Source organism: Ictalurus punctatus, chromosome 1 (assembly GCF_001660625.3).
Source record: "Ictalurus punctatus breed USDA103 chromosome 1, Coco_2.0, whole genome shotgun sequence".
Classification (NCBI taxonomy): domain Eukaryota; kingdom Metazoa; phylum Chordata; class Actinopteri; order Siluriformes; family Ictaluridae; genus Ictalurus; species Ictalurus punctatus.
The window spans coordinates 3,960,260-4,032,281 of record NC_030416.2 but is presented as its reverse complement, the minus strand read 5'-3'; the positions used below and the strand labels follow the sequence as shown (position 1 = coordinate 4,032,281).

The 72,022-nt window shown below is 39.0% G+C and overlaps 7 protein-coding genes and 1 pseudogene across 8 annotated transcripts; all 8 read right to left on the bottom strand.

The window, feature by feature from the left end:
* Positions 1 to 4,129: 4,129 nt before the first annotated feature.
* On the bottom strand, positions 4,130 to 6,090 carry LOC108274836 (C-C chemokine receptor type 4). The gene is made up of 2 exons (XM_017485302.3): positions 6,005 to 6,090; positions 4,130 to 5,670 (listed from the first exon to the last, which is right to left on the bottom strand). The coding sequence occupies exons 1-2, from the start codon at positions 6,030 to 6,032 to the stop codon at positions 4,622 to 4,624; spliced, it is 1,077 nt and encodes a 358-aa protein (XP_017340791.1). The 5' UTR covers positions 6,033 to 6,090; the 3' UTR covers positions 4,130 to 4,621.
* Positions 6,091 to 18,800: 12,710 nt separating this feature from the next.
* On the bottom strand, positions 18,801 to 19,876 carry LOC108262819 (C-C chemokine receptor type 4-like). Its single transcript, XM_017463171.3, has one exon. The coding sequence runs from the start codon at positions 19,740 to 19,742 to the stop codon at positions 18,801 to 18,803; it is 942 nt and encodes a 313-aa protein (XP_017318660.2). The 5' UTR covers positions 19,743 to 19,876.
* A 19,478-nt stretch (positions 19,877 to 39,354) lies between these two features.
* On the bottom strand, positions 39,355 to 40,973 carry LOC124626020 (C-C chemokine receptor type 5-like). The gene has a single exon (XM_047151467.2). The coding sequence runs from the start codon at positions 40,615 to 40,617 to the stop codon at positions 39,601 to 39,603; it is 1,017 nt and encodes a 338-aa protein (XP_047007423.1). The 5' UTR covers positions 40,618 to 40,973; the 3' UTR covers positions 39,355 to 39,600.
* A 4,042-nt stretch (positions 40,974 to 45,015) lies between these two features.
* Positions 45,016 to 49,593, bottom strand: LOC128628663 (C-C chemokine receptor type 5-like). The gene is made up of 2 exons (XM_053679368.1): positions 49,455 to 49,593; positions 45,016 to 46,499 (listed from the first exon to the last, which is right to left on the bottom strand). The coding sequence occupies exons 1-2, from the start codon at positions 49,480 to 49,482 to the stop codon at positions 45,448 to 45,450; spliced, it is 1,080 nt and encodes a 359-aa protein (XP_053535343.1). The 5' UTR covers positions 49,483 to 49,593; the 3' UTR covers positions 45,016 to 45,447.
* LOC108264747 (C-C chemokine receptor type 5) lies at positions 49,118 to 55,004 on the bottom strand. 2 transcript variants are annotated; one of them, XM_047151362.2, is made up of 3 exons: positions 52,828 to 55,004; positions 51,050 to 52,091; positions 49,118 to 49,602 (listed from the first exon to the last, which is right to left on the bottom strand). In XM_047151362.2, the coding sequence occupies exons 1-3, from the start codon at positions 52,847 to 52,849 to the stop codon at positions 49,458 to 49,460; spliced, it is 1,209 nt and encodes a 402-aa protein (XP_047007318.1). In that variant the 5' UTR covers positions 52,850 to 55,004; the 3' UTR covers positions 49,118 to 49,457. The 2 variants fall into 2 exon arrangements, with proteins under 2 accessions (XP_047007318.1, XP_047007371.2); XM_047151415.2 differs by lacking the exon at positions 49,118 to 49,602 and having other exon boundaries at positions 50,928 to 52,091; positions 52,828 to 55,002.
* A 296-nt stretch (positions 55,005 to 55,300) lies between these two features.
* On the bottom strand, positions 55,301 to 59,656 carry LOC108264768 (C-C chemokine receptor type 5). Its single transcript, XM_017466630.3, has 2 exons — positions 57,368 to 59,656; positions 55,301 to 56,463 (listed from the first exon to the last, which is right to left on the bottom strand). Exons 1-2 carry the CDS (start codon positions 57,387 to 57,389, stop codon positions 55,415 to 55,417), a joined length of 1,071 nt encoding a protein of 356 aa, XP_017322119.1. The 5' UTR covers positions 57,390 to 59,656; the 3' UTR covers positions 55,301 to 55,414.
* Positions 59,657 to 59,786: 130 nt separating this feature from the next.
* LOC108264783 (C-C chemokine receptor type 5) lies at positions 59,787 to 61,704 on the bottom strand. The gene is given in 3 exon segments (XM_017466651.3): positions 59,787 to 60,868; positions 60,870 to 60,948; positions 61,683 to 61,704. Coding segments are annotated over 3 exon segments (1,065 nt in total). The 3' UTR covers positions 59,787 to 59,904.
* Positions 61,705 to 65,015: 3,311 nt separating this feature from the next.
* On the bottom strand, positions 65,016 to 66,696 carry LOC108262812 (C-C chemokine receptor type 5-like; annotated as a pseudogene).
* Positions 66,697 to 72,022: the final 5,326 nt, after the last annotated feature.

Sequence of the window (72,022 nt, the reverse complement as noted above, 5' to 3'; positions counted from 1 at the left end):
TCACCCAAGATTTGACGGTACATGGCCCCGTCCATCTTCCCTTTGATGCTCTGAAGTTGTCCTGTCCCCTTAGCAGAAAAACACCCCCAAAGCATAATGTTTCCACCTCCATGTTTGACGGTGGGGATGGTGTTCTTGGGGTCATAGGCAGCATTCCTCCTCCTCCAAACACGGCGAGTTGAGTTGATGCCAAAGAGCTCCATTTTGGTCTCATCTGACCACAACACTTTCACCCAGTTGTCCTCTGAACAATGCAGATATTCAGTGGCAAACTTCAGACGGGCATGTATATGTGCTTTCTTGAGCAGCAGACCTTGCAGGCGCTGCAGGATTTCAGTCCTTCACGGCGTAGTGTGTTACCAATTGTTTTCTTGGTGACTATGGTCCCAGCTGCCTTGAGATCATTGACAAGATCCTCCCGTGTAGTTCTGGGCTGATTCCTCACTGTTCTCATGATCGTTGCAACTCCACGAGGTGAGATCTTGCATGGAGCCCCAGGCCGAGGGAGATTGACAGTTCTTTTGTGTTTCTTCCATTTGCGAATAATCGCACCAACTGTTGTCACCTTCTCACCAAGCTGCTTGGCAATGGTCTTGTAGCCCATTCCAGACTTGTGTAGGTCTACAATCTTGTCCCTGACATCCTTGGAGAGCTCTTTGGTCTTGGCCATGGTGGAGAGTTTGGAATCTGATTGATTGATTGCTTCTGTGGACAGGTGTCTTTTATACAGGTAACAAGCTGATATAAGGAGCACTCCCTTTAACAGTGTGCTCCTAATCTCAGCTCGTCATCTGTATAAAAGACACCTGGGAGCCAGAAATCTTTCTGATTGAGAGGGGGTCAAATACTTATTTCCCTCATTAAAATGCAAATCAATTTATAAAATTTTCGACATGCGTTTTTCTGGACTTTTTTGTTGTTATTCTGTCTCTCACTGTTCAAATAAATCTACCATTAAAATTATAGACTGATCATTTCTTTGTCAGTGGGCAAATGTACAAAATCAGCAGGGGATCAAATACTTCTTTCCCTCACTGTATATAATTCCAGACACACTTTGCTAACTGGAGTAATGACCATTGACAGCCATTACAATTAAATGATGCAAAATGGAAACGTTCCACCTACTTGTCACGTTGGGGAACATCATAGCCATGCATATTCAGTTATTAAATTAGCAATTAAAAATAAGTGTGTGAAGGAAACAGGACTGACTGCAGCCCTAATAGTCTAATGATTTACTTAAAGAATAAAGATGTTCGTAGCATGGATGATATATACAGGGTTTTCAAGTAATAAGTGTATAATAAAATTATATTTTCAGCTACACTTCCTCATATTACTGAATATTTATACAGTGAGATAAAATATAAAGAATCAATGATCACAGGACAACATAACATACAGTGCAAGGTTAAAGTTAGTGTTATGACACTAACAGATTTGTTTTGCATTAGGAAAAAAAACTCCAAAGATGTTTAGCTACAAGAACAAAGAAAAGACACCAGGCAAATTGCCGAATGCTTATAATTTCCCCAAGTTTCCTTATTTGCATTTATTTATCTATTTATTTTGTACTTCTTTGTTAGTTTGAATCTTTTCTCACTTATTGCCCATGGTAATCATTCGCATTGTGCTGCAGTGCCACCTATTGGTACATGTTTGAACTGACAAACATTCCACAAGCCTGGGTCTTTAATGTATTGCAGTAATCCTGTGTTTAAACATGCTACATAGATTTTTAGCCCTCTGGCTGTTCCTGAAGGTAAAATTAACTCTGAGAATTTCTGTTAGTAGGATGTTGTAATGGATCAGCTCACTACAGACTAGATAGTATAACATTTCAATAGGTTTCAGAATATAAGTATATAAATTAAGATTCAAGATTCAAGTCTTGCCACCTCACAGGTCCAGGATCCAGGATCTGTGTTTCGATCCTGAGCTTCTGTAGAGTGGGACTAGCTTGATTAAAGCTCTAGCTGCTTAGCAGCATTCTTGTAAGGTGTCCAAACCAGCTCAAATGCCACCCCTCAATTCAGAGCAACGGGCTCTACTCGTTGAGAAGCTTCTCATCCTATCATGTAAAATAAGTCCAGCAATCAGGAACCTACTTTTGGTCACTACCCAAATGCCTGCCAGAGGTTCAGAAGACCTCCTTCTTCAGCTTGAGTGCTTCCCTCACTACTGGTGTCCACCAGCCCATCTCAGGGTAACTACCATAACAGGTACAGACAGCCTTCTGGCCATACCCTCTTTCAGCTACCTCTAAGATTGAGGACTTGAACATAGTCTATTCAGACTCAATGTCCCTGAACACACATTTTAGAGTTTTGTCTTTCCTCAGGAGCTCTATGGAGTCATTAGCAATTATTTAGTAAGCATCTGCTTCAACTTCTCCAAGAAATAGTCATGTACAAACACCACTCAGAGTTTTCCTTTCTAAGAGTTAAAATCTCATTGAGGCAAATGTCTTGTACTCTCGGAAAACCCCCAATTGGGGACTGGAGTGTGTCCCCACACTGAGGTGGATGACAACTCTAGAGTAGGAAAGATATCAACTTGGTAAAAGTCAAAAAATAAAAATATTTCTTGCAGGAGCCCTTAATGTGTGAGGATGTAAGGCCAACTATATCTGGCCCATACTTTTCCATCTAACACACTAACTCTGGCTCTTTTCCCACCAGTGTGGTGGCAAAGTGACATTCCATCTTCCCAAAGCCAGGTTCCATTAGTAGGGCTACAGAGATATTGTGCTTTGTATGTGAATGTGATACAATGGTTTATCATGTTAAGGAACAGATTCATGTCGAGCTGCATTAAAGTACAGTATAACACGTGCATGTTGTTTAGCACTAATGCACTAATACACAGTGTTAACTACTGTCACCTTTTTGCACCAAGCACCTAATATTGACTCAATTAGTGCACTTTGATTTATTTATCATAGTCCCTAATACTTGTAAAATAATAATAATAATAATAATAATAATAATAATAATAATAATAATAATAATAATAATAATAATAATAATAACAACAATAATTGTTTAGAAAGATGGATTTCTTTTGTTTGAAAAACCAGTTTGACAAAATGCTTGAACTCTAATTGTCCTTAATTGTGTATCTGAACTGTTAAAACTTATTTAACTTTACACCAGTAAATATAACTATAAATGGATATGATGCAAACTGTGCCATTTCTTAAAGAAAATAAAAATGGAAATTGTTGGCAAATCACTGTGGCATGAGAGGACTAAAACACTTCAGGATGCGCTGTTATTGGGAAATAATCAGCTTCAGGGTGGGAACAGTAAAAGCACACCATCAAAATGTTTTATTTCTCACTTAATGCATATGAACTATTACAATAAATATATTTTGTTTGACTCAGATGCTTCCTGTGCCAAATGCAAGGCTATGCCAATGCTAACTCAACAGGCATGGCAAGCTGGCCTAAAACCCAAGGTTGGGGGCCAGACCTAAAATCCTGGTCCAGCCAGGAAAGCCTCTAAAACGCAATTCTCAGACGTGCTGGAGGAAAAAGCCCAGAAATTCCCTTGAGGCTCTCTCTGAGCAGATGAAGTCATTGACATCAAACATGGCTCAGCCACAACAACTGGTTTTGCAGCTGAAGGTAAATACAATACTTCATGCCCCATGGTGAAACTCTTCCAACTCACCTTGATCCTGGTTCTGGCAACATCCAGAGGGGTTTGAACTATCAGCTCGCAGATGCAAGTGACAGACTCTGAATCAGCCATGATGTGAGCTCTGTGTACTTTCATGTCATGTTCAGCTTCATATCAGGCCACATCACCTCACCCCGTCACTGATTATTTTCCAGTAATAGTATGTTTGGTTTTATTTCTTACTTAAGGCATATAAACTAGTACAGTTGAATACATTATGTTATATAGTGTATGCCACAAGCGCTTGGCTGCTTGGGGAGGTGGCGGAGGGGGATTTTTTTCTGCTATTATTCAGGATGTGGCATCAAGCATTGAAATATCAAACCTCGAATTAGGATCATAATTCAAAATACAAGAAAATAGAGGGGCTTCAGAAACACAGTTATGCTGTGCAAATAGTATGATAAATATATGACAAGAAAAGATTTCTTAAGTCTTAATGTGATTTAATGATGCTTGATATAAAATGATTACATATTATGTGAGATGGCACTATTTACATTCAGTAAAATATATCTCTAAAATTGCCTCACGACACCATTTGCATGCTGTAAGCAATACATGCTCATTTCATTTAAAAATGGAAAACTAAGCATATAAAGTACACAAAAACTATACATAAACAACAATGACTAAATAAGTAGAAAAAAAAATACATAAGGACAACATGTCAATAAAAAGTATCTGTACTTAATATGCAGGATTTAACCAAAGTATGGAATTGTGAACTTTTTACAAATTTATATGCAATGTTTTAACAGTAAGGGTTACAATTTTAATTTTCAATGATTAACCCAGGTTTCAGGTGTTGCACTTTTGGCTACACAAATAGAATTGTGAACTTTTTGCAAATTTATATGCAATGTTTTAACAGTGAGGGTTACAGTTTAATTTTCAATGATTAACCCAGGTTTCAGCTGTTGCACTTTTGGCTACACAATCTTTGTGCTGGAAATCACTGAGGTCCGTGACGACATAGAGCCCTTCCTCTCTGAGAACTCACTGCCGATTGTTGTGCACCGACCAAAGCAAACAGGAAACCACTGTTTTAGTATCTTGAGAACCAAATTCCTGAATTTCTGCCCCACAAAGGCGTAGATTATGGGGTTGAGGCAGCAGTGACTGAACGCTATGGTTTCCACCCATTGCGTAGCCATGTGCAGGTCCTGTTCCCACTGACAGGTGCTCATGTAGCCTAATTGACGCAGGAACTTCAGGAAGACGACGATGTTGTAGGGCGTCCAGAAGAGAAAGAAAATAATTATCAAGACCAGGATGAGCCTGACAGCTTTGTGTTTCTTCTGAGATTTTATGGCCATTAAGACGGGGATGATGCGCGAGTAGCAGAACACCATCACAGAGAGAGGAACAATCAAACCAAAAAGGTTCAGTTCAATGTACGAGAAAAACTTAAATGCTGACCCTTCTGGATATTCCTCTTTGCATATCCACCCGTTTGATTCATTCTTCATTTGGGAGAAAATAATAGTTGGCAGAGAAGCTCCCAAGCTAAGTGCCCACATAAAGAAAGCCACAGCTATGCTAGCTCTGACAGACCGGTGCTTGGAGAAGAGAGAGTTATGGGCATGGATAATGACAGCATAGCGGTCCAAGGTCATGAGGATCATGAAGAAGATACTTCCATAGAATCCCAGCATGTAGAGCGCTGTCACTGCCTGACACATGAAGCCACCGAAGGTCCACTCAGAGATGGCGGCATAGTGGGCCCAGAAAGGCAATGAGATCAAGAAAAGAAGGTCTGAAAGGGCCAGGTTGAAGAGGCACACATCTGTCACATTTGACCTTTGGTGATATTTGATCAAGATACACAAGACCAGGCCATTTCCAATGAATCCCACGATGAAGACAATGCTGTAGAGGACAGGTATGAAGACTTGGCTAAAAGCACTTACATTGGTGTTGCTGCAGAGCTGTGTGTTTTCATCAAATATTTTATTGTAATATTCAGAGTAGTCCTCAGCTATATATGAAACAAACAATGGTCTCATTATCACAGAAAAGTACAATGCAATAATAAATGAAAAGGTCAATAATAATAAATAATAATACATTATAAAAGGCTAACACGTTTTTTTCTGATGCTATTGTTACTATGCCCTTTTTTAATCATCTAAAACTATTTGCCTTTGTTTTAACATCAGAAATTTATTTTGGTACTCTGCTGGATCGCCATCTATTGAGAGCTATAAATAATGTCCGTTTTCAGTCATTTGCTCTAGAGTCTAGACAGTGTGAAAGTAGTAGCTAAGTAGTTGCCAGACTTAACAATGATGCAAAATGAAAGTTCCACCTACTTGTCAGGTTGGAGTACATCGTGGCCATGTCTCCTCAGTCTCAGACTGACTGTGAAACCAAACTGTGGAAGCTGCTATATGAGTAGGTGGAGCTGCAGTTTCCTGGGGTGGGGCTTTATCCTACTGACCTTGTAACACCATGTATTTGAGAAATATAATCTTGTTTGCATCCATATACAGCAAGCTGCTTTTCGGCAATGTCCATTGTTAAAAGTGCTATACGAATAAAATTGAATTGAAATTGAAAAAATCTAACGTTTCAAGGGTCACAGTACAAAATACCATACAGTGCAAGATTAGTTTTATGACACAGATTTGTTTTGCATTGCAAAAAAACTGCCGAATGCTTATAATTTTCCAAAGTTTCTTTCCTTCTTTTTCTTTGTGGTTGTGGTAAAAATGGAATTGAGCCTATAGAACATTTCTTGTAGTTCTTTTTCAGTTTTATTTGTTTTCAATATTTTCTTACTTATTTTCAGTTGAAATCTTTAGTATTGTGCTGCAGTGCCACCTGTTGTTACATTTATGAACTGGCATGAAACAAAATAAACAAAAAGGAAATAGAAATAGAAAACAAAAACAATTTAGGTGATAAACTGAAGCTTGCAAAAGAAAACACTTAAGACTTTAATGTATAGTGATGATACCATATTTTAAAAATAGTAAATAGGTTTTTTTTGGGGGGGTTTGTTTTGTTTTTTGTTTTTTGTTTTTTTAGCCCTCTGGCTGATTCAGCTCACTGGAGATTAAAGACCATAACATTTCAATAGATTTCAGAATATAAGTATATAATCTGTGTGTGGATTATATATTGTCTTTTTTGGGGGGTCAGGTTTTTATCTGTTTGCCCAGATTAACTAGTTCATGTAATGCAGATGCGTGCTTCAGAACCAAATTTAGCCAACTTAATTAAAATGGATCTTATTTATTGAACAAAAAATATGCAGTTAATAAGCAAAAATGAATAGAGCCATGAATGCCTTGAAAAAGTTGTATGTACTCTCTGAACTATTCCTCAACCTACTTGTCTTTTCTTGCCAATAATTAAAAAAAACTGTCTGTTCCCTTTCTCTGTTTCCTTACTCATGAAATCAATAGTGTCAAGTTAAATCTGAGTGCAAAAAAAGGCCTCTGTTATTTATATGTGAAAAGGTCACTGCATTAATAATAATAATAATAATAATAATAATAATAATAATAATAATAATAATAATAATTCCTTACAGTTATATGGCACTTTCTAGACACTAAAAACACTTTACATGTGAATAAAGGTGTAGCCTGGTTTGTCTGGCTTTCTTGTCACTTCATCTTTTGACCCAACAAAATGATACAAACATCTGATTTGATTATAATTATGTACATGTAGGCCAATTTGAAGCTAAACCATAAAAAAATTAAAAAATAAAAAATAAATAAATAAAAAACACATAGAAGTGTTTGCCAACATTGTCCAAGGAGCTTAACAGGTCAGATACATACTGTATATTTTGAGTATTTATATTCCATACATGAGTTCTCAAATCTTGGTCAGAAGGTGTTTGGTGTTTATATTTGGCTGCAAGGAAAATCACGTTTATATGAAAGTGTTCATTCGACTTGGAAGGAGTCTCCAGTGCCAGCACTTTGCAAGAGTCAGGGGTGAAGCTGTAATTTTTTACCTTTTCAAAAATGGACATAATTGTTGACAAACTATGTATTTTCACTTCTTAACTTCGAGAGACAGAGAGAGAGACAGAGAGAGAGAGAGAGAGAGAGAGAGAGAGAGAGAGAGAGAGAGAGAGAAAAGGTAGGTAAGGAAAAATAAGGTAAGGACTGTTAATCGCTGCTATAACATGAATGAAAACTAAACTACTATAACTATAAAAGATCAACTTTAGCAATACATTTTTAAAAATTGTTTTATTTGTTGTATAATAGGAATAAATAAAACACTTTGAGTGTGCTGTTATTGGAAAATAATCAACTTTGAGGTGGTAGGAGTAACTCTTGGGTTACTGCTGTTGATTATTTTCCTATAACACACACACACACACACACACACACACACACACACACACACACACACACACACATCTTGTTTTGAAGTCCTTTGGTGGATCAAGCCTTATTTAATTCATACAATTGTTGCCACCTCATATGTCCAGGGTCTGTAGTTTGATGCTAAGATTGTGTTACTGTCTGTGTGAAGCTTCATGTGTATGTTCTCTCTGGAGTCTCTGTCCATTGGGACATGCCTGATACAGCTCTAGCTGTTTTGGGGCATTCTTGTAGGTGTAAAAACTACCTCAACCGGCTCCTCTATTCAGAGGAGCAGCAGGTTCTACTCAGAGGCTCTCACAGATTGCCGAACTCCTCACTCTGTCACAGAGAGTAAGCACAGCAATCCAGGCTCTGGGTTACTGAACAGAAGGTTGGGGGTTCAAGCCCCAGCACTGCCAAGCTGCCACTGTTGGGCCCTTGAGCAAGGCCCTTAATGCTCTCTGCTCCAGGGGTGCTGTGCAGAGTAAAGAACTGGTCTAAGAACTGGGAAAAACCTAGGTTCAACCATTGCACCAAGTCTCCTGGAGATACTTGTTGAATTAGCCCTGATAAACAACATGCTTGTTTCTTTTTCTTAATTGAAATCTGTCTTCATATTTTGAGAATGAAGATATTCACAGCTTTATCTGTTTTGCAGCAGGGACAAGGGAAGCTAAGACACATCACAGAAAGTTTTTTCATTGCTCTGCTCTGAGGTCAGACGGCAGGTTATTAAGACAGCCCATTTCTGACAGACATTTAATTCGTCTGACCTGATAATCATCATGATAGCAGAAATATTATCCCAATATTATTGTCAATCGTCCCAAGCCTAGCCATTATTTTGTCATTGGTTGACGACCTTTGTTTTTATTTATTGTCAAATAACCTCTATAAAATGCATTTATTATAACATAAGCGTGCAAAATTCCCTGCTCCACATAGGTTATACTGATGGTTATGTCAACCTTTTCTGCACAGTGTTGTTTGTTTACTTTTATAATGGGGAAGAGTACTGTTGCGTATATGCTGGATTCACTCCCTGGATTGTTGTTTCACTGGTCATATATTGTTATATTTGTACGTTGCTGACAAAGTAAGTTCTTACATACACAGTATGTAATGACCTCATGTAGTTAGCTGTACATACAAAACAATCAGTGATGTGCTATTTGTTTCCTTGGAATTGTTGACAGTTGCCTGTTCTCCAATAATGAACCATGTATACAAATAATTCAAATAGTGAAGTGATAGAAATACCTAGAATTATACATTGTATATGGTTTTGTACATTAGTTATGTAGACTTGAGAGTAATAATAATAAATGACCTCACAGAGTTCTGTAAAGCTTAAATTGTTAGGATTACGCATTAATTGCACAATAACAAGCAAGTCTGTGAATCCTATAGAGCTCAATTTTGGTGCAATGCCCCACCTAGTGGAGATTTACATGCATAGCATTATTTGTACTTTGTCACACTTGTACACACTTGTAGCATAGTATGTTTTTTGTTATCCAGATTGATCATTTAATATGTTGTGATATGTAATATTCTCATTGTTGTAGAAACCACAAAACTATCCATTCAATGTACAACGCCAAATAGTTGATTCGACAGTGGACTAAGAAATAAAGTAAGTGTAGAGTTTGGCCAGTTGATGTACCACCAGTACAGAGATGCACAATCAATTAATCAATCAATCATTCTAACAGTAAGGGAGAATATCGGGCTAGATATCATGATCGACTGAACTTAAAAACAACAGAACGCAATTCCCGAAAATAATTTGTAGAGCTGTAACTTAAAATGAAAAATTGCCATCTGTCCCATTCATTAATACGAGAATGGACAGGGTTAAAAATTCTACTGCAGCCAACCACTAGAGGGCCTCAGGGACATTTTTACTCCGGATTACAAGCTCAAGCCATATCTACAGTCATTGGGGTCAGAGGACAGGACAGGTATGAGTACTCACCACTCTCACAGAGCAGGGCTGGAATTTGGTGTGATGTGGTCTATGGCCGCAGACTGTTTGTATTTGTCTTTGACATTGCCCTTCTTTCCTCTTGTTTGGGATCAATGCCACAAGAGTCTAAGGTTCATCAGCTGTCGCTTTAATCTTGGTTTTAATTCAATACTACTTGTCTGTTGTCACGAGTTCCCCTTTAAGCAGCGCGCTGTGGAGCATGTGAGCGCGCGTGCACGAGCAAGGTGCGCGAGCACCTGCTTTTCCCTTGTTGACAATCGTGACATTTCGACACGTGCATTTGTTTATGTTTCTGTTATGGCTCCTCCCCGTTCTGTCATTGGTTATGGTTTCACGTGTGTCTAAATTGTCCTCAGCCATCAACCATTACGAGGCTGATTAGGTTTGTATATATACCACGCGCCTCCCAGCACACATCGCAGAATATTGGATAGAAAAGAAACTAGGCTAGATAACCATAGTCATAGTTCATGGCATGTTTAGAGTCCGAGTCCAGGTTCTTTAGTTTAGTTCACGCTGGTTTCTCCACTACCAGTCCCTCGCTGTTGTTTATGTTTCATGTTTGGTATATCGACCCTATATTTCCGTGACCGCGACCTTGATTCCTGCCTCGCCCCTTTATTCCTGTTTGCCGATCGCCTGACCTTTGCATGTTTCTGGATTACGTTTCTGTTCACGATTTGGATTTACCTGCCTGTGTCTCTCAATAAAACTGTTAACCTGCAATTGCATCCTACCTTATCTCCGTTACGTCACGAAGCGTGACATCTGTACTTGTCCAACGTGGATAAAGCTCAACTGCTGAAAATATATATGCTGTCAATTGCCCACTCAGGCATTATGGGATACGGGTTCACAGATCCACCTTATCAGCGAAGTACACCTACCTCACACAAAAGTTAGACGCATGGAGGAGATACTAGGACCAGGGACATTGACTGGAAAGGCAGTAAATCAGACATACATCTGCTTCTGTGGATGTATTACCCTCTAGTGCATCCAACATAGAGCTGCTTGTGCCATTGCTGATAGCAAAAACATCTGGTGGGACAGAAGAGCCAGTCATTGGATATGGTGTGATTGGACATCTTTTGCAGTAAGAGAAAGAAAACCATCTCATGCGTCTGTTAAAATGTTGACTGCAGTCAATAATTGCCACAAACAGTTTGGTACTCAAGTCTCCATCATTGACCAGTGATTAAGTTCAACAAAACAGACTGTAATGAATTTTCCTGGTTACACAATTGCACTATCTGAGCATGTAGAATTAGCACATTTATAGAAGATATTTACTTTATTTATAATCACACTATCTGATATCACCCAGATGATTATGGGTTACCTTTTGAGTCTGGTTTCTCCTATGGTTTCTTCCTCATATCGCCTCAGGGTGTTTTTCTTCGCCATAGTCGCCTCTGGCCTGCTCATTAAGTATAAATTCATACATTTAAAATCTGTATCCTGTGTTTATATGTTTCTCTAAAGCTGCTTTGGGAAAATGTCCATTGTTAAAAGCACTATACAAATAAAACTTAATTGCATTGAATTGAACTCCACTATGTATCAGGTGTACTGTGCAAATAATATGACAAAAAAATACAAAGCAGTCTGAAAGAGATTTATTATTGTTACGACCCGGTCTAGGTCAGGCCGCAACATACACTAAAATAAAAAAAAGGGTTGGTGAGACCAAGATTGGGTTTCCTTTGTTTATTCTTCAAACGGAGCACCTTTTATACATACACAGTGGTTTCAATCTTCAGAAACTGGCCAGGCCAAAATAACAAACAAAAACACCCTCTAACCTTACCACAAGAAAACTAACTAAACTACAAGAAAATACACTGTCTTCGCTCACTCCCTAGCTAACCCAAAACCAGGAGAAAAATCAGGCATAGGGTCATACACAGGTGAAATAGTCATACACAGGCGAAAAGCACGTCTCTCTATACATAAAGCAATGGCAATGATCTTCCCTGGGATGGAGACTGACGAGGCTTAAGTACACTTCCGGAAATGTGCAGGCAACCAATCCTGTCACACAAGGCCGGAGCAGGCGTGGACAAGACGTGATCATCCAGTAGCAAGCCGGAACGTGACGCTTACGGTAGGCGGGGCCTAGAGAAGGGGGAGGAGTCAAAAGAAACCCATCCCACCACCAACATAGACACAGAAATGGCACATAGAGCAAACAGAAATACATTGGATAACGTAACAATTATTAGTTCATATAGTGCGATTACATATTCTCAGTAAATTATACTTACACTTCTGCTAATTGCTCGCTGTAATAATACAGTCACCCTGTCTGAAAAGGGGATGTCTAATAATAATATTATGGTGTTATGGAAATTGAAATAGACTTTCGTGACAACATGTGATAAAGGTTACAATTCTGATTTTGTCATTGTGCAGGAAGATACTGAGGAGTGTGAGCAAAATACAGATATCATTTATAAACTTATAACGATATGGAAAGAAACACTTTTCAATGAATATTCATTCATTAAATCAATGATTCAAACTTAGTCTAAGGATTTACTAAAGTCGATGTTGGGTTTTTTCAATCAATAAGGCATAGCCATGAATTGGTAAACTAAGGCCACAGTTAAAAAAAAAAAAAAACATTTCAGTAACAGGAATGAACACAGGGTAATGGGAACGTGTGTCCGTATGTGAGTACACATGCATGTGTGTTTGAGTGTGTGTGTGTGTGTTGTGAGAGAGTGTTTTCTTAATGAAGGGAGATACTATGTGCATGTAGTTCTGCACAGCAAAGGAGATAGAAAGAGAAAGAAGGTGAGAGAAGTGAAGGGAGGAAGAGAGACGGGAGATTGAGAGAGTGGTGAGAATGTCTCGCCCCCTTAACCTGCAGCATGCCATGGGTGGGTGTTTCTTGATCCTGCATAGTATGGGTTCTCTCCATCTTCATCTACAAAAAGGTAAGAAAGACAAAAACTTGAAGATATTATGCAAGTCCTCAGATTTCTGTATTGACTACCAGTACCTTAGATCAGTTGGGATATATGTCTACAAAACCGTTGGGAAAAAACTACATCCAATAATGCTTCAGCTAGAATTGCATTAAATTCATGAAAACGTCTGGGTTACGCATGTAATCCTGTTCCCTGAGAAGGGAACGAGGTGTTGCGTTTAGCATAACACTATGCTTCTTTGACACAGCATCACCTCTACTGTCGCCGTTGAAGTTAGAGGATGTTGCCCCACAGAGACTCCATCAACAGGGCAGTGGCTGGCCAAAATGGCAGCCAAGTAAACCCCGATTGTAGAAAGAGCCCACCCCACTGAGAAACATTATTGTAAGAACTCCAGAACTGTGGCTATTGCGCAGTTCACTGGGTCTACAGTGGATCTCTACAGATGGGAATCTCCCAAGGAGTGTCATCTCGCAGCGATATCCCTGAGAATCATATTCGAGCTGGCCAGTGGGCTGCTACTAGCAGCAGCCATAGACTGTATTGGTGAACTCCTGCTAGAACTTGTGGGAGCAGAGCGATTGGGGGAAAAGCTTACAGATGTGACCTCGGCCACATGTGCACCATGGCATCCAGCCCTAATTGTGCGGGAGGAGTGTGTTGTCTCCTCAAAGGCAAACACATGCAGTCCCACTTGGCCAAACCTCTGCCATATGGACTCCACCACTTGTGGCTGGAGCCACTAATCCCTGGGCCTCAGCCCCTGCCTCAACAGGATGTCTGCTCCCACATTCCAGTTGCCCAGAATGTACATTGCACTCACTGACAAAACTTTCCCTCTGCCAAGAGAATAATTAGTTGCACCTGCCTGAACAGGGGAAGCGGACATAATCCGCCCTGGTGGTCAATATATGAGACACTGATATATATACGGGGACACTCAAATTCTCAGAGCATGTAGGCATTGCCGTGTAACACTGATTACTCTCAGGGGTTTTGTCCTTGGCCGAAACACCCAACTTCTCAGCCACCACTGAAACGGTCTCCTGTGTAATAGGCCCAATGGTATGACATTGGCTGCCCATAAGCTCCAAAGTCTCCCATAGAGACTGGAGGGGATGCCAAGATCCAGCTTTATCTTGCTCAATGTTGATAGGATTGACCCTACGTATGTTGGGGATAGAAACGCCCTCATCATAGTATAACCCCTAGAAAAGTTGTCCACTGCACTGGAGAAAGCATACTTTTCTGAGATTCAACCTGAGCCCCAAGCTCTTCATGTGGGCGAGAACAACATCTTGATGTTGAACCGCCATTTCCCTGGATCATGCTAGAATTAACCAATCATCCAGGTAGTTTAGTACACGGATGTCCTGGAGTCACAATGGAGCCAGGATGACATCCATTTCTATGTGGAAATATGCACCTTTTAGATCTATCGTCACAAACCAGTTCTCAAACTGAATCTATGGAACGATAAGTTTGGGCATCAGCATCTTGAACCCGTATGTCCGAAGAGTACAGTTCAGATGACATAGATCTAAAATTGGCCATGTACTCCTCTATTTTTTGCGGACCAGGAAATAACGGCTATAAAAAAAAAACATCCTCAGGGAAAGGGGTACATGTTCTATGGCCCCTTTATCCAAGAGGGATCTTACTTACTTACTTAAACCTTTTCTACAGTAGACAGAACCCATGGAGACACATTTGGCAGTAGCTTCCAGACTGTCTTTTAGTGATGTTAACTATTCCACATTCTATTGGAGGGAAAGCATCAGATTTTCGTTGCCCTGTGACAGCTCGCTGACCAGAGAACACTGAAAACTTGGGATCACCTTGGCTAGGGGAGGCCCTACAGTAGCACTAGGGGCTAACTGCCCTAACAACCTCATGTCCCCGATACGTCCCTCCATGGCCCCTCAGGACTGCTCTTTTTTTGTCTGCTTGGCCTTTATGACCATTATCAGATCAGGCCTAATAGCAGGCCACGACTGTGTCCGCATGGTTCCCCTGGCTGTTTGCAGGGGTTGGCGTGCTGCCATATTCACCTTCTGTATCTCCCTCGCTCTAGTGCTGGCCCGGGCTCCACTCGTGGATTCCCGGTTAAACTTGACACAACAGGGAAGAAACTGGCTGAATGCCGCCATATGTTGCTCTCACTCAGCAGGTCTGCTTGGTAGGCCTGCAACACTGTCATTGTCTGCAGTGACCCACAAGCAAGATTACTACTGCATAGGCCTTGCCCAACAATGCCACGGTGGCCTTACACAGTGGCTTGGATGGCTCCCATAAATTACCTGCCGTCGATGGAGAGAGGTAGCTCGCAAGTGCTTCCTCCACCTTCAGCATATGTAAATAGCCATGTCGTTCCTTCCCCACAATGGCCGATATAAATATAGCTTACGCATGGTTTTCCCCCAGAAGCCTGATATTTTGTCATGCAACGTTCATTTAGCATAACAGTATGGGAGCGCCTTGCGCGCGTGACCGGCATCTGAAGCTTGTGTAAAATCATGCCTCTACTTATAGGCCTGCCATGATCAGGTGACGTGGCAATTAAGCGTGTCGCATGATATATATATGGCACCTGCGAACCACACTGCCAGCCTTATTATCTTCAGCAAGACTGCATGTGTGTTGTTTGTGTGACAAAAAACGCTTTATTTCTACCCGATATTTTCTCAGCCATCTCAGGTTCAGGGTATCTCTTATGGATCCGGAAGAGGAGCCGGAGACGAGCGCTGCTCTATCTCTTGCTCTGCCTTCCGGGTTCGGCTCTCCGCTGGATTATGGAGCTCGTGTCGCGACTCCTCCTTCCGCTATGGAAAGCCAAAAGGGGAGGGAAAAAAACACACACAAAAATAATAGTAATAATTTCTCTCTGACTCCGAGAAGCCGGAAGGATGTGCTAAAAACTGAGAGCAGCATATAAAGAGCTGCTTGAAGTGATTACTAAGGCTGGATGAGCCTTTTTCTCCCCAGTGAAAGTAAATCCCTCACACTGCAGAAATTCCCCTGGTTTTTACAGCCATTATTTCCTGGTCCACAAAAAAGATGGGAGTATGCGGCCAATTTTAGATCTGCGGACATCTGAACTGTACTCTTCGGACATACAGGTTCAAGATGCTGACGCTCAAACTTATAGTGCCACAGATTCCGTTCAAGGACTGGTTTGTGGCGATAGATCTAAAAAACGCTTAATTTCTACTTCATTTCTACTTCATTTAAAAATGACACCCCCCCCCCCCCCCCCCCCCCCCAAACATCTGCATCTTCTCAAGGCCATGGAAAGTCCTAAAGTAAGTTCTCTCATTTACTTTTCTGTATACTTGATGATATTGTAATTCAGTGTATAGTCCTGATTATTTAGTCCTAAATTATTTCTTAGATATTATTTGTTTATTTTAAAAACTACTTTCTGTTTTATATATAAGTGTGCAACAATCATTGGCACCCTTTTAGTCAATACTTTGTGCTACCTCCCTTTGCCAAGATAACAACTCTGAATCTTCTCCTATAATTCCTGATGAGGTTGGAGAATACATGGCAAGGGATTTGAGACCACTCCTCCATACAGAATCTCTCCAGATCCTTCACATTTCAAGGTCCACGCTGATGGACTCTCCTCTTCAGTTCACCCCACAGGTTTTCTATGGGTTTCAAGTCAAGGGACTGGGATGGCCATGGCAGGACCTTGATTTTGAGGTCAGAAAGCCATTTATGTGATGATTTTGATGTATGTTTTGGATCATTGTCCTGCTGGAAGATCCAACCATGACCCATTTTAAGCTTTCTGGCAGAGGCAGTCAGGTTTTCATTTAATATCTGTTGATATTTGGTAGAGTCCATGATGCCATGCATCCTAACAAATTGTCCAGGTCCTCTGGCAGAAAAACAGCCCCAAAACATTAAAGAGCCACCGCCATATTTAACCGTGGGCATGAGGTAATTTTGCATATGGCTACCTCTCTGTGTGTGCCAAAACCACCTCTCGTGTTGATTACCCAAAAGCTCTATTTTGGTTTCATCTGACCATAGAACCCGATCCCATTTGAAGTTCCAGTAGTGTCTGGCAAACTGAAGAAGCTTGAGTTTGTTTTTGGATGAGACTAGAGGCTTTTTTATTGAAACCCTTCCAAACAACTTGTGGCGATGTAGGTGACTTTGGACTGTAGTTTTGGAGACTTTGTGATTCCAAGATGCAACTAACTTCTGCAAGTCTCCAGCTGTGAACCTTGGAGATTTTTTGGCCACTCGAACCGTCCTCTTCACAGTGTGTTGAGACAATATAGACACACGTCACATTCCAGGTCGATTCATAACATTTTCAGTTGACTGTAACTTCTTAATTATTGCCCTGATGATGCCCTGATGATGACATTTTTTAAGGTTTGTGCTATTTTCTTATATCCACTTCCCATTTTGTGAAACTCAACAACCTTTTGCCACACATCACAGCTATATTCCTTGGTCTTACCCCATGTTATGAATGACTAAGGGACTTTGGCCTATGTGTTACCTCACATTCATACCCCTGTGAAATAGGAAGTCATGGTTAAACAATTTCCTGTTCCTAGTTACCCAGGTTTACTAAACATTTTTAAAATATCAATGGGAATTTGCTAAAAAAAAAATTCTCATATGAATTCATAGGGGTGCCAATGATTGGTGCACACCTATATTTAACAAATATATATATATATATATTTTTATAAACCAGTGTTGTGTTTGCAATTGTTTGATATCCATGAGAGCAGAGTATTTTTGTGAATTTTCTGAACAAAAGATCAAAAGTTAAAAAAATAAAGCCAGCATTTTTTCATAGCCTTCTTTGTTCATATTTACCAAGGGTGCCAATATTAGTGGAGGGCACTGTATATATGAAACATGGAGGTGCACGTGTCCATCCAAGTGAAGCCAAATCCTGTAATCCTAACCTGTCAAACCCTGTAATATATTAGATACAAGTCAATGAATGACTTCCCTTTCCTGAATAATATGAGCTTTGGTAGACAGCTTGACTCAGTCTGGTGAGTAAATACAGCAAAAATGTGTGTGTAAAAATACACGTAAACTTGACACCACTCAAAGTAAAGCATGCTCTCGAGTGTTTTATTCATTACATAATGAATGTTCTCTCAACAAAAGACACACAACACAAAGTTGATGATTTTCCCGTTACAATGTCAGAAGATACTAAACACTGAGAAGTAACTCCCATGCAACAGCTACACTAGGCAAATAATATACAAAGCAGTATATTTATTAGTAGTTAATATAATGTGATTACATATTATCAGTAGATTACACTGATATTTCTGACTTGCAAGGGTCTTCAACCCCCCTACCCCCAGAATTGATCATATTTATTCGAATAACAAATGATAAATACACATTTTCTTCCTGTCAGTATATTTTTTTTTATTGCAAACTCATGATCAAGTCAAATGTCTGGTCAACAAGTATTTCTATGAAAATCAAAAAGTGAAAAATGGTGCTAAAATAAATAATTAAGTATTTAGTCCCAGGTTCTGGATGCTCCAGATGAAAGATATTATGTATATATACCTATATATAATATCATATATATATTAAAACAGCTTACATTTTATGAACAAGAATAAATGAAAAGCACCTCAGAACTACCACTGAAGAAACTTTGAGAGAAGGAAATGAGTGAAAATTAAGGTTAAGGAGCATTTAAGGAATATTCCTTTAAGGTAAAGATAAGGTAATGAAATTCAGAAACTGTTTACTTTTAAGAGGGCTCAATACTTTTGGATGGCATTTGCCCAAAGCAAAGAGGAAACCACTCTTACAGGATCTTTATAAAAAATTCTTGAATTTAAATTCTGACTTTTGAAATAATTCTGAAATCATTATTAATTATTATGCAATGCCCAAAGCAAAGAGGAAACCACTCTTTCAGGATTTTTAGAAATAAATTCCTGAATTTCTGCCCCACAAAGGCGTAGATTATGGGGTTGAGGCAGCAGTGACTGAACGCTATGGTTTCCACCCACTGCATAGCCATGCTCAGGTCCTGATGCCACTGACAGGTGCTCATGTAGCCCAAGTGATGCAGGAACTTCAGGAAGATGACGATGTTGTAGGGCGTCCAGAAGAGGAAGAAAACAGTAACCAAGACCAGCATGAGCCTGACAGCTTTGTGTTTCTTCTGAGATTTCATCGTCATTAAGATGGGGATGATACGCGAGTAGCAGAACACCATCACCGAGAGAGGAATGATCAAGCCGAGGATGTTCAGCTCAATGTAAGTGAAGGAGTCCCATGCTGTCCCTTGTGGATATTCCACCCTGCATTTCCATTCATCCGATTCATTCTTGACTTGAGAGAAAATGATGGTTGGCAGAGAAGCTCCCAAGCTAAGTGCCCACACAAACAAAGCCAGGGCTATGCTAGCTCTGACAGACCGGTGCTTGGATAACATGGAGGTGTAGCAGTGGACAATGACAGTGTAGCGGTCAACGGTCATGAGAATCATAAAGAAGATACTTCCATAGAATCCCAGCATGTACAGCGCTGTTACTGCATGACACATGAAGATCCCAAAGGTCCACTTAGTGATGGCAGCGTAGTGAGCCCAGAAAGGCAATGAGATCAGGAAGAGGAGGTCTGAAATAGCCAGGTTGAAAAGACAGAGATCTGACATGTTGAATCCTTTGTGATACTTGACAAGGACACAAACCACCAGGCCATTGCCAATTAACCCTACAATGAATACGATGCTGTAGAGGGAAGGGAGGAAGGCTCGGCTGAATGCCATTACGTTGGTATTATTGCAGGGTGAGAAGTCATGCAGTGATCTGTTGTAATCATCCTTGGCTGTTTATGGGGGGGAAAAATGTCTTATTATGACATGTTGCATGAGAAAAGTGTAATAATGTATACAAAAGCAAGTAAGCAAGCTAACTGTTTTAAAAGCAATGATTGTTCCCAAATCAACAAACTCTTATTTACAGGTGACAACAGTAGATATCTAACAATATTATATCAAATTTACATCAGACTCTGGGTTTGATACATTCCAGAAAGATCAGAAAGGTTTACTGGACACATTGTCAGAATTAGTATTATATATCTGCAAGTCAAAATCTTTTAGGCAGAATTTCATAAAAAATGCTCATATGATTGTCTAGGAAGATTTTCCTTTAATAACAGTGGAGAACATTCATAGAAAAAAAACACACGCACACAATGAATATACAAGATAGTAAATGTATTTCTTAAATGAAATTAATGATACCCTGTCCAGGGTGTGCCCTGCCTTGTGCCCCATGCTCCCTGGGATAGGCTCCAGGTTTCCCCATGACCCTGATGGAAGGATAAGCGGTATAGAAGATGGATGGATGGAAATTAATGATTGTTTTGGGTTGTTGTTTTTTTTTGGCAAACCAGCAGATACATGCACAGTATGTCGTCTGCATGGGTGAGGAATGGCTCAATACGCAACGCTAAAGAATAAAGAAGTTAATAGTGCATATCTTATTTATATCCTTGTTAATGAACTTGCTGCAGTAAGCACTGTTGCAAGTTGCAGGTATAATGGCAGCATTCTGCAGATACTACAAATCAGAAATGTGCACCACACTGTTAACTTATTCCCCCGAAAAGAAGAAAAGAAGAAAGTACACACTTGACTAATTGCATTAACAACCATTACAGGCTATCAAGCAGCTGAAAAATGGAAAGGTTCCACCTACTTGTTGTCATGTTGGAGTACATCGTAGCCATGCCTCATTCATTCCAGAGTGACTGTTAAAGCATCTTGTGTATGCTGGTATATAACAAGAGCTTGAGGTATGATTTCATGAGGTGGGGCTTTGACTTGTTGCCAGAACTGTTATTTTAACATCGTCTTTGTGAAATCAAAACAAATAATATGCAAATGCAAAAACATTTCTAACAATATGATGAAAATAAAGTCTTTTTTTTAAGTATCTAAGGGAAACTGGATTGACTAGGACTGCCTAGTGTTAGGATTTAATAAAGGCATGGGACAATAAAAATATCCTTACAATAGAGCATTTCAGTCAAGTGTTTTCAAGTAATATAATTCTCAGCATTGTATTGTCATATTACTACAAAGCCACCGAGGTCATATGGTGGTTATTTTTCAATAAGATGTGGCCATGATTGAATAAACTAAGGTCATGAGAGCTGGTTTGAGCCAGCTAAATACTTAACATGTGACAAGGGTTGAATCATAAAATGAGAAAGCGAAATCAATTAAAATTGATCAGTTTTGGCCACAGGTACCTAAACACACAGAGGTCTCGATTTTAGGCTATAAAACGAGTCTGTGACAGAATACATTGTAAAAGTTATGCAAATACATGTAGACAAGAAGCAGCTACTGTATGGTATTGATGGGACATTTTCAGACTATTCCTGGTGAAACTGATAGATGTCGCTCTCCAAAGCATATCACTCTCTTTGAAATGCACTCCGGTTCATCAATATTTAAACACTGAAAATGGTATCATTATTTTAGCTGTCTAACATAGTGTATTCGCGTTTATCATGCAGACTTTCAGCTTTAATTTGAGGGTATTTACATCTTTACTGTAGAATTTTAAAGCAATTGCTCTTCAAAGCCAATAGATTTGTTGATATAATTGTGCCCTAGGCAATATTTAATCCATTATAAAATGGACATTTTTGAAATTGGTAGACAATCAAATATATATATATATATATATATATATATATATATATATATATATATATATATATATATATATATATATATATATATATATGTGTGTGTGTGTGTGTGTGTGTGTATGGTTCCCTCCCCCACCACCACCACCTTTTTTCAGTTAAATATATGTATAACTTATGTACCCAATAATAAATGATCATTTTCCTTATTCGGTGTCTTCTCTTTTGACTGGAAAAAAATATACGACAAAAGCAAATAGACTTTTTCACCAGCACCTCACAAACAATTCATTGGATGCTCGTGACTAGAACTTTTTTGCCATCTAAATATTATCTTGTGGCCTCAATATATTATCTGCTGGTCTCAATATATTCACTCATTGCCTCAATATATTAACGTATGGCCTCACTATATTAATTTGTGACCACAGTATGTGTATCATGCAACCAAAATGTATTAACTCATGGTCTCAATATATTTTCTTGTGGTCTCAGTACATCATGACCGCAACAAGACTTGCAGACTTAATATATTAGCTCGTGGCTTGAATATATTACCTTGTGGTTTCAATATCCCAGCTAGCAAAAGTACAGTGCAGTGGTGGCTTGGTGGTTAAGGCTCTGGGTTACTGATCAGAAGGTCAGGGGTTCAAGGCCCAGCACTGCCAAGCTGCCAGTGTTGGGCCCTTGACTGTCTCTGCTCCAGGGGCACTGTATAATGGCTGACCCCTGCACTCTGACTCCAGCTTCCTGACATACTGGGGTATACGAAGAAAATAATTTCACTGACATGTAATGTATATTTGATCAGTAAAGACTCATTATCATTAACAAAAATACAGTGTTGGAAGATCCTATGGATGTTTGTTGTAGGGGACAATCTTATGGGACATCCAAAAAACCTCCAGGGGACTATTAAGGGATGTTCGTGGAAAGTTCCATAAACATTGCATTTAGGCTGTTTGACCATATTGCTAGATTTGTTCCGTTGTAATTAATCTAATTAAATAGCACTACATAAGGACAATTATTATCATTATTATAAGTAGTAGTAGTATTAGGCATAAAAGTGATACTGTTTATATATATATATATAAGACATGGAACAGATCGCGTACATATTCTTTTGGATGCTGCTGTCTTCTTGTGTTGGAGCCTAAAGCAAAACTCAAATGGAAAAAAAAGATTTACCTTCTGGTAATAAACTACCACCAACAGATGACGTCACTATGTTGTCCCACAAGAACAAATCTGAAGTTCTCAGTGTCAAAACAGATCTGGCTGTTTCCATTGAAGTCATAGCCTTCTTTATATACATATACAGTGGTGCTTGAAAGTTTGTGAACCCTTTAGAATTTTCTATACATCTGCATAAATATGACCTAAAACATCATCAGATTTTCACACAGGTACTAAAAGGCCAGAACAATTATCATTATTATTATTATTATTTTTTAATCAGTAAATGGGTTGAAACTGAACCAGTAAAATCCTCTATTGCGGTTAAACCACCAGCCACTCTCCTGAAAGCGCAATCTGTTCTAGCCGCACTTAAATTTCAAGGGCGCGGCTTTTACACACTTAGCGGTAACAGCACCGAAAGCGGAAAAGGAGCGTCAGTGAGCTCCTACACAACAGCAAGACGTTTAATCATCATTAAACAAAAACAAAACATTTACAGTATTTCTGAGATTACAGGCTAAATGATTACAGGTTAAAATGATTTACAACACCTAAAGCAAAACTCAAAGGGAAAAAAGATGTACCTTCTGGTTATAAACTACCACCAACAGATGACAAAGATGAGATTACAAGCTAAAAGTTATTATAATTCTTTACATTAAAAAAGGCAAAATTGATCAAGACGTTGTAAAGCATTAAGCTGAATAAAATTCATTATATACATACATTTGTATATATACATTAATACATTCATTAAAAACATCTTTTAAGAAACTATATATTTATATAAGAAACTATATAAAATGGACATTTCAAATTGGTAGACAATCAAAACCCAATCAGATCAGTTCATAGGGACCTTATCTATGCTCCAAATAAAGATCAATTCATTTTACTGTAGGATTTTAAAGTAATTGCTGCTCAAAGTCGTTGGATCTGTCGATATAATTGTGCCTGGAGGCAATATTTAATCCATTATAAAATGGACATTTCAAATTGGTAGACAATCAAAACCCAGTCTGATCAGTTCATAGGGACATCATCCATGCTCCATGTAGAATGGACGTGTCCATACAAGAACAGGCCATTTCTTTTTTTTGTTGTTGTTTTTTTCTACTTATTAGAATTGATGTCTGTACAGACCTGTATATACAGTGCATCCAGAAAGTATTCACAGCGCTTCACTTTTTTCCACATTTTGTTATGTTACAGCCTCATTCTAAAATGGATTAAATTGATTATTTTCCTCAAAATTCTACAAACAATACCCCATAATGACAATGTGAAAGAAGTTTGTTTGAAATCTTTGCAAATTTATTAAAAATAAAAAATTAAAATAAAAAAGCACATGCACATATGTATTCACAGCCTTTGCTATGACACTCAAAATTGAGCTCAGGTGCATCCTGTTTCCACTGAACATTCTTGAGATGTTTCTACAACTCGACTGGAGTCCACCTGTAGTAAATTTAGTTGATTGGACATGATTTGGAAAGGCACACACCTCTCTATAAAAGGTCCCACAGTTAACAATGAATGCCAGAGCACAAACCAAGCCATGAAGTCCAAGGAATTGTCTGTAGACCTCCGAGACAGGATTGTATCAAGGCACAGATCTCGGGAAGGGTACAGAAATATTTCTGCAGCATTGAAGCTCCCAATGAGCACAGTGGCCTCCATCATCCTTAAATGGAAGAAGTCTGAAACCAGCAGGACTCTTCCTAGAGCTGGCCGCCTGGCCAAACTGAGCAATCGGGGAGAACAGCCTTAGTCGGGGAGGTGACCAAAAACCCGATGGTCACTCTAACAGAGCTCCAGCGTGTCTCTGTGGAGAGAGGAGAACCTTCCAGAAGAACATCCATGTCTGCAGAACTCCATCAATCAGGCCTGTATGGTAGAGTGGCCAGACGGAAGACACTCCTCAGTAAAAGGCACATGACAGCCCGCCTGGAGTTTGCCAAAAGGCACTTAAAGGACTCTCAGACCATGAGAAACAAAATTCTCTGGTCTGATGAAACAAAGGATGAAACTTGCCTGAATGGCAAGGGACATGTCTCGAGGAAAAAAGGCACAGTCATCACCTGGCCATTACCATCCCTACAGTGAAGCATGGTGGTGGAAGCATCATGCTGTGGGGATGTTTTTCAGATTAATGCAGCAATGTACAGGGACATCCTTGATGAAAAACTGCTCCAGAGCGCTCTGGACTTCAGACTGGGGAGAAGGTTCATCTTCCAACAGGACAACGACCCTAAGCACACAGCCAAGATAATGAAGGAGTGGCTACAGGACAACTTTGTGAATGTCCTTGAGTGGCCCAGAAAGAGCCCAGACTTGAACCTGATTTAACATCTCTGTGTCAAGACTTCCCCTTTAAGTAGCGCACTCTGGAGGATGTGAGCGCGCGTGCCGAGCAAGGTACGCGAGCATCTACTTTTCCCTTGTAGACAATCGTGACATTTCGACACGTGCATTTGTTAATGTTTCTGTTATGTCTCCTCCCCGTTCTGTCATTGGTTGTTGTTTCACGTGTGTCTGAATTGCCCTCAGCCATCAGCTATTACGACGCTGATTATGTTTGCATATATACCGCGTGCCTCCCAGCACACGGTGCGGAATATTAGATAAGTAACTTGGATAAGATAAGTTTAGTTTAGATTCGTCACCATAGTCATAGTCATAGTCATAGTCAGGTTCCTTGTTAGAATTAGTTAGGTTATACATTGGGTTTAGTTCACGCTGGTTTCTCTGCTCCCAGTTCATAGTCATAACTTATGTTTCATGTTTTGTATCTCGACCCTGTTTTCCTGACCACAACATAGTCTTCTGCCTTGCCCCGTTTATGCCTGTTTGCCGATTGCCTGACCTCTTGCTTTGGATGTTTTGGATTACGTATTTGGATCACGTATTTGGATCACGATTTACCTGCCTGTGTCTCTCTTAAATAAAACTGTTCCTACTGCACTTGCATCCATCCTTTCTCCGTTACGTCACAAAACATGACAGAATATTCCGCAAAAACATGGATGCAGCAGGAGAACGGAGAAAACGCAGAACCCGGAAGTCGATGCCAACCGTCCCCACTATGGACTCAGTCCAATTCCCACAAGGGACATTTATGTAGCTTCCTGATCCATTTGACGGATTTTTCGGATCCCCGAAATATTTTCTACTAGACTGTCAGTTCAGTTTCTCCAGCCTGTTTGACCCGAAGCCAGAGGAGAAGCAATGGCTCCGATTCATGTAGTCCCGGTTCTTTGGACTGGCCGGTCAGTGGGTGCAGCTCCTACTGGATAAGCACTGTAGGAACCTGGACAGTGTAGAACAGTTTGTGGGGGAGTTCATGATGTGGTTCGGGAGTCTGGAGGCAAGGGTCGAGCTAGAGCAACTTTTGGGGGGGGTAAGTCTGGCAGGCGAACCTGCCCTGCCGTTTACCCACTACAACAGGCAAACTCATGCTGAGCCTCAGCCGGAGGTTAACCTCAGAGCTCAAACGTGAGACCCACAAGGTGGGCTCACCTGCCGAGCTCCAGCTCCACAGATCCACTGTAAAGCCCAGTTACTGTCCCAAGTGTCTGTTAACATGGCTGACCAAGTTCTGCTCAAGCCCAAGTCTACTGACACGGCCGACCAAGTTCTGCTCAAGCCCAAGTCTACCGACACGGCCGACGACGTTCAGCTCAAGCCCAAGTCTGCTGACTTGGCCAACCACATTCTGTTCAAGCCCAAGTCTGCTTACACTGCCAACCAAGTTCTGCTCACGCCCGAGTCTACTGACACGGCCGACCACGTTATGTTCACACCCAAGTTTGCTGAAACAAACAACCAAGCTCTGGTCATGTTCACATCTGATGACCTGACCAACCAAGTTATGCTCACGCCGAAGTTTGCTGAAACAGACAACCAAGCTCTACTGACACTCTGGAGAGATCTGAAAATGGCTGTGCACCGACAGTCCCCATCCAACCTGATGGAGCTTGAGAGGTCCTGTAAAGAATGGGAAAAAAATAGGTGTGCCAGGCTTGTAGCATCATTCTCAAAAAGACTTGACATCATACTCAAAAAGACTTCAACAAAGGCTGTAAATACTTATGTACATGTGCTTTTTTGTTTTTTTATTTTTCTATAAATTTGCAAAGATTTCAAACAAACTTCTTTCACGTTGTCATTATGGGGTATTGTTTGTAGAATTTTTAGGAAAATAATTAAATGAATCCATTTGGGAATAAGGCTGTAACATAACAAAATGTGGAAAAAGTGAAGCACTGTGAATACTTTCCGGATGCACTATAGATCGCTGAAGTGGAATAATGTCATATTTCTCCAAAATTCTGCAGTCAAATTAATTGATCTTTATCATGAGCATCGAGTAACTTACTGTGAACTAATTTCAGTTGGTTTGATTGGCTACCAATTTGAATTTTTTTTTATTATTATTATTGTCTCCTTGCACAATTATATTGACAGAGCAGGTGATTTTGAAGACTTTAAAAATAAAATACTTTAAAAGTCAACAGGTAAATCAATTGATCTTTATTGTGAGCATAGCATAGGTTACTGTGAACAGATTTCAGTGGGTTTGATCAACTAACAATTTGAAATGTCCATTTTTAAGTGCCACCTAGTTCAAACATATTGACAGATCCAGTGATTTGAAGAGCAATTACTTAAAAATTCTACAGTAAAATTAATTACTCATTATTGTGAGCATAGAGTAGGTCACTGTGAAGAGATAAAAGTGGGCTTGATTGTCTACCAATTTGACATGTCCCCTTTTTATAATGAATTAAAATAGCCTTCTGACTCCATTGTATTGCCAGATCCAGTGAACCTGAGCAGCAATTACTTTAGAATTCTACAGTAAAATAAATTTATCTTTATTTTGGGAATGGAGTAGGTCTGTGTGAACTGATCTGAGTGGGTTTTTGATTGTCTACCAATTTGAAATGTCTACCTATAGGTGCTGTTACCGCTAAGTGTGTAAAAGCCGCGCCCCTAATATTTATGTGTGACTAGATTTACCGTGTTTACAGGAATTGCGGCTGGTTTAACCACAGTCATCCTCGTGCTGAGCAGGAAACCAAGGTGTATAAATGTCTATATGAGTTTGTGAATATGACATGAGCAGAGCTTAAGGAAAGATAATATACTCTGCATGGCACTGTAGCAGATGATAGCTTATTTGTGCCTCCCCTTGGTTAGCAACACCAAACTAGCCTAGTCATGTGTTAGAAAGGTTTTATATTTTAAAAGTATTTGAAAGTTTTATATTTTATCAGTTGGGTAGACCTGCAAACAGTCAGTACGTTTACATGGACAACAATAATTCAATATTATCCCGATTAAGACGATACTCTGATTAAGAAACTAGCATGTAAACAGCGATTATTGATTACCTTAATCCGACTAAAGTCATACTCGAAGTAAACACAAATCGAATTAATTACGTGTGGAGAATTCCTGTTTTAGTCGCATTATCAAAGTGCATTACAGACATGTACAAACCTTAATCACACTATTAACATCGTGTGGGAGTTTTCACCACATTTTGCGATAGGACACGTATACATGGCAGTGCTCAACTGTTTGACAGCAAAATCGCGTACTTACCTACTACATAGTAGGCAAGATACACGTATTTCAGCTACTATATAGCCCATGGCTTCCAATAGACATCTATTTGCAGGTACATTATCCAAACATCCCAGTTTACCAAAACGCTCTATGCCCATGAACCATCCAAATCTACACCTTTACCTAAGGAAGAAATATTAACATAGGGCTTGACTAAACAAATATCTTTTCAGCCTAGATTTGAACACTGAGACTGTGTCCCAAACTGAGTCCCAAACACTGATTGGAAGGCTGTTCATTAACTATGAGGCTTTGCAAGAAAAAGATCTGATTCCTGCAGTAGCTTTCATTATTTTTGGTACCAACAAAGAGCCTGCACCTTCTGATAGAAGTAGGTGTGGCAGATAATAAAAGACCAGAAGTTTGCTAAGGTGCTATGGCACGATCAATAGTATTATTTTATAATCAATGAGAAATTTTACTGGGTCCCAGAGCAATGTGGATAAGATAGGGTTGATGTGGTCATATCTTCTTGTGCTAGACTAACTGGACTAACTGGAGCTTGTTTATGCACATACAGTATTAGAACATCCAGACAGCAAGGCATTACAATTGTGCTAAATTCCCTATGTGTGTTTGTATTGTGGCGACAGGCCGGTGGCTGGCGCACAAGTAGTAAAGAGCGCTCCTCTGCAACTGCCACTGTGGTGCGGAAGAGACAGCTCCGCTTCAGCACCACCGATGTTTTGGACAGCCTGACAGCGCGTGGCCACGGGACGGGGCCACCGACACACACGGCTGCCGGCTAATAAACAGCGCGGAAATTCTCCACCATCCAGCAACCGACAGTAGAGTATAAAAGGGCGATCCCCCGCTCGCAAAGGGAAAGAGAGCCCCAGAGGCGTGCATGATAATCTGTCTTTGGATAGATTTCGCACCCTGGCTGCACCTGCAGAGGTGAGACCGAAGACAGCCTTCAGCACGGCAAATGGCCACTGGCAGTACCTGGTTCTCCCCTTCGGGCAACACGAAGCGCCCACAACATTACAGCAGCTGATGGACATTGTCCTGTGAACCCATCGTACATTCGCAGCCGCCTATCTGGACGATGTGGTCATCCATTCCTCCGCTTGGTCAGATCACCTATTCCACTTGGATGAGGTCCTGAAGGGGCTATGGAAGGCCAAGCTGACAGCCAACCCCAAAAAGTGCCACCTGGGGCTGACCGAGGCACAGTACCTAGGCTACCGTATTGACCGGGGCTTACTGAAGCCACAGACTAAGAAAATTGAGGCAGTGAAAGACTACCCCCGGCCTCCGTCGAAGAAACAGGTACGTACCTTCTTGGGGTTGGCGGGATATTAACGCAGGTTCGTGTTTAACATCTCCTCTGTAGCCTCCCCCTTCTCAGATCTCATGAAGAAGGGCCAGTCAGACTGGGTAAAATGGTCTACAGAGGCACAGCGGGCATTCTGAGCCCTGAAAGAAGATCTCATCAGTGCCCCGGTGTTACGTAACCCGGACTTCACCCTTCCATTCACCGTGCACACCGATGAGTCCGAGACCGGGCTGGGCACTGTCTTCTCGCTGACCTATGAAGGAGAAGATCACCCGGTTCTCTACATCAGCAGAAAGCTGTCCCCAGCTGATAGGAGATACACAGCCATGCAAAGAGAGGCCCTGGCGATAAAGTGGGCCATTGAGGAGCTGCGTTACTACCTGGCCAGTCAGCACCTGGCGGGGCTGCCAACACACACACGGCTGCTGGCTAATAAACAGCGCGGCAATTCTCCACCATCCAGCAGCCGACGGGAGAGTATAAATGGGGCGATCCTCCGCTCGCAAAGAGAGAGAGAGCCCCCGAGGCATGCAAGATAATCTGTCTTGTGTTTCTTGCAGAGAAATCAGAGGAAACTGAGAATTTCACCCCCTTGCTGCACCCGCGGTGCTGACGGACTGTAGAAAGGGACCTCAGCTGCTTGGAAAGCCCCCAGCACGGCCCCGGAAGCCCCGTATATGACACTGGTGCCTGAGCACATCACCCCATTGGACCTCCTTTGCACCTCACACCCTCACTGCACTTAAATGAACTCTGCACATTAGCCTCAGAAACGGCTTCCCGTGTGTCTGTGCTCAGTCCACCGCTGTCTAAGCTCGTTATGATAACAGTCTAAGCGTCTAAGCGTCTGATAACAGTATGTTATCAGACGCACTCAGAGATATTAATTTGTCTATTTCAGAACAAACCACACACACATTATACTGTCACCTTCAGTTCTGAATACAATGATGGATGTATCGTTAATGCACTGCTGAGAAGTTCTATATAAAGAGTGAAAACCATCTTAAAAAGCACTCCACCCTAAACCCGATTGCAATATACAGTCCCTTACATCAATAATTTCACCTAGAGGTAACAAAAGCATGAACTAGTTTTTTCGACACCATGTACTGACATTATATTTCTTATCTTAGCAATATTTCTGAGACAAAATAAGGCTATCCTAGTAATATATTGTACATGAGATTCAAATGAGAGACTGTGGTCAATAATCAAACCACGGTCTTTTACTGCAGCACCTGATGTAATTGAAAGACAACTGAGACTTGCTATGTAATCAGAAAACTTACTTCTAGCTACCTGTGGCCCTTGTGCAAATACTCTACCCTGCTGAAAAAAACAGCTAAAACCAGCCTAAGCTGGCTTTAGCTAGTTTTTTCAGTAGGGTATTTCCATTTTGTCATTGAAATAATTCATGAAGTCATCACTACTACATACAGTATTGATGGTATGCAGGTTCCTGTGGTGGTCTTATTCCTAGTTAGCTTTGCTGCAGTATTAAATCAGGTAGTAGCTTATAGTAGTTTTGTGTCATCACAGTTGTAGCCTTGCAGTCCAAGGCAATAGTAGATACCATTCATAACTTCTTTTCAGAAAAATAAACCCCACTGTTCTTCTTCTTTCCTCAATGACAAGCTACTATAGAACAACTCTCTTGTCAGTTTATATAAAAGCATTCAACAAGATTCTGCTAAAAAGGAATCCAACCATATGGTCATCTTATCTTGAGAACCAACCAGGCTGGCTTTTGACCCAGTAGCTGTGCACATCAAAAGCACTCACTGCACAGGATAATGGAGGGATATCAGCTTCCACTAGTATTGGCCTTCATTGACTTCAAGATGGCATTTGACTCCATTAACAGAGAGGCCAGACTTGATGATCTTTGATGTAACCACTGGAGTCTCGAAACAGCAGATTGCTATGTGCCTATATAGCATTAACTTTATAAATGACATTGCTCTGCTAGTGTGTGACCTTCTGACCTTCTGCAGATGTGCTGGTATCATCGTCACGACAAGCATATAAGGCACGGGCAGATGGAATGTTGGCAGTCTAGTGCTGACTGGATTCTGTTTTTTGCTTTGCAATTTGCTATTTGTTATTGTAGTTGGCTTCCGGTAAGTGAACTTTAGCTTGTTTATGAACTCTAGATTAGCCTGTCCCATTTGGTGTTGGTTTGCTGGATTTGTATATTTCTTTTATGTAAATATTGTTGTTTATTGTCAATATTTGTGTATCTTAATCCAAATCAGTGGATATAGGCCTTGGCTAGCCATTTGCGTTAGGCATGGGTGCTGCTGTGTGGTTTTGGCTAGTCAGAGAGAAAGGGAAGCTGTCGTTTTTTATATATTTTATTTTTTATAAAGGAAAGACAGCCTCTTTTGAGCAGATAGTTTATGTGGGTGATTGTTACTTTGGCCTTAGCCGGTCTGATACAATATAGTGGATGTACCAACTCCCTGATATTACAGCCTACATCAGCTATTTGTCTTAATTTGGCACAGATACTTGTGTAAATCATTATATGCTGAGTAAACGACAAGAAAGGCAATGTAATTAAATCTGGGTGAGAGACAAAAAGTCAGCTTACAAAACAATCAGTGTAAATCATGAATTAGACAGACATTGCTATTGTAGACAGTGCTTCTGGGGAAGACGGAGTCAGTCATAGCCAGTGTGGCAGCACGAGGGTGTAAATAAAAAGGACCGGAAAAATAGCAAATTAACATAATCAGACTTTAACTATATTCATGGAAAAAAAACAAAAAATAAAGAACACCACACCTCAATTAGTCGACTACGCCACCCCGGGGGCCTGCTACCGGGGAATAGCCCTTTAATCTAAGAGCCACAGAGCTCACAAGTTCGTTACACACATGATGCACTTCCACAAACATGAGATCACACGTTAATAAATCTCTGTTCTTTAAATAAAACAGGGCACGCATTCACACCTGATTCCCACTAAATCCAATTGACTGAAAACTCCTGACTCTGTTTTCACCTTCATATTAACTGCTAATCATAGAGGTTCACATACTTTTGCCACTCACGGATATGTCATATAAGATTCCACATTTTCCACACTGAATAAATGATCAAGTATTATATTTTTGTCCCGTTTTTAAAGTTGTATTTTTTTTTATCCACTTTTAGGACTTCTATGAAAATAGGATGATGTTTAAGGTCCTTTTTAGCCAGAATTCTAGAAAATTTTAAAGGGTTCACAAACTTTCAAGCACCACCACTGTTTAACTGGGTTCCCTTTGTCTACTTTTAGGACTGACGATGTTTTACATCATATTTATGCAGATTGTGTATTCATTGTAGTCCATAATACTTAAGAAGAAACTTGTTTGACTTGGATTAGTGAAAAAAGATGGAATGCTGTATGAGAAACAAATTTGACAAAATGCTTAATACCAAAATGTTCCTGATTGCGCATCTGATTTGTTGAAAGTTATTCAACTTTCTATCTTTAAATATGACTAAATAGAATAACAATTATACTAATAATTAGGGATGATAACAGTAACTCTGCTTTACACAGTCCCATTGTTGATTATTTTTACGTATAACAGCACATTGCTAAGTATTTTATTCCTTACTTAATGCATATGGACTATGAGAATTGAATAAAAGATTTTGTGTATGTTCTAAGATCTGAGGAGAACATTTAATCCTGCCATGACTCTATTCAAGAGTGACTGGAAAAGCAGGCTGTGTAGGCTGTGAGTCTTTGTTAGATTTATCTAATTTGTCTGGGGTTGGGGTTGGGGTGGGGGTGGGGGGGGGGGTATTGTTTTTGTTTTTTTACAGACTCAAAGCAACAGTTACAGCTTTGAGTCTTCTTGGATAATTCTCCGCAAGCTTTGCACATGCTTTTTTCCCCTATTTTTCCAGCAGATCCTCTCAAGCTCAGCCACAGATATCCCATGGGGTTCAAGTCTGGGCTGGGCCACTCCAAGACATTTGGAGCCAATTCTGTGAAAACCAATTTTGTTTTCATCAGACCACAGAATCTTTTTCTTAATGCTTTTAGATTGCATTAAAAGCCTGCCACACACATTTATCCATTTGGCTTTTTGGCTTCCATTTAGCATGACATCCTGATTGTTTAAGTATTTCTGAGATGGTTGTCCTCGCAGTTTCTACCATCTCTGTGGAGGACCTCTGAACCTCCCTGACCAAGGTTCTTTTGTAACTGGTGCAAAGGTGAAGTGAAATGAGAAGTGGCATCTCCAAAGACTGAGTGAAATAAACAATAAATAGACTATACAAACAATAAACAATGAGTAAAAGGTAAGGGTGGAGTGTAAGATGACACAAACAAGAGCATACAAATAATACACATATGAAAAAGTATGTACAGTATGTATCTCTATTTGCAGGCACATAGCATATGTATTCACAATAAAGTGTCCAGTGCATGTGTAAATACTATGTCCGGTTGTTGTTTGTGGGTGCATTGGGGTTAGGAGCTGGAGTAGTGTTCATGAATTCATGGTTGATGGCTAGGGGAACAGGGCTTGTTCCTCATGTCACCTTGGCGATTTGGTCCTATCTATTGTTGGGGTATGTGGGATGCTTGAAGATCTTTGCTGGTCTGGACCTTCACCACCTGCTGTAGACAGTGTAGACATGGTGATCCATTCAGCAGACCTCACCACCATCTTCAGGGCTTTTTGGTCTTCAGCAGTGGTCTGCAGTTCCCGTACCAGGCGGTGATGTTCCCAGTGATGTGTTATGTGTCATGATGTGTCATAACCTGATATGTTATTTGTCATCAGCCCCACAGCAAATATTTACTGAGAAGCATATTATATGGATATTCAATTATTAAATCAGTGGTTAAAATCTTCAGTGACTTCAGTGCATAGTTTAAGGATTTACCCAAGAGGCACAGTTCTTAGTGTACTCAGGTCGCATTTCTTTCTCTGAACATTCCCTTCCCTTTTTATTAGTTTGTAGCAAGTCAACCCCAGCACTGCAGATCCAGGTTTTGAGCATCATGCGTATTGTCCGTGCAGCCTTTGTATATATTATTAGTAAGCTGGTTACATTTGATTGTTTAAGCCCAGCAGGAATTGTTGTGAAGACCACTAAAAGCTTAGTATTTTGACATTTTGGGCTTGACCCTTTTTTTCTCCCCCAGGAGTGTATATGTAGGTGTATAGGTGTATATATATAATTGTAACCTAGGGGGAATGAGTTGATGAGAATTTCAGGAGTGTATGCCCTACCGGGTGATTAAAACAATGTTAACACTTGTGTGTTAGGCTCTATCCACGTGGCAAGATTAGGTCTTTGGTTCAAAGTCAATATGGAAGCCATTTTACCAATAAGTAACAACAGTACTAAAAAGAAAAGAAACTGTAAAGAAAAATGCAGCCAGTAAGTGCGTTTTATCTTGTGGCCTGAATATATTTACTCATAATTGTATATATATATATAAATAAGTGCATAAGTGGCTCTAAATATTACAGAGAATTTGTATGGGTAAGATGAAATCTAAAGCTGCCAAGATCCATTCAGAGTACAATAGAGAGTTCTACTGTAGATTATACAAGTTGTGGCAGAAGTGTTAGAAGAAGACAGTGGGCTTCATACTGGATATGACTGAATTTATGTCTAAAAATTTGGTATATTTGGTAAATTTGGTAAATCCCATAAATTCGGAAACACAACTTTCATCTCCTGCTCCAGAGTGTTTGTAAATCTAAATTTATGCATAAAAACTAACAAAGTAACCAATGTAAACCTCGATTGATTGACATTTGTGATGAGTTACTGCATTTTTATATATGGATTATTTCAAATACACACAAAAATGAAATATTTTATAGACCCATCTTTTCATATAGGTCTAAATGGCATTAAAGAAATGTTACACACACACACATTCACACACACACACACACACACACACACACACACACACACACGCACATATGTAAAACAGTTGGGACGCTGTGTAAAATATAAATAAAAACAGAGTGCAGTGATATGCAAATCTCATAAACCCGTATGTTATTCACAGTAGAACACAGAATACATATCAAATGTTTAAACTAAGGAAATGTACCGTTTTAAGGGGGAAATAAGGTCATTTTTAACTTGGTGGCCAAAACACGTCTCAAAAAAGTTGGGACCGGTGCAACAAAAGGCTGGAAAAGTAAGTATTACTAAAAAGAAACAGCTGGAGGTTAATTGGCAACAGGTCAGTAACATGATTGGGTATATAAAATGTATCTTAGAGAGGCAGAGTCTTTCAGAAGTAAAGATTGGCAGAGGTTCACCAATCTGTGAAGTTGATTTTTTATTCAAGTCAGTACAAAAAAATTGCATTTTAGGTTCCCAAACATTAGTTTTCTAGCACAAAATGAAATGTTACAGAGAAATGTTTGTATGTCAGTAAAGAAAGCAGCATATTACATAAGAGACTACCTTTCAGACAAAAAAGACAATGAAGGCTGCTGGGTTTTGCTGCAAAATTAAGAAGGAAGTGCGATAGTCAAAGTCTCCAGAAGAACCGTAGCTGGTTTTGCAAGATGCTCAATAAAACTTACAGCTCATTTCCTTATAAAACTGCACACACTGTATCGGAGACTACTCTTTTTATTTTTTTTGTCACACCAAATATTGACTTTGTTTCATTTACTTTTATTTACTGCTCCGTACTGTATTTTTTTTAATGTAGAAACATTTAATTTCATTATTTTGAAGGCATTTTTGCTCTACAGCATTTCTTTGCATGTGCCTAAAACTTTTGTGCAGTACTGTATATATTATAAATATATATTAAAGAATCTATTTAAGGACAGCTAAGGCTAGTTGTTCAATTAAGATGAATTTCAATGTATAAAAGGAGGATGTGCTGCCTACAAGCTGAGGTGGTGTAAATAGCAGAACTGACATTACTGGAAGAGTTAGCACGTCATACCTTTATGAGACGATCGATATTTACAGATAAGGGCTCTTCAATCAGTTTGGAATCAGTATGACTCCTGCTTGTTTGGATGGAAATCCTACAACCACACTCCCACAACCACATGCAGTTAAGTTTGAAAATCCCTGCTGTAGAATTCACCTGTCGCATCCCTGCCACGCCACCAGAACGCCACATCCCCCAATTTATAAGACACGTTTTCTCTTTATTGGCAATTCCTGTTCACAGACAGTATAAAGCTCATTCATACTCATTCATATTGTGAAGGTTTACCAATATTGCTTAACGTGTAAGTTCTGAGACATTCCTAGTGTACACCTTATTTTGTTTCTGATCATTGCCTAATACTATTTTACTATGAAATATTAAACTCTGAGCTGCACTGGCCCGTGTGTCCAAAAGATTACACGTTTCACTTTTAGTCCATAATTGTGTCAACTTTCAACTGATCAATTCATGCAGAATTCATGCACATGTTGCATGTGTGTCTCATGTTACCCAACAATTAAATTACAGGCAGCAGTCACAGAATGATGGAAAATGTAGTTGCTGTGGATGCTTACTTACAGTTTTCACTGGAAGCCTGCAGGAAAAGAGAACTAAACTAATGTACTGCTTGTACAGGCTGTTTACATGGGCTGTTATTGTGGCAGCTTCACTGGGTATTTGCATATGTGAATATATAAGCAGTAATAAATTTTGTGATGCAGCGATGTGATCATATTAGCATACAAACTTCCGGGTTTGTAGGGAAAGCAACCTAGAAACTTAGTCGTCCTTTGTTAATACATGCATTTTTGTCAAAGGCTGTCTACCACAGAAATTTTTTATGCTGCGTTATTGGGCTGTTTATGAGAAATCAGTGGACTTGTTATTACATATAATTTTGTTTGTTTCAGTGGATTAGGCAGCCACAATAACATGTACAACATAACAGCCTGTACAATCCGTACAGTAGTTTATTTCTCTTTTCCTGCAGGCTTGGAGTGTAGGCTAGTTTCTATTAGTTTAAAAGAAAGCAGACATTTTGAAAGAAAAAGTAGGCATTATAATATTGTATTACTGAAATTAAATCTAGAATAACCTAGTTCAAATAAGTCTACACCTGCTGTCCAGTTGGAGAAAGAAATGCAAATACTGTAAATATACTGTAAAAAGTCTATACAAACCGTTTTGGATTTTGTGATGCAAAACAAAACAAAACAAAAAAAAAACCATTAAACCAAGATAAATAATGTCAGAACATTTCTACCTTTATTGTGAAATTGTAAGCTATTAAAATAGAAAAAAAGAAAAGAATATTTTTAGGGACAAAAAAAGACAAAGAAAAAATATGCAATAACCTGTTGCATAAGTGTGTACACCGTTCTGAGTTGAAGCTAGGGCTGCAACTAACGATTATTCTCATAATCGATTAGTTGGCCTATTATTTTTTGATTAATCAGATGGGGGGGAGACTTCTAGTACCATTTTTTTCATTTATTTAAAATAAAATCCACAAACTGAGTGTTACAAATATAAACTTAAGACTAAACCTTTACACAACTGTTTGTCCAATTCTATAAAACTGAAAAGAACCAAATAAACACATCAGAATATATATTATTAATTTAGGACTGTAGTTTAATTCCGTGCTTTTTTTGCAGCTATGAAAAGTAAATTTAAAATAAATCCATCAGTGAATGACCGTCAGCTCAGCCAACGTGATATTTGTGAATGCACGCGAATAACTAAATGGATTACTTTTAAAACATCTCATTGGTTAGCAAGTTCACCTCACACCACCAGGGTCCAGGGTTCAATTCCCTCCGGGGCCATGTGTGTGCGGAGTTTGCATGTTCACCCCCTGGGATTGGCTCCAGGTTCCCCCGCGACCCTGAATAAGGAGTAAGCGGTAGAAGATGGATGGATGGATATATTATATTATTTCAACATTTTTTAAAACTTTCCAGCGGACCCCCTGCAATTACACCACTGACCACTAGGGTGTAATTGCACTACTGCACAGTGCGTGTTTTCGGAACAGAAGTAACGTAATGAGTAAATGTACCGTGCGCAGACCAACTAATCGATATTGAGATTCGTTGACAACAATTTTCATAATCGATTATTGTCGATTTTATTGATTAGTTGTTGCAGCTCTAGTTGAAGCACCTTGGCATTCAATCTTTTTGGTTAAGAGTTTTCTCTGCTTGGCATATTCTTGCAAAAGCATTCTGTATATATGTTTATAGCTGCTATAATGTAAATGATAACAGGAACTAGCTCGTCACACACACATTATACAACATTAAACATAACTATACATCATTAAAAAGTATGTTCTTTAATCAATTAACTATTCTAATTATTAGCAGATTGCTGTAGTATAAGAAGAATAAAATTCTTTGGTAGGTACATTTATAGGAAAATAATTGAAGGGGGTGGTGACAGTAGCTCCAGTTCACGTCAGGGCAACACAACAGTGAGTGTTGTATATTTTACATAACTCAGTGTTCATTGTTGTTCACTCTTAACAAGTTAGAGTCTAGCTTCCTATACATTTCATTAAGTCTTTTCGTCTTTCATTTGTCCTAATTGCACATTGTAGCCGGTGTGAAGTGAATTACTGTTACCAACTGATTGTCTAGCTGCTAGACAATCAGTTGGTAACAGTAATTCACTTCACATCGGCTACAATGTGCAATTAGGACAAGTGAAAGACGAGAAGACTTAATGAAATGTAATAATACTAATTTAATGTGATTATATATCCTTAAAGAGCTGTATTTAGTTTCAGTATATTATGCTTAAAATGAGCTCATCGGTCTGTATGTGGAGAATTAGTATGAAATGGAGAACTAAACATATAAAGTATGCATAATCTAAACAAAAATGCATTTCAACTGCTGCACTTTGGCCTAGTTTTGGCTACACAATCTTTGTGCTGAAAAGTTTTGGGGAATGTGAGGACATAGCACTCCTCCTCTCTGAGAACTCACTGACGATTGTTGTGCACTGACCAAAGCAAAGAGGAAACCACTCTTTCAGGATCTTGAGAACTAAATTCCTGAATTTCTGTCCCACAAAGGCGTAGATTATGGGGTTGAGGCAGCAGTGACTGAACGCTAGGGTTTCCACCCACTGCATAGCCATGTGCAGGTCCTGATGCCACTGACAGGTGTTCATGTAGCCCAAGTGATGCAGGAACTTCAGGAAGATGACAATATTGTAGGGCATCCAGAAGAGGAAAAAAACAGTGACTAAGACAAAGATGAGCTTGACAGCTTTGTGTTTCTTCTGAGATTTCATCGCCATTAAGACGGGGATGATACGTGAGTAGCAGAACACCATCACTGAGAGAGGAATAATCAAGCCTAGGACGTTCAGCTCAATGTAAGAGAATGACTTCCATGCTGTTCCTTGTGGGTATTCCCCCCTGCATGTCCATTCCCCTGATATATTATTCGCTTTGGAGAAAATGATGGTTGGTAGAGAGGTTCCCATGCTAAGTGCCCACATAAACAAAACCAGCATTATGCTAACTCTGACAGACCGGTGCTTGGAGATGTGGGAGGTATGGACATGAACAGTAATGGCGTAGCGATGTATGGTCATAAGGATCATGAAGAAGATACTTCCATAGAATCCCAGCATGTAGAGTGCTGTCACTGCATGACACATGAAGCTCCCGAAGGTCCACTCAGAGATGGCAGCGTAGTGAGCCCAGAAAGGCAATGAGATCAGGAAGAGGAGGTCTGAAAGGGCCAGGTTGAAGAGGCACACATCTGTCATATTTAAGCTTTTGTGGTACTTGACCAGGACACACAACACCAGGCCATTGCCAACGAATCCCACAATGAAGACAATGCTGTAGAGGGAAGGAAGGATGACTTGGCTGAAAGACGTTATATTGTCAATGTTGCAGACTTGGTTATGGTCTAACATTAGGTTGTCGTAGTCCAAATAATTGGCTATTTATGAAAAAAAGCAAACAAACAATGGCCTCATTAGCGCACATAAAACAATCATGTATACATTATTGCATGTTTATGTGTGGCTGTGCTAAAAAAAAAAAAAAAAGACAATTAAACCTATTGCTGGTTGGTATTTTATCAGCTGATGAACTGATCACTACAGTATTTGTTTGCAGCTATAGCGAAGGTATATTTTCAGCAATCTACTCTAAACAATGTACACCAGTGTAAAAGAAATTTTACACACATTTTACTTATTGGAATAATGACCATTAATAGCTACAAACAATTCCTAGATTTAATACTTATACGGAATGGAAAAATGCCACTTACTTGTCATGTTGGGATATATCATGGTCGTGACTCCTGAGTCCAGCAGCAACTGTAAAAGCTGACTGTGTAAGCTGTAATAAGACAAGGCTGAGCTGCGAGGTGGAGCTAAATCCTCCTGACCGAACAGTCATGCAAATACAAACATTCACAACTTATATAAGTAATGTAGTCAGAGTCCACAAATAAGAACTGTACCATCTTAAATTTTATTACTGTTCTGATGATATGTATTACATTCAAATGGTATTAGCATGCATTAATGACAGACACCTGAAATCAACACAACAGGGCACTTTCATTTAATAAGAAGAACTTTTCACAGACATTAAATAGTTAAATCGATCATGTAACAGGATTGACTGTAGTGCCTCGTCTAAGGATTTACTTAGACTAAAAGTTATTGAATTGTTCATAATGATTCATCATATTACCACAAACCCATTGAAGTTGGGTTTTTTTTGTTTTTGTTTGTTTGTTTGTTTGTTTGTTTGTTTTAAGATTTTGGTGAGGCCATCAACACTGTTGGGAAGGTTAGTACATTATGAAAAGAAAACACAAGACAAGGATTTAATGTTCATCTTGCTTAAAGGAAGGTATGGGTAGAAATCCACCACCACAAGGTATGACGTAGTCAGATATTTAAGAAAACTTTATTTAAAACAAACATATAACCATAAGATCAAGAAGACTAACTCAAACCAATCAAACGGACAAATGCTTTTCCCCCCGATTTTTTATTTATTTGTTTTCATTGTGACTTTTCTAGAAATGGAAGCTTTTCGGTGTTCTTTGTGTTGCGCCACGGCCAGCAGAGGGCACTGGCTCGGCTCCTGACGAGTCACATGACATTGTTTTTGTTCGCTCGCTTCCGGATCGAGCATTTTGTATTAAGTGTCTTTAATTTGCCCCAGGTGTCCATGCCCTGAGTTAATCATGTTCTTTATTTAAATGCCTGGGTGACTGAGCACTTCGCTCAGTATTATATGGTGTCTTTAGTTGATCCTGGTTAGTATTGTTTGTATCAGTAGTCTCGTTTGTTTTCTATGCCTCGAATGTTCTCGTTTCCGGTGAAGACCGCGTATACTTGAATCGTGAGTTTTGTGTCTAATAAAGACTGTGATCTGCACCTGCATCCGCCTCCAGTCTACGTTTTGTAACAGAATACTGAGCCCAAAATGCGGAAACAGCAGGTAGCCATGAGCGCCACCAAAGAGGCCAGGATTTGGGCACTTTACCGTTCGTCCCTGGAGACGAGTAAACAGCTCGAAGAGGAAATTGCTCAGTGCAAAGCCGAGCTGCGTGCCGCGTCGTCCCTCGTGCCATTTACCCCGTCCCCGCCACTGAAGAGCGACGCCATACAATGCAGCCAGCAAAATGATCTGAGCATCTGGGGCTTCCCATGGCAGGGGAACTGTACAGTGCCACGCAGCCAGCAAAGTGACCTGAGCATCTAGGGCTTCCCACTGCAGGGGAGGTACACCATGCTGCACAGTCCAGAGGTGAAGGCTGGCCCAGAATTTTTTTTGGGGGGAGGGCAACGAGGACAGCAGAGCTCCAGCCTGAGGCCTACGGGGAGGTCTCAGCTGTGGAGCTCCCACCTGAGGTCGACATGGGGACCTCAGAGCGACAGCTTGAGGCGGCTGAGGAGGCCGTCCCGCTGACCAGCCCAGCCAAGGAGGCCGTCCCGCTGTCCAGCCCAGCCGAGGAGGCCATCCCGCTGCCCTGCACAGCTGAGGAAGCTGTCCTGCTGTCCAGGACAGCCAAGGAGGTCGTCATGCTGCCCTGCACAGCTGAGGAAGCTGTCCTGCTGTCCAGGACAGCCAAGGAGGTCGTCATGCTGCCCTGCACAGCTGAGGAAGCTGTCCTGCTGTCCAGCCCAGCCAAGGAGGTCGTCATGCTGCCCTGCACAGCCGAGGAAGCTGTCCTGCTGTCCAGCCTAGACAAGGAGGTCGTCATGCTGCCCTGCACAGCCGAGGAAACTGTCCTGCTGTCCAGCCCAGCCAAGGAGTTCGTCGTGCTGCCCTGCACAGCCGAGGAAGCTGTCCTGCTGTCCAGCCCAACAGAGGAGGCCGTCCCGCTGCCCTGCACGGCCAAGGAAGCTGTCCTGCTGTCCAGCCCAGCTGAAGAGGTCGTCCCGCTGCCCTGCACAGCCGAGGAAGCTGTCCTGCTGCCCTGCCCGGCCAAGGAGGCCGCCCAGCCCTCCAGTCCCGCTGGCGCCCAGCATTTCAGTTCCAGAGCCGCTGGGGGCGGTGCCCCGTATTCCAGAGCTGGCACCCTGCGTTCCAAAGCCAGCGCCCTGCATTTCAGTGCCGTCGGGGGGCGGCGCCCAGCGCTTCTGTTCCAGAGACGCTGGGGGCGGCGCCCTGAGTTCCACTTCCAGTGCCGCCGGGGGCGGTGCTCCGACTTTCAACCCCGGTGGAGGTGTTGCTCTGCCCCTCTGCTACCCGATGGAGGCTGCCTCGCTTTCTGTGGCAGCGAGAGACAGCTCGCACAGGGGCCCGGGACCCCCGTTGGAGTGGGGTTCTTGGTGCTCCGGGAGGAGCACCCTTTGGAGGGGGGTTCTGTTACACCACTGCCAGCAGAGGGCACTGGCTCGGCTCCTGACGAGTCACGTGACATTGTTTTTGTTCGCTCGCTTCCGGATTGAGCATTTTGTATTAAGTAACTTTAATTTGCCCCAGGTGTCCATGCCCTGAGTTAATCATGTTCTTTATTTAAATGCCTGGGTGACTGAGCACTTCGCTCAGTATTATATGGTGTCTTTAGTTGATCCTGGTTAGTATTGTTTGGATCAGTAGTCTCGTTTGTTTTCTATGTCTCGAATGTTCTCGTTTCCGGTGAAGACCGCGTCTACTCGAATCGTGAGTTTTGTGTCTAATAAAGACTGTGACCTGCACCTACATCAGCCTCCAGTCTACGTTTCGTAACACTTTGTCAGTTGATAAATCTTTGAATCTTTAAAACTTTATTTCCAATTTGTGGTATCATCTATTGTTACATTTAAGCGCTGTCAAAACACTTTCCTTCTGTTTTCAATCCTTTTTTTTCCTCTCACAAACTGAATCTTGTGCAAATGACTGAGTCTTTAGTGCTTAGTGGTGATCCCATGTTTAATAATAGTGATGAAAAAGAAATTTCCAGCTTGATGGCTGTTCCTGAAGGTGAAATTACCTTTGAGAATGACTAGTCATAGAATATTATAAGAAAGCAGCTCACTACAGATCAGATACCAAAATATACCTATAGATTTTAGAATATGAGATTCAGGATTCAAGAACATTAGTATGTGCTTGCTTTTTATTTGCACCCATATTTTATTTTATTTTTTTGTGTATAAAACAATACCTTACAACCTCATGAACAAAAACACCCTGTTGGTAATATATATCCCACAGCAGAAGTTTTATTCTTGGTCCATGACTGCGACAAACTTCAACAGACGAGTTCACACAGAAAGCACTTCTGAAAGGTTTTCATTATGTGTCGCTTGCATATCCATTTTTTTGTAACCAAGATTCACTGACAGATATTTGTAACCACTTTTAACCACTTAAACATTCATACTTTATGAGAGTATTTGGGAAATGTAGTTGCTCCAATATGTAGTTGCCTACATTATTATAACTGGGAGCCTGCAGGAAAAAGAAAGTATACCCGAGAGTTTGTTATTGTGAAAGTTACTGTTACTGTGCATATACCACAATATAATGCCAATAGCGTTAAATAACTTTGGGAAGTGGCGTTGTGATCTGGCACAAATTTCTGTGTTTGATGTAAAAGCAAACTAACTCCTTTGTTAATAGACGCCCAGTTAAGTAAAAGGTTGCACAGATGCTATCAGTCACACCACATTTCTATAAATAACAACACTCTGCAACTGGTCCTGACCTGTCCAACCCAAATACAAGTTAAAGAATGACTTCTCTCTCTGATATGTGCATAAAATATTTGGCTCAGCCTGGTGACTCAAAACCTGTATGTAAAAACATGTCAAAACTTGATCCCACTGAAAGAAATGGACAAGCTGACTTGCTGGCAGGGTTTATGAAGGATTCATTTATTAATCTTCAATAAGTGCTTTATCGTGGCCAGGGTCACAGTGGATCCAGAGCCTTATAATATATAACATGCTTTCAAGTATTTTATTCATTATGTAATGCAACGTGTTGGTTGTTGTTCTGTCTTTAACAGGTGACACAAAAGTTGAATATTTTCTAGTAATACAATCCACTTTGGGTTGCAATAGTAATGACACTATACACCGGTGCATTTTACAAATAGTAATACAAGTCAAATACAAAAGAGACATAATGAGATATATTAGTTACTATGATGTGATTACATATTCTCGGTAGATTATATTTTGAAAATGAACTCATTGCTCATTCAGAATGTATAAACATATAAAATATGCATAAATTATTCACTTTAACAAGCTGAAATAGGCGTTGGTGATATGTGATAACAATTACTGTTTTGATTTTGTCTTTGTACTGATACTTGTCCAGCGTGAGGACTTACAGCTCCGACTCTCTGAGAACATCGTTTCAGTTGCTGTGCATCGACCAAAGCAAAGAGGAAACCACTCGTTCAGGATCTTTAGAAATAAATTCTTGAATTTCTGCCCCACAAAGGCGTAGATTATGGGGTTGAGGCAGCAGTGACTGAATGCTATGGTTTCCACCCACTGCATAGCCATGTGCAGGTCCTGTTCCCAATCACAGCCTGTCATGTAGCCCAATTGTTTCAGGAACATCAGGAAGATGACGATGTTGTAGGGCATCCAGGAGAGGAAGAAAACAGTAACCAAGACCAGCATTAGCCTGACAGCTTTGTGTTTCTTCTGAGATTTCATCGTCATTAAGATGGGGATGATGCGCGAGTAGCAGAACACCATCACTGAGAGAGGAATGATCAAACCGAGGATGTTCAGTTCGATGTAAGAGAAGGACTCCCACGCTGATCCTTCAGGATTTTCCACCTTGCATCTACTACCATCTGATTCATTCTTCACTTTGGAGAAAATGATGGTTGGCAGAGAAGCTCCCGAGCTAAGTGCCCATATAAACAAAGCCAGGGCTATGCCAGATCTGACAGACCGGTGCTTGGAGAAGAGGGAAGTGTAGGTGTGGACAATGACAGCGTAGCGGTCAACGGTCATGAGAATCATAAAGAAGATACTTCCATAGAATCCCAGCATGTACAGTGCTGTCACTGCATGACACATGAAGCTCCCGAAACTCCACTTAGAGATGGCAGCGTAGTGAGCCCAAAAAGGCAATGAGATCAGGAAGAGGAGGTCTGAAATAGCCAGGTTGAAGAGACACAGATCTGACATGTTGGACTTTTTGTGATATTTGACCAGAACACACACCACCAGGCCATTTCCAATGAATCCCACAACGAAGACAATGCTGTAAAGGGTAGGTAGGAAGACTCGGCTGAAGGCCTTTAATTTGATATTACTGCAGAATGAGTACTTGCCGTTCGGTATGTTTTCGTACTCGGAGTAGTTCTCAGCTGTTAATAAAACAAATAATAAAAACATGGTCTCATTAAGACAAATTGCATGAAAAATTACAGTGTAAAATTTTTTGAAGTGAAATCAAGTTGTAAAAATCAGCAAAAAGGCTAATGTTGGATTTTCTGTGTGGCCGCTCTAAAAGAACTGTTAAACCTGTTGTTAGTCTGGCCTAATTAATAGCTGATTAATTCGCACTGGTGAAGAGATGCCAGGTTTTTGTTTTGTTTTGGGTTTTTTCTTTTTTGTCTTTAATTTATTTATTCATTTTCATATGGTTCATTTACATGTGATTCATTTACATGTGATTCATTTATGTATGATTCATTTACATGTGATTCATTTTCATGAGATTCATATTCATGAGATTCATATTCATGAGATTCATATTCAAGTGATACATTTTCATGTGATTCATTTACGTATGAAGAGATGACAGTTTAAGGATTTTATTACTGTTCTGGAGGACCATCTATTGTATGCAGTTGGTATCGTCTATTATTATGGGATGAAATTCATCTCAAAATGATTAATAAATGCATTAACAATTATAAATGGACAGACAAATGCCTTACAATTTAAGTCTGCGAAATTCAGAATTAAATGCACGTGCAGCGATTTGTAGATATAGAATAGACACATATTTGTGAATAGAAATGTCCTATTTTTGTATTAATGTATCATAATTTGTGCATGCAACAAGCAAGATGTATATATCCAAATAAATATATACACGAATATCCCTCCGATCCACACACAACATGGATAGTACATACGTACGAACGAACGTAACACTTTTTGTTCTGTGGAAAAGTACTTAGGGTTCTAAAGCATTTTTCTTTTTTCACATTAATTTGAGAAATGTCTGGTACAAATATTTGGTCTTGTTTTATGTATAAAACATGTACTTTTTTTCATTATTTAACCGGAAATAAGATAAGAGAAATGTTAGAACGTATTCAATTGTTCATTATTATGTATAATTTATAGATTTTATTTATTTATTTGATAGAGCATTGTAGGGAGTACGGCCCAGGCTCTAGTTACAGCCATCTCTTTAAAGCTTGGTTCACTCTGGCAGAGGTATCAGTGATGGTGTTGTAAGGGTGAACTGGGAGTATTGGTGTTGAGAGAAGCACATGGAGGCCTGACAGGTGTAGAAACAGGTGTGTTGTGATTGGATGACACTCCCTAGAGATGGCTGTTACTAGAGCCTGATCCATACACTCTAGAACAGGGGTCTCCAAACTTTTTGTGAGCGAGGGCTCCCTGAAGGGATAAAATAGTCTAGAGGGCTACTTGTTTGACACACTCAAAAAATATATATAATTTGTTATGAATGTAATAAATATAAACGCAATGGTTATATATATATATATATATATATATATATATATATATATATATATATATATATATATATATATATATATATATATATATATATCAACATTATGTCAAAGGGATAATGAAATATCTTGATATCCTGGCATAAAAAAAATAAATGTTAATGATTAATAATAATAATAATAATAATAATAATAATAATAATAATAATAATAATAATAATAATAACACCAATAGCACCAATACTACTATTAATAATAACAACAATGACAACAACAACAACAACAACAACAATAATAATATGACTAGTAATAATAATAAAGTTTTTTTATTAAACAATCAATACTGGAAAATATTCCAAGAATTTGTATTGAAATTTTGGGATTTGCTCCCAGAGTTGAACTGATTGGTGTACCATCAACCATAATTAACGTCATGAGAAACGTACTTTACGTACATTAACAATAGCATGCGTAAACTTCTAAATATTGATGTTTTAATGTTATTTGAAATGTTAACACGTTTTCTTTTTTTTTTTCTTTTTTTTTTTTTTGGAAGTATAAATAAAAAATTTAAAAAACGAAAAATCTGTCGTTAAAAATGAGCCTATTTATAGAACGCGCTTGGCGTGCAAGTCACAGATTACATGCGGGCTACCAAGTGTGATTTCTCAATAAAAAATTAGAAGTATGTCAATTATACGTTATAATCAACTCAATATAATACAGAAATAGAAATAACGTAGTCTTGCCAAAATACATTTAAGTAAACTTTTAACTTGAGGCAAATTTAAAAGTAATTTAAAAAAAAAAAAATCAATAAATTACACTTTATAATTGACAATCAAAAAAGTTCTAACATTTCACTTCTCTTATTTCTGGTTAAATAATGAAAAAAGTATATGCTTTATACATAAAACTAGTACAAATATTTGTACCAGATATTTGTAAAAATTAATGTGAAAAAAAAAGTATTTTTCCACAAACAAGAAAACAAAATGTGTTAGGTTGTGCCCCGCTCTCTCCCCTAGCACCACCAACTCTGTAAGGCTAAGACTGCGATCTATAGTAGTAGTAGCTGTTTTCTTAGGTGTAGATTGGGAGATATTCGTGTGGATTGTACAAGGCATACCGCAGAAAAAAGTCTAGAAATCCATATTAAACGAGCAGGATCGATGTCGATGAATGCACGTGTGTCTCCTGATCCACAAGTGAATTCCACATCTTGCTTGTTGCATGAACAAATTATGATCCATTCTAATACAAAATAGGACGTTTGTATTCACAAATGTGTCTTTATTTGTACAAATCGCTGCACATTCATTTAATTCTGAGTTTCACAGACACAAATTACAAGGTGTTTGTACAAGTTCATGGATAATTGTTCATGCATTGATTAATAATCTACTCGAAACAGCATAGAAGGATACAAATGTCAAACAATGTATACAGTCAGTAAGGTATAAAGACTAAATAAAAAATATATAAACTACCTTTTCAGAGAGACAAAGAACCCAGTGACAGTTTGTACAGGCACGAGAGAGTTTAGACATGCTTTACTGATTGGAGAAACAATAACGGAACTGAAGGACTAAAAGTTCTACCTACTTGTCACATTGCTGTACATCGCAGCCATGTTGCAGTCTTCCGAGAGTAACTGTGAAACAAGCTGTGAAGGTTGTTACATATCAAAAGGCTGAGCTGTGATTTCATAAGGTGGGGCTTTTGTCTTGTTGCCAGAACAGTTATTTTCCATCTATGTGAGAAGAAATGAGATACATGCTAATCTAAAACATTAATACATACATATGTGCCATCGATGGAGTCTACAAATAATGCTATATAAATAGAGGACATGTTCTTAATTTGATGTTTTGTTTTTTTTTATTATATTTCCAGTACAAGGAGGAAGCAGAATTGACTAGTTTAAAGATTGACTTCAAGGCACAGGAGATAGGGTTTTCAAGTAATAAAAGTATAATGTCATTCAGTTCTCAGACATGCTTCATCATATTACTACAACACTGCTAAGATGATATGGGGGTTATTTTGTTAATAAGGTGTGGCCACGGTTAATATACTGAGGTCTATTTTGTGATCTATTTTGTGCCCACTAAATACTTAATGACAACTATTGTATTGTAAAATGAGTGACCAAGAATTCAGTTGAAACAATTATGGCCAGAGGAAGCTAAACATGGAGATGACTGATAATATTACACTTTATTTCAATGTATGCTCACTGGAGAATTTTCAAACTGAATAGACGTTTTCATCCATTCCTACCAAATAACTGTTTGATAATATACAGTGCCCTCCACTAATATTTACACCCTTGGTAAATATAAGCTAAAATATAAGAAGGCTGTGAAAAATTTTCTTTATTGTTTAACCTTTTGAACTTTTGCTCAGAATTTTTCATAAATTTTTGTTATATTTAAGTGTATTTGGCTTAAAGAAATTTAATTACCTTAAAAATTTTGAGGTCATTAGTTTCCTCAAATGTTTTGAGTTAAATGAACTATCCAGTTTTACAGTGTTGTGAAAGCCTCACTGTGTACATTCAGATGCCATATGCTAGTATTAAATATCTTTGTGATGTAATGATATCAGCACTTCTGGCACAAACTTAGCTGTACAGGTTTCAATTTAGAAACTCGCTCATAATGCATGTATAATCTAAAGAACGCATAGATGCTATCAGCCATATCGGATTTATAGTCAGTGAACGACTTCCTTCTCAGACATTGGATAAACTGTTTGTCCGTTGAGACTAAAATGGCATGTAAAAACATGTGCAAACACGTTGATACCCAAAAGACATGTACAAGCTGCTTTACTGTCAGCATGTTAAGAGGAGGAATTCATTCCTCCTTTTGAAGTGCATCATCCATGTCAGGGTCACAGTGGACCCAGAGCCTTCTTTTCCTAAAACAGCGCACTTTTATGTGCTGTATTATATATTATATAACACAGTGTTCATTGTTCTCTCTTAACAAGTAAAACAGCATAACATTTTCCATTATCAACAGCATAACATTTTCCATTATCAATATCAGAAAATAATCAACAAACAGTACATAACAACAATATTAGTAACTTTACTTCACATTGGTTACACTGTCCAAACAGTATGACAACTGAAATACTGACAAAAGAGACATAATAAGACTTAATAGTTCATTAAACATGATAATGCTTACAATATTGAATTTGACTTTGAGCTGGAAATCACTGAGGTGTGTAAGAACCTAATGGTCCTCCTCTCTGAGAACTCAGTTGTTATGCAATGCCCAAAGCAAAGAGGAAACCATTCTTTCAGGATCTTTAGAAATAAATTTCTGAATTTCTGCCCCACAAAGGCGTAGATTATGGGGTTGAGGCAGCAGTGACTGAACGCTATGGTTTCCACCCACTGCATAGCCATGCTCAGGTCCTGATACCACTGACAGGTGCTCATGTAGCCCAAGTGATGCAGGAACATCAGGAAGATGACGATGTTGTAGGGCGTCCAGAATAGGAAGAAAACAATGACTAAGACCAGCATGAGCTTGACAGCTTTGTGTTTCTTCTGAGATTTCATCGTCATTAAGATGGGGATGATGCGCGAGTAGCAGAACACCATCACCGAGAGAGGAATGATCAAGCCGAGGATGTTCAGCTCAATGTAAGAGAATGGCTTCCACGCTGATCCTTCCGGATATTCCTCTTTGCATGTCCATCCATGTGATTCATTCTTCACTTGAGAGAAAATGATGTTTGGCAGAGAAGCTCCCAAGCTAAGTGCCCATATAAACAAAGCCAGGGCTATGCCAGATCTGACAGACCGGTGCTTGGAGAAGAGGGAGGTGTAAGTGTGGATAATGACAGTGTAGCGGTCAATGGTCATGAGGATCATGAAGAAGATACTTCCATAGAATCCCAGCATGTAGAGCGCTGTCACTGCATGACACATGAAGTCCCCGAAGGTCCACTCAGAGATGGCAGCGTAGTGAGCCCAAAAAGGCAATGAGATCAGGAAGAGGAGGTCTGAAATAGCCAGGTTGAAGAGACACAGATCTGACATGTTGGAACTTTTGTGGTACTTGACCAGGACACATAGCACCAGGCCATTGCCAATTAACCCCAAGATGAAGACGATGCTGTAAAGGGTAGGTAGGAAGACTCGGCTGAAGTCCATTATGTTGTTGTTGCAGACTGAGAAACTATTATTTGTTAGGTTGCCATAATCAGAATTCTTTTCAGCTGTTTGGGGGGTGGAACAGAAGAAACAGTGGTCTCATCAAATGTTAAAAAGCAGAAAAATCAGAAAAAAGGCTAATGCTGCAGTTGAAATTATAATTGGTTCACAAAAAAATGGTGTCTTTAAGATACTCGTGCAAATGTGATCTATCGCCAGCTATAGATGTTGGCTATTTTCAGTAATCTACTCTAAACAGTGTAAAAACACTCATGTCAACCCAAGTTTTTTTATTTTTGAGAATCTGTATTCAGATAAAAGACTCAGAAACTTATCAACATAATCAGAGCTGCTCTTCAGTTAGAGAGACAACAAACCCAGCTTAATGCATTTCTACATCTCTACAAGATCAAAAAAAAAGTTTGTATTGATGGAAACCAGGCTAATGGACAAATGCTTATCATTTCCCCACGGGTCTTTTTTTTTCTTTCTTTATGGCTAAAATAGAACTCAACTCTTTGGAGTTGTTTGTTGATTAATCATTTCTCACACATTTCATATCGAAAAAAGAAAGTCTGCATTGTAGTACAATGGTACATTTATGAACTGTCAAAACACTTTTCAATGCTTTTGTCCATAAATTGAAGCTTGCTAAAAACAAAAACTGACTTTTAATGCTTAGTGATAATCCCATGTTTAAAAATAGTTTTCCAGCTCTCTGTCTAAGAAATTTTACACACAGTTTACTGATGGTACTAATAAGAATTAATGAGCAGAAAGTAACTTAAAATGGAAACCTACTTGTCATGTTGAGGAATGTCATGAGCGTCTCTCGTCAGCCCAAGAAAGATTGTGAAAGCAGACTGTGTATTCTAACAAGACGCCGTGCTTAAAAGGGAAGCTTTCGTAAGGTGGGGCTTTGTCATGTTGCCAGAAGAGTTATTTTCAACCAAACAGAAACATGCGAATCCAAAAAACATTTTGTAAATTTACAACATACCACAAATAGGAACTGTACAAGTCAATCTAAACCCTGGGACGGATTAACAGTATAAATATGGATTATAGTCGAATGTTAACAGATTTTAAAGGCAGACTCCTTTAAATGGTGCAGTAGCCTGCTTCATATGATATGTCTCATTCACATTCATAGTAAAATGCCTGAGACAGAAAAACCTAATGAATTAGACTGATGTGTTCACAGGATAGCACACATGGAGATGATTAATAATCTTATACTTTATTTTCTTGGAACGATGCATAAATAGATGCTGGAGTCACTGCCCTTGTGACAAGGATGTAACATTAGCCCACACCAGCTTAAGCAAATTCTCAAAGCAAATAGACTTTTTCACATGTTCCTGCAAAATACTTCATTGGAGGCTCAAGTTATAGAATTTCATGACCACTACTTTTTTTTTTCTTTTTTGCCTCTAAATATTATCTCATAGCCTCAATGTTAACTCATGGCCACAATATATTCATTTGTGGCCTCAAGATACCGACTTGTGGCTTAAATATTATTATATATTATCTTATAGGTCTCAATATATTATCTCATAACATCAATATATTTATCTCATGGCCTCAATATTTTATCCTGTGGGTTCACCATGTTATTACGGGTAATTTGCAAAACAAGAGGAAGTAAAAAGACTCCAAGAACACAATGCAAAGTACAATGCAGAGCAATGGTTCTATATAGACAACTATACTTGATAGAAATTCTGGTACACGATGAATATGATGACATAGAGCAGGGTTATGTGTGTGATCAGAGTCTCCAGTCAACTTTACATTAAAATTGATTCAATTGCTTTAAAAAGTGGAATTAGTATGACTCCTGCTTGGTTGAACTGAGGACACGATTAAAGCCTCCTGCTATAGAATTCATTTTTATCCTGTTTAAGGCCATGGTTATACTCCAGCACTACAGGGATGACATTCCTGGAGTAGTACTCGATATTTAAGAAAAAAGAATTTATATTGTTAAGATATTCCAAGACGATGCCGTGCTAGTGGTAGCCAATTACAGCATCTCGAGAGCCGCTATATCTTACCTATATTAGGTTTTTCCACTTACATATTGCACTGTAAAACCGGATAAGTTCATTTAACTCAAAACATTTGAGGAAACTAATTACCTCAAAATGTTTAAGTTGATAAATCAATTTCTTTAAGCCAAATACACTTCAATATAACAAAAATTAATTTTAAATGACAAAGTTTGAGTTAAATTTTTGTTATATTTAAGTGTATTTGGCTTAAAGAAATTTAATTACCTTAAAAATTTTGAGGTCATTAGTTTCCTCAAATGTTTGAGTTAAATGAACTATCCAGTTTTACAGTGTTGTAAAAGCCTCACTGTGTACATGCAGATGCCATATGCTAGTATTAAATATCTTTGTGATGTAATGATGTGATGATATCAGCACTTCTGGCACGAACTTAGCTGTACAGGTTTCAATTTAGAAACTCGCTCATAATGCATGTATAATCTAAAGAACGCATAGATGCTATCAGCCATATCAGATTTATAGTCAATGAACGACTTCCTTCTCAGACATTGAATAAACTGTTTGTCCGTTGAGACTAAAATGGCATGTAAAAACATGTGCAAACACGTTGATACCCAAAAGACATGTACAAGCTGCTTTACTATCAGCATGTTAAAAGGAGGAATTCATGGGGGGGTCCCACTCTGGCTGGGACAGGCACGCCTTTAAGATTTATTTGTTGGAACGTCAGAGGTAATCCTGTCAAGAGATCTAAGGTTTTTAAATATTTGAAACATCAAAACGTGTTTTGTTTTTTTGTTTGTTTTTTGGGGGGTTTTTTTTCTTCGTCTCAATGAAATATTTGGGAAAGGGCAGGGAGGAGAGAAGAGAAAAGGTAAATGAATCACATGAAAATGAATCACATGTAAATGAATCACATGAAAATGAATCACATGTAAATGAATCATATGAAAATGATTAAATATATATATATATATATATATATATATATATATATATATATATATATATATATTTTTTTTTTTTTTTTTTTAAAGAGGAGGAGTTCATTCATCCTTTTGACGTGCATCATCCATGTCAGGGTCACAGTGGACCCAGAGCCTTATTTTCCTAAAACAGCACACTTTTATGTGCTGTATTATATATTATATAATACAGCACTGTTCTCTGTACAGTATTGTTCTCTCTTAACAAATAAAACAGCATGACATTTTACATTATCAATATCAGAAAATAATCAACAAACAGTACATAACAACAGTATTAGTAACTTTACTTCACATTGGTTACACTGTCCAAACAGTATGACAACTGAAATACTGACAAAAGAGACATAATAACACTTAATAGTTCATTAAACGTGATAATGCTTACAATATTGAATTTGACTTTGAGCTGGAAATCACTGAGGTGCGTGAGAACCTAATGGTCCTCCTCTCTGAGAACTCAGTTGTTATGCAATGCCCAAAGCAAAGAGGAAACCATTCTTTCAGGATCTTTAGAAATAAATTTCTGAATTTCTGCCCCACAAAGGCGTAGATTATGGGGTTGAGGCAGCAGTGACTGAACGCTATGGTTTCCACCCACTGCATAGCCATGCTCAGGTCCTGATGCCACTGACAGGTGCTCATGTAGCCCAAGTGATGCAGGAGCTTCAGGAAGATGACGATGTTGTAGGGTGTCCAGAATAGGAAGAAAACAATGACTAAGACCAGCATGAGCTTGACAGCTTTGTGTTTCTTCTGAGATTTCATCGCCATTAAGATGGGGATGATGCGCGAGTAGCAGAACACCATCACCAAGAGAGGAATGATCAAGCCGAGGATGTTCAGCTCAATGTAAGAGAATGCCTTCCACGCTGATCCTTCAGGATATTCCTCTTTGCATGTCCATCCATGTGATTCATTCTTCACTTGAGAGAAAATGATGTTTGGCAGAGAAGCTCCCAAGCTAAGTGCCCATATAAACAAAGCCAGGGCTATGCCAGATCTGACAGACCGGTGCTTGGAGAAGAGGGAGGTGTAAGTGTGGATAATGACAGTGTAGCGGTCAATGGTCATGAGGATCATGAAGAAGATACTTCCATAGAATCCCAGCATGTAGAGCGCTGTCACTGCATGACACATGAAGCCCCCGAAGGTCCACTCAGAGATGGCAGCGTAGTGAGCCCAAAAAGGCAATGAGATCAGGAAGAGGAGGTCTGAAATAGCCAGGTTGAAGAGACACAGATCTGACATGTTGGAACTTTTGTGGTACTTGACCAGGACACACAGCACCAGGCCATTGCCAATTAACCCCGAGATGAAGACAATGCTGTAAAGGGTAGGTAGGAAGACTCGGCTAAAGGCCTTTAATTTGATATTACTGCAGACTGAGTACTTGCCGTTCTGTATGTTGTCATAATCAAGGTAGTTCTCAGCTGTTAATAAAAACAAATAATAAAAACATGGTCTTAGCTGAAGTCCATTATGTTGTTGCTGTTGCAGAGTGGGAAACTACGATTTGTTAGGTTGTAGTAAGCAGAATAGTCAGCTGTTTGGGGGGTGGACAGAAGAAACAGTGGTCTCATCGAATGTTAAAAACCAGTGGGAAAAAAACAGAAAAAAGGCTAATGCTGCAGTTGAAATTATTATCGGTTTACAAAAAAATGGTGTCTTTAAGATGCTGGTCCAAAAGTGACCGTTTTACCATTTTATAATTTTGCTGGATTGCCATCTGTCGCCAGCTATAGATGTTGGCTATTTTCAGTAATCTACTCTAAACAGTGTAAAAACACTCATGTCAACCCGAGTTTTTTTATTTTTGAGAATCTGTATTCAGATAAAAGACTCAGAAACTTATCAACATAATCAGAGCTGCTCTTCAGTTAGAGAGACAACAAACCCATCTTAATGCATTTCTACATCTCTACAAGATCAAAAAAAAAGTTTGTATTGATGGAAACCAGGCTAATGGACAAATGCTTATCATTTCACCATGGGTTTTTTCTTTTCTTTTCTTTTCGTTATGGCTAAAATAGAACTCAACTCTTTGGGGTTGTTTGTTGATGAATCATTTCTGACACATTTCATATCGAAAAGAAACTCTGCATTGTAGTACAGTGGTACATTTATGAACTGTCAAAACACTTTTCAGTGCTTTTGTCCATAAATTGAAGCTTGCTAAAATCAAAAAAGTGATAATGACTGACTATTTAATGCTTAGTGATAATCCCATGTTTAAAAATAGTTTTCCAGCTCTCTGTCTAAGAAATTTTACACACAGTTTATTGATTGTACTAATAAGAATTAATGAGCAGAAAGTAACTTGAAATGGAAACCTACTTGTCATGTTGGGGAATGTCATGAGCGTCTCTCGTCGGCCCAAGAAAGATTGTGAAAGCAGACTGTGTATTCTAACAAGACGCCGTGCTTAAAAGGGAAGCTTTCGTAAGGTGGGGCTTTGTCATGTTGCCAGAAGAGTTATCTACAACCAAACAGAAACATGCGAATCCAAAAAACATTTTGTAAATTTAAAACATACCACAAATAGGAACTGTACAAGTCAATCTAAACCCTGGGACGGATTAACAGTATAAATATGGATTATAGTCGAATGTTAACAGATTTTAAAGGCAGACTCCTTTAAATGATGCAACAGCCTGCTTCATATGATATGTCTCATTCACATTCATAGTAAAATGCCTGAGACAGAAAAACCTAGTGAATTAGACTGATGTGTTCACAGGATAGCACACATGGAGATGATTAATAATCTTATACTTTATTATCTTGGAACGATGCATAAATAGATGCTGGAGTCACTGCCCTTGTGACAAGGATGTAACATTAGCCCACACCAGCTTAAGCAAATTCTCAAAGCAAATAGACTTTTTCACATGTTCCTGCAAAATACTTCATCGGAGGCTCAAGTTATAGAATTTCATGACCACTACTTTTTTTTTTTTTTTGCCTCTAAATATTATCTCATAGCTTCAATGTTAACTCATGGCCACAATATATTCATTTGTGGCCTCAAGATACCGACTTGTGGCTTAAATATTATTATATATTATCTTATAGGTCTCAATATATTATCTCATAACATCAATATATTTATTTCATGGCCTCAATATTTTATCCTGTGGGTTCACCATGTTATTACGGGTAATTTGCAAAACAAGAGGAAGTAAAAAGACTCCAAGAACACAATGCAAAGTACAATGCAGAGCAATGGTTCTATATAGACAACTATACTTGATAGAAATTCTGGTACACGATGAATATGATGACATAGAGCAGGGTTATGTGTGTGATCAGAGTCTACAGCCAACTTTAGATTAAAATTGATTCAATTGCTTTAAAAAGTGGAATTAGTATGACTCCTGCTTGGTTGAACTGAGGACACGATTAAAGCCTCCTGCTATAGAATTCATTTTTATCCTCTTTAAGGCCATGTATGGGTTATACTCCAGCACTACAGGGATGACATTTCTGGAGTAGTACTCGATATTTAAGAAAAAAGAATTTATATTGTTATGATATTCCAAGACGATGCCGTGCTAGTGGTAGCCAATTACAGCATCTCGAGAGCCGCTATATCTTACCTATATTAGGTTTTTCCACTTACATATTGCACTGTAAAACCGGATAAGTTCATTTAACTCAAAACATTTGAGGAAACTAATTACCTCAAAATGTTTAAGTTGATAAATCAATTTCTTTAAGCCAAATACACTTCAATATAACAAAAATTAATTTTAAATGACAAAGTTTGAGTTAAATTTTTGTTATATTTAAGTGTATTTGGCTTAAAGAAATGTAATTACCTTAAAAATTTTGAGGTCATTAGTGTCCTCAAATGTTTTGAGTTAAATGAACTATCCAGTTTTACAGTGTTGTAAAAGCCTCACTGTGTACATGCAGATGCCATATGCTAGTATTAAATATCTTTGTGATGTAATGATGTGATGATATCAGCACTTCTGGCACGAACTTAGCTGTACAGGTTTCAATTTAGAAACTCGCTCATAATGCATGTATATTCTAAAGAACTCATAGATGCTATCAGCCATATCGGATTTATAGTCAATGAACGACTTCCTTCTCAGACATTGAATAAACTGTTTGTCCGTTGAGACTAAAATGGCATGTAAAAACATGTGCAAACACGTTGATACTAAAAAGACATGTACAAGCTGCTTTACTGTCAGCATGTTAAGAGGAGGAATTCATGGGGGGGTCCCACTCCGGCTGGGACAGGCACGCCTTTAAGATTTATTTGTTGAAACGTCAGAGGTAATCCTGTCAAGAGATCTAAGGTTTTTACATATTTGAAACGTCAAAACGTGTTTTGTTTTTTTGTTTGTTTTTTGGGGGGCTTTTTTTCTTCTTCTCAATGAAATATTTGGGAAAGGGCAGGGAGGAGAGAAGAGAAAAGGTAAATGAATCACATTAAAATTAATCACATGTAAATGAATCACATGAAAATGAATCACATGTAAATGAATCATATGAAAATGATTAAATATATATATATATATATTTATTTTTTTTTTAAAGAGGAGGAATTCATTCATCCTTTTGACGTGCATCATCCATGTCAGGGTCACAGTGGACCCAGAGCCTTATTTTCCTAAAACAGCACACTTTTATGTGCTGTATTATATATTATATAACACAGTGTTCATTGTTCTCTCTTAACAAGTAAAACAGCATGACATTTTACATTATCAATATCAGAAAATAATCAACAAACAGTACATAACAACAGTATTAGTAACTTTACTTCACATTGGTTACACTGTCCAAACAGTATGACAACTGAAATACTGACAAAAGAGACATAATAACACTTAATAGTTTATTAAACGTGATAATGCTTACAATATTGAATTTGACTTTGAGCTGGAAATCACTGAGGTGTGTGAGAACCTAATGGTCCTCCTCTCTGAGAACTCAGTTGTTATGCAATGCCCAAAGCAAAGAGGAAACCATTCTTTCAGGATCTTTAGAAATAAATTTCTGAATTTCTGCCCCACAAAGGCGTAGATTATGGGGTTGAGGCAGCAGTGACTGAACGCTATGGTTTCCACCCACTGCATAGCCATGCTCAGGTCCTGATACCACTGACAGGTGCTCATGTAGCCCAAGTGATGCAGGAGCTTCAGGAAGATGACGATGTTGTAGGGCGTCCAGAATAGGAAGAAAACAATGACTAAGACCAGCATGAGCTTGACAGCTTTGTGTTTCTTCTGAGATTTCATCGCCATTAAGATGGGGATGATGCGCGAGTAGCAGAACACCATCACCAAGAGAGGAATGATCAAGCCGAGGATGTTCAGCTCAATGTAAGAGAATGGCTTCCACGCTGATCCTTCAGGATATTCCTCTTTGCATGTCCATCCATGTGATTCATTCTTCACTTGAGAGAAAATGATGTTTGGCAGAGAAGCTCCCAAGCTAAGTGCCCATATAAACAAAGCCAGGGCTATGCCAGCTCTGACAGACCGGTGCTTGGAGAAGAGGGAGGTGTAAGTGTGGACAATGACAGTGTAGCGGTCAATGGTCATGAGGATCATGAAGAAGATACTTCCATAGAATCCCAGCATGTAGAGCGCTGTCACTGCATGACACATGAAGCCCCCGAAGGTCCACTCAGAGATGGCAGCGTAGTGAGCCCAAAAAGGCAATGAAATCAGGAAGAGGAGGTCTGAAATAGCCAGGTTGAAGAGACACAGATCTGACATGTTGGAACTTTTGTGGTACTTGACCAGGACACACAGCACCAGGCCATTGCCAATTAACCCCGAGATGAAGACAATGCTGTAAAGGGTAGGTAGGAAGACGGCTGAAGTCCATTATGTTGTTGTTGCAGACTGGGAAAATATGATTTGTTAGGTTGTCGTAATCAGAATACTCCTTAGCTGTTTGGGGGGGACAGAAGAAACAGTGGTCTCATCAAATGTTAAAAAGCAGGGGAAAAAACAGAAAAACGGCTAATGCTGCAGTTGAAATTATAATTGGTTCACAAAAAAATGGTGTCTTTAAGATACTGGTGCAAATGTGATCTATCGCCAGCTATAGATGTTGGCTATTTTCAGTAATCTACTCTAAACAGTATAAAAACATTCATGTCAAACCAAGTTTTTTTATTTTTGAGAATCTGTATTCAGATAAAAGACTCAGAAACTCATCAACATAATCAGAGCTGCTCTTCAGTTAGAGAGACAACAAACCCAGCTTAATGCATTTCTACATCTCTACAAGATCAAAAAAAAGTTTGTATTGATGGAAACCAGGCTAATGGACAAATGCTTATCATTTCCCCATGGGTTTTTTTTTCTTTCTTTATGGCTAAAATAGAACTCAACTCTTTGGGGTTGTTTGTTGATGAATCATTTCTCACACATTTCATATCGAAAAAAGAAAGTCTGCATTGTAGTACAATGGTACATTTATGAACTGTCAAAACACTTTTCAATGCTTTTGTCCATAAATTGAAGCTTGCTAAAAACAAATACTGACTATTTAATGCTTAGTGATAATCCCATGTTTAAAAATAGTTTTCCAGCTCTCTGTCTAAGAAATTTTACACACAGTTTACTGATTGTACTAATAAGAATTAATGAGCAGAAAGTAACTTAAAATGGAAACCTACTTGTCATGTTGAGGAATGTCATGAGCGTCTCTTGTCAGGCCAAGAAAGATTGTGAAAGCAGACTGTGTATTCTAACAAGTCGCCGTGCTTAAAAGGGAAGCTTTCGTAAGGTGGGGCTTTGTCTTGCTGCCAGAAGAGTTATTTACAACCAAACAGAAACATGCGAATCCAAAAAACATTTTGTAAATTTACAACATACCACAAATAGGAACTGTACAAGTCAATCTAAACCCTGGGACGGATTAACAGTATAAATATGGATTATAGTCGAATGTTAACAGATTTTAAAGGCAAACTCCTTTAAATGGTGGAGCAGCCTGCTTCATATGATATGTCTCATTCACATTCATAGTAAAATGCCTGAGACAGAAAAACCTAGTGAATTAGACTGATGTGTTCACAGGATAGCACACATGGAAATGATTAATAATCTTATACTTTATTATCTTGGAACAATGCATAAATAGATGCTGGAGTCACTGCCCTTGTGACAAGGATGTAACATTAGCCCACACCAGCTTAAGCAAATTCTCAAAGCAAATAGACTTTTTCACATGTTCCTGCAAAATACTTCATCGGAGGCTCAAGTTATAGAATTTCATGACCACTACTTTTTTGGCCTCTAAATATTATCTCATAGCCTCAATGTTAACTCAAGGCCACAATATATTCATTTGTGGCCTCAAGATATCGACTTGTGGCTTCAATATTATTATATATTATCTTATAGGTCTCAATATATTATCTCATAACATCAGTATATTTATTTCATGGCCTCAATATTTTATCCTGTGGGTTCACCATGTTATTACGGGTAATTTGCAAAACAAGAGGAAGTAAAAAGACTCCAAGACCACAATGCAAAGTACAATGCAGAGCAATGGTTCTATATAGACAACTATACTTGACATAGAGCAGGGTTATGTGTGTGATCAGAGTCTCCAGCCAACTTCAGATTAAAATTGATTCAATTGCTTTAAAAAGTGGAATTAGTATGACTCCTGCTTGGTTGAACTGAGGACATGATTAAAGCCTCCTGCTATAGAATTCATTTTTATCCTGTTTAAGGCCAAGTATGGGTTATACTCCAGCACTACAGGGATGACATTCCTGGAGTAGTACTCGATATTTAAGAAAAAAGAATTTATATTGTTATGATATTCCAAGACGATGCCGTGCTAGTGGTAGCCAATTACAGCATCTCGAGAGACGCTATATCTTACCTATGTACCCTCTGAACTATTTTGTGATGTGTTCCAACACTAAGAGCAAAATTCAGCCCATGCAGATTTCTCAAATTAACAGTCAGAGAATATCAAAACCATCTGGAGAAAGGTGTTTTGCTTCTACTGCTGAGAGACCATTGACCACATTGTTCAATGCCCAGTCCACCCCAGTATCAAGGAAGCTCAGTGATCTGGAGAACAAGTGGTTGTTCAATGTGATAAGCAAATGATGTATATATATAAAAAAAAAAATTTTAAAAAAAGTTGTCCAGGGACACAACTCCAGGGAAATGTTCCTCCTCGCCTGGACTAGAGATAATGCTAGTCTATTCTATAGGACTGTTAGTTTGTGTGAGTAGTAGTGTAATAGTAAAACAGTGTATTTTCATTATTATTTTTTTTTAAATATGGATTAGTAATTCTAAAAGCTTTCACTGAGGGAGGTGTTAGAGAACACCCAACACTTAAATCCATTTAGTCTTTTGACCGAGTAAGTGAGTACAAGTCTGCTATGTCTGATTTTGTTATGCTGTCTTCAAGTGAACTGGCTGTTAAATCTAGATTGCATGTCAGATTAGTAATTTCCACTTACCTGGAATGTGTGTGTTTGGGCATGTACTGTTTAGACAAGAATAAATATAATAATATTTGCCAACAGGCTCCTCAGAAGTCAGACCTGTAAAACCAGACATTTTAGTGGTTGTGTCAGTCTTTTAATGATGGACACATAATAGGTGCAAGGACAAAGACTCTCACATGATTAGCTTTTTGTAAAGAAAACTGTTGATGAGAAACATGTGATGCTGAAAGTGGAGCGCATGTCTGTGTAGCAGCGTTATCTCTCAATATAGTGTGGCAAAGGTGAAGTGTTTAACCTCTGCTTTGACTCACTACATCTCCCATTCCTCACATGGTAAAATGGTAAATGGCGCACTTATATAGCGCTTTTATCCAAAGCTCTTTACACTGTGTCTCATTCACACATTCACACACACACTCACACACCAGTGGTAGCAGGAGCTGCCATGCAAGGCGCTAGCTTACCATCGGGAGCAGCTTGGGGTACAGTGTCTTGCCCAAGGACACTTCGACAGGTGTAGTCACCCAGGCCAGGAATCGAACCGCCAACCCTACGATTAGTTAAATGTTCTTGACATTTTTGAAAAATTTAAATGTATTAACATTTTTGGTAAACAGTACAAGAAATAGGTTCAAGTTCAATAGAATTGAAGGGGGGGGGGGGGGGGGGGGGGGGTGTAATTAGGAAATATTTATGACTTTTTATTGTATTGGGGACAAATTGTACATCTAACTTGAAAAGGAAGACTGGATCACTGTAATCAGATACTTCTTGCACACAGCATATTTTTGTCTCTAAAGTTAATATTAACATTGCCTAATATCAACCATAAGAAAGGGTTTGAAGGTTAAGGGCCTTGCCCAAGGGCCCAAAAGTGGTAGCTTGGCGGTGTTTGGGCTTGATCAAGAAAAACATTTGTAACAGCAAGCAAGTGTTCAGTTTAGATGTTTAAAGACATCAGGTAAATAAAGTAGCCATTTTTAATTATGTCTTCTTACTAAATACAATTGTGGAACACCTAAGGTTTATTTATTCACTTATTCACAAAAGAGTCAAGTGAATAAAACACCTACCAGGGCTCATGTGCTTTTACGTAAACTCAACAGATAAATAGGTACATTTACATGCAAACAAGTCATTTGTTAGTAATTGGATCGATAGCTCAATCGGTATCAACATGTACAACTGAGCTCGATCTGAATGGAATTTCGATTGGATTGAAAGGAGTGGTGTAGATCTGATCATAATCCGGTAAATAGGAAAAAAATTGGCATGTTAAAGCTTGAATCCAACTATTTCCTCAATCAGATTCAAAAATACCTTGCACACATGCACAGCACAGTGGAACGCAACGACAGACGTTCTGCGCTTGCACGGATGTTTTGTTCAGAATATATATAACGCACACGTAAGCAAATTTTTTAATTTGATTGCAAAGTTTAGGGTACTGTATATACAAACAGTACTTTTGGAATCTGCAATTGGATTGAATTCATTTGGATTGACGAAATGTAATAATTACTGGTTTTATTTTGTCTTTGTGCTGGGAATTATTAAGGAGCGTGAGTACATAGAAGTCATTCTCTCTGAGAACTCACTTTCAATTGTTGTGCACTAGCCAAAGCAAAGAGGAAACCGCTCTTTCAGAACCTTGAGAAATAAATTCCTGAATTTCTGCCCCACAAAGGCGTAGATTATGGGGTTGAGGCAGCAGTGACTGAACGCTATGGTTTCCACCCACTGCATAGCCATGTTTATGTGCTCTTGACAGCACTTCATATAGTCGAATTGATGCAGGAACATCAGGAAGAAGAAGATGTTATAGGGCATCCAGAAGAGGAAGAAAATAGGATGAGCCTGACAGCTTTGTGTTTCTTCTGAGATTTCATCATCATTAAGATGGGGATGATGTGTGAGTAGCAGAACACCATCACCAAGAGAAGAATGATCAAGCCGAGGATGTTCAGCTAAATGTATGGGAATGACATCCATGCTGACCCTTGGGGATATTCCACCTTGCATTTTGATACATTTGAATCATTCCTTGTTTGTAAAAATAAAATGGTTTGGCAGAGAAGCTCCCAAGCTAAGTGCCCACATAAACAAAGCCACAGCTATGCCAGCTCTGACAGACCGGTGCTTGGAGAAGAGGGTTTAGGTGACAGCATAGCGGTCCACAGTCATGAGGATCATAAAGAATTTTATGGAAGATACTTCCATAAAATCCCAGCATGTAGAGCGCTGTCACTGCATGACATATGAAGCTCCCGAAGATCCACTCAGAGATGGCGGCGTAGTGAGCCCAGAAAGGCAATAAGATCAGGAAGAGGAGGTCTGAAGGGCCAGGTTGAAGAGGCACACATCTGTCACATTTGACCTGTTGTGGTACTCGACAAGGACACACAGCACCAGGCCACTGCCAGCGAATCCCACAATGAAGACAATGCTGTAGAGGGAAGGAAGGAAGACTTAGCTGAAGTTCCATACATTGTTGTTGTTGCAGATCTGTAATTGGTCATTATCCTGACTTATGTCATAGAAGCTGTATGAATCAGCAACTGTTTAAGAAAAACATCACCTTTGTTATCATGCAGCACTAAATAATGCTAATAATATTTTAGTAATCAGCATAGTCCTCAGCTGTTTATGAAAAAACAATGGTATCATTATCACTTACACAATACAACAATGTATACTCCAAAAAAATGGGTAATGCACTGCAAAAAGTAGCTGAACCTGTTGGTAGTTTAGCTTCTTTATCATCGAATGAATAAACTGTTGAAAATGTCTGTTGTGCAATTTTATTTTTGTCCTGGAGTGCCATCTACTGGGAAATATTGGTATTGTGATGCAAGGTCCACAGATAAATAAAATATATATTCATACTTAACTAATGCTTTCATAAAGAGTCAATACATGCACCAGTGCACCAGTGCTCATATATGAACAGTTATTAATAATGATAAGAGTTAAGTATGTTGTAGACTTGAGTGTAAATAAATAATTGTCCATTCTAAATTTTAGAGACTCAGAGAGACATTCAAATCAAAGAAACAGAAACCCACTTTTTGGTTACACAGTGTCAGTTTTAGTGAAAGAAATTTTAGACACACTTTACTAATTATAGTAATGGCCAGTAATTGCTACCAAGCAACTGCAAACTGGAAAGCATGCACTTACGTGTTGTATTTCGGTAAATCATGGCCATCAGTCCAGGAGTGATTGGGAAAGTGAAATGAGTCATTTGTAATTAACAAATTTTCCTGTTGACAGATCGGTGAAGCTAGGTTAATGTATTTCAGTTCTTTTTAACACATTCATGCAATTCAAAAAATAAAAAACTTTTAACAGGATATACTACATGAATTTTACTATATTCGAGATACGCTAATCAGCAGTAACATTAAAACCGTAAGATAGACAAGCTAGACAATCAGGTATAGCATAGAATAAGTTAATTCCTTATTCCAGGGTAGTGAATCCTCACCATTGGGGCTCTGAAGTTTTGAAAAGTGGAATAGAGAGCTTCTAGTAGGTAGTTTCTTTGAAGAAGAAAATAATAAACCTAAAGTCTATTTTTCTAGCTTCATTAAAACAATCTGTAAATTCGTCTTTTTCTCATATCTCCTCTCTCAAGGATTCGTTTTTATTAAAGAATAAACGTTGTTACCGTAAAAGGAAATAGTCCAAATTAAACAGAGCTCAATTCTCTATTAATCAATAACTAGATGAACTTAAAGCTTGTATATAATAAGTACCAAACCTGGCTGTCTGCTCAGTGAATGATCTTCACTCGAGGTTCAGCAAAGCTTAGTTTAAAACATGCATATATATATATATATATATATATATATATATATATATATATATATATATATATATATATATATATATATACTGTTTAACATAGCTAGAACCCCAATTCAATTCAATTATATTCTATTTGTATAGCACTTTTTACAATAGACATTGTCTCAAAGCAGCTTTACAGAAACATATAAACACAGTATACAGATTTTAAAAGTGCGAATTTATCTATTTATCTATTTAGTTATATGCATAACTGTGGGGCTCTATAAGAGAAAGCTCTTCCCCCTGCTGTAGCCTTCGCTATTCAAGGTACCATCAAATAGCCTGCATCTTTTGATCTAAGTAGGCGTGACGGATCATATAAAACCAAAAGGTCGCTTAGATACTGTGGTGCAAGACCGTTTAGTGCTTTATAAGTGTATAATAGTATTTTATAATCAATGCAAGATTTCACTGGGAGCCAATGCAGTGTGGATAAGATTGGGGTGATGTATTTGTATCTTCTGGTTCTAGTTAGGACTCTAGCAGCTGCATTCTGGATTCTGGACTAACTGGAGTTTGTTTATGCTCCTACTGGAACATCCAGACAGTAAGGCATAACAATAATCTAGTCTAGAGGTGACAAAAGCATGAACTAATATTTCTGCATCATGTAGTGACATTATATTTCTTATCTTAGAAATATTTCTGAGATGAAAGAAGGCTATCCTAGTAATATTATCTACATGAGCGTCAATGAAAGACTGGAGTCAATAATCACTCCAAGGTCTTTTTCTGCTGCACATAATGAAACAGAAAGTCCATCCAGAGTTACTGTGTGATCAGAAAGCTTACTTCTAGCTACACGTGGTCCTAGTACAAGTACTTCTGTCTTATCAGAATTAAGTAATAGGAAGTTAATAAGCATCCAACGTCTAATGTCTTTTGCACATTCCTCAACTTTATCAAGCTTCTGTCTGTCGTCTGGCTTCGCTGAAACATACAGCTGTGTATCATCAGCATAACAGTGGAAGCTAATTCCATGTTTACGAATAATTTGACCTAGAGGGAGCATATATAAAGTAAAAAGCAGTGGGCCTAAAACAGAACCTTGTGGAACACCAAATTTAACCTCGGTATGCGTGGAGAAGTCTCCATTTATATCTGCGAACTGATAACGATCAGTCAAATAAGAGCTGAGCCAGGAGAGGACTGTTCCCTTAATGCCAACAACATTTTCTAATCTATCAAGGGGAATAGTATGATCTATAGTATCAAAAGCTGCACTAAGGTCAAGCAACACAAGCAACGAGACACAACCCTGATCGGAGGTCAGTAGTAGGTCGTTTACTACTTTAACTAACGCTGTCTCTGTGCCATGATGAGGTCTAAACCCCGACTGATACATTTCATGAATGTTATTCCTATGTAAGTACGAGCATAGCTGCTGTGCTACAATCTTTTCTAAGATCTGTGAGATGAAGGGGAGATTAGATGTAGGTCTATAGCTGGACAGTTGAGAGGGGTCAAGGTCAGGTTTTTTAATCAGGGGTTTAATAACTGCTAATTTAAGTTATTTAGGTACATAGCCAGTGCTAAGGGAAGAACTGATTATATTAAAAAGCAGTTAAATTACTCCAGGACAAATCTGTTTAAAGAAACATGTAGGTACAGGATCGAGTATGCAAGTTGATGAATTCACTGAAGAGATTAATGAAGCTAGTTCAATCTCTCTAAACGTTGATCTGATATTGCTATATTATCATCTACAGGGTTAGTTATAATACTGTCTGGTTTAAATTTAATAGCCTGAATTTCACATCTAATATTTTCAACTTTACCAGTGAAAAATTTTATGAAATCTTTGCTGCTATGTAATGATTGTGTGCTTCTTTCTGTAGTGGTTTTATTCCTAGTTAATTTTGTTACCGTGTTGAATAGAAACCTCGAATTGTTTTTGTTATCTCCTATTAAGGTGGAGAGATAGACTTTTCTAGCATCACTAAGAGATTTTCTATAGTTCAGTAGGCTCGCCTTCCAAAACCTCCTATTACATTTCAAGAACAAAGCAATTTTTTTCAACCGCTGAGTGAATTCACACTTCCCTTTTTGACCCGTGTTCTTAGACATTTATACATTTGCAGAACAATATGTTTGTAATGCCTTGACCTGTGTGGTTTCACGCTTCCCATTGTGGCTGGTTTGCTAGACGCTTAACTTGCGAAACTCAGCCATACATTGCTGTAGAATGGTCTCTGAATTGAGACTTGCAATTTCTTGAGTGAGTTGTTCATAGCATATGTCGACATACGTCCTGTTTTTTTTTTCTGTTCTTTCTGATTCTTTGTTGTAGATTATGTTTTTCCAATAAATAAAAACTTTCTCCCTTCATTAGTATCACATAAAGAAGTTGAACCGAATAATATCCTAACCTCCTCCCCATTCTTTTTTCATTTGATCAGATACCCAATCAGATTCTTTCTGTGGTCTCTGTCTCTTTGACATCCACATTTGAATGTTGTGCAGGTGAAGTCCAAGGATCTCTTCACTGCTGTGAATTCTTCTTTTGTCTCATCCTGCTTTCCAGTGTCTTCTGTAGTTCTTGCGTCTTTGCTTTTCTTGCTGCTCTGCACTGGCGTCTCCTTTCCTTTTTCTTTTTACTAGGTTGAGTGTGGCATGTCTAAAGTGTCCGTAGTGTATGAATGGGTGTGTGAGTATGTATGTGATTGTGCCCTGCGATGAACTGGCACCCTGTCTATGGTGTACCCCGCCTTGTGCCCCATGCTTCCTGGGATAGGCTCCAGGTTCCCCCACAACCCTGAAAAGGAGTAAGCGGTTGAAGATGGATGGATGGATCGATAGGTTGAGTGTGTTATGTCATACGTTGAGGCCTAGGCCTCTGTACAACACAAGTGAAGTGAATAACATATTGAGAGCATGGACCTGACCTCATGACAGAACTTATGACTGGGAACAAATCGGTAAAATAGTAAAATAATGCTCTGATGCCCTCAGCTCTGGACCAGCTCAAAACCATGACCTTTGTTGTGCTTATACTTTAGTTTCAATCAGAGAGGAATGGAAGATGGTCTTCAGAACAACTTCAGGTCACTATTAATATTCTGTAATGCCATGTGGACTGGATAAGCCAAGGTCCAACATTTCTACAGGTGACAGATTAGAAAGTTTTCCATTATTGCAAAACCATTTCACATCACTTGGGTGATCAAAGAAACTACAAGAAGATCATGCTTGGTATTGGTGGATTGGGAGCGCTGGTGTGTTTGGTTGCCACTCCTCTCACCGTTTTCTTTGTTTTATACATGATTATCTAGTTATTTTGAATAGTAGTGTGGGGTTATGGAGCGTTGATGTCTTAAGCTCTTATAGTCTGATCGCTGTTTTGGTAATTGCCTTATTGCAATGTGGAATCTCTTTTGAAACTTCGAACTATTGTTTTCATCTATAAGTTTTCTCTTGTGGACTCTACCTTGCTGTCGCCCTGCCCAGGATTTACACTACCGTGAGGTTACTGTGGACGTGGATTCCCTCAGCATGGCTTTAAGGTACACAGCACACCAGCTATTGATCCTAAACAGGAACTTCTATTTGGCGAATGACATTTATGAGCTTATGAGACCAAAGCATTACATATATCACTCTGAAAGGCTCAGTTTTATCCACCTGTCTTCTACTGCCATCTCAGTTCCAATATTTTGGCATAAAGCTGAAAGAGGGTTTTGTACTGGTGTTCACTTGTCAGCACTTCCTTGATCCAAGTTTTCCCTTGTGTCTCTGAGTCCAGTTAAAGCGGTGTTATTTAACGCATGCTCTGTGAATAGCAAGTCTCTGCTTTTGCCAGATATTTTCACAGAAAAAATACCTGGACCTCGTGTGTTTAACAGAAACATTGGACAAACAGAGAGATGGACTCATCTTTAATCAAATCACTCCCACAGGCTATGGTTTGATCTCCCGTGACTCTCTGGCAGAGGCAGGGGTATTATGGTGATTCATAACCTACAACACAACATAAGCCCAGTGTCAGTGCCACAGTTTTCTTCTTTTGAGTACCTCATTCTGAGTGTCTCTTCCCAGAGCCATATAAAAGCCATAAAAAATGTATGGGGTTCAGCTGGACTAGACGCAACCAGGCCTGATTACTGCAAACCCTGTTCAATCAAATCTACACTTAATTAGAACTTTTACAACAGCATGAAGTTGGTTAAAAGGTCTTGTACATCAGTCTGGGAAGCGTTACAAAGGTATTTCAGTGGCTCTTGGACTCCAAAGAACCACAGTCAGAACCATTATCTCCAAATGGAAAAACTCTGCACAGTGGTGAACCTTCTCAGAAGTGGCCGACCTTCAAAAATTCCTCCAAGAGCACAGAAAAGGAACTACAGGCCTCTCTTGCATCAGTAAAGGTCACTGTTCATGTCTTCACTATCAGAAAGACACTGGGCAAAGATGCATCCATGGAAGAGTGGTGAGGTGAAAACCACTGCTAACACAGAAGAACATTAAGGCTGTGGACTGATGGACTGATGGGTTGAAAGTGGGACTGTTTGGAAGACAGGAGTCCCATTACATCTGCTATAAACCAAACACCGAATTTCACCAAAAAAATAAACATCGTACCTACAGTCAAGCATGGTGGAGGAAGTGTGATGCTGTGGGGATGCTTTGCTGCTTCAGGGCCTGGGCAACTTGCAATAATTGAGGGAAAAATTAATTCTGCCGTC

Bases quoted from the DNA above. Each gene is read 5' to 3' on its own strand.
- LOC108274836 (XM_017485302.3), bottom strand. From the start codon at position 6,032: ATGGCCACGATGTACTCCAACCTGACAA. The intron at 5,671-6,004 runs GTAGGTGGAACT...TTTCATATATAG, and splicing joins GATGTACTCCAACCTGACAA to CTGAGGACTACTCTGAATAT.
- LOC108262819 (XM_017463171.3), bottom strand. From the start codon at position 19,742: ATGGCATTCAGCCGAGCCTTCCTCCCTTCCCTCTACAGCATCGTATTC.
- LOC124626020 (XM_047151467.2), bottom strand. From the start codon at position 40,617: ATGTTAGACCATAACCAAGTCTGCAACATTGACAATATAACGTCTTTC.
- LOC128628663 (XM_053679368.1), bottom strand. From the start codon at position 49,482: ATGGCTGCGATGTACAGCAATGTGACAA. The intron at 46,500-49,454 runs GTAGGTAGAACT...TTTTATTAACAG, and splicing joins GATGTACAGCAATGTGACAA to CTGAGAACTACTCCGAGTAC.
- LOC108264747 (XM_047151362.2), bottom strand. From the start codon at position 52,849: ATGACATTCCTCAACATGACAA. The intron at 52,092-52,827 runs GTAGGTTTCCAT...CCCCCCAAACAG, and splicing joins GACATTCCTCAACATGACAA to CTGAAAAGAATTCTGATTAT. The intron at 49,603-51,049 runs GTAAGCATTATC...CTTCTCACATAG, and splicing joins TCAAAGTCAAATTCAATATT to ATGGAAAATAACTGTTCTGG.
- LOC108264768 (XM_017466630.3), bottom strand. From the start codon at position 57,389: ATGACATTCCCCAACATGACAA. The intron at 56,464-57,367 runs GTAGGTTTCCAT...TTTTATTAACAG, and splicing joins GACATTCCCCAACATGACAA to CTGAGAACTACCTTGATTAT.